The sequence below is a fragment of the Barbus barbus genome (genome assembly GCF_936440315.1).
Source record: "Barbus barbus genome assembly, chromosome: 48".
NCBI classification, from domain to species: domain Eukaryota; kingdom Metazoa; phylum Chordata; class Actinopteri; order Cypriniformes; family Cyprinidae; genus Barbus; species Barbus barbus.
This window is the reverse complement of record NC_136726.1, coordinates 3,468,182-3,525,468: the sequence shown is the minus strand read 5'-3', so window position 1 is coordinate 3,525,468 and position 57,287 is coordinate 3,468,182. Positions and strand designations below refer to the sequence as shown.

The 57,287-nt window shown below is 38.7% G+C and overlaps 1 protein-coding gene across 1 annotated transcript; it reads right to left on the bottom strand.

Moving 5' to 3' along the window:
- Positions 1–10,056: 10,056 nt before the first annotated feature.
- Positions 10,057–56,141, bottom strand: LOC306866576 (copine-8-like; the record flags this gene model as incomplete). Its single annotated transcript, XM_079411836.1, has 20 exons — positions 55,993–56,141; positions 51,701–51,741; positions 44,873–44,919; positions 44,669–44,772; positions 41,802–41,841; positions 40,413–40,489; positions 37,519–37,582; positions 37,160–37,263; positions 36,727–36,831; positions 34,308–34,349; positions 34,138–34,213; positions 32,713–32,766; positions 32,269–32,330; positions 27,850–27,896; positions 27,060–27,241; positions 14,840–14,967; positions 14,316–14,418; positions 11,580–11,637; positions 10,618–10,691; positions 10,057–10,260 (listed from the first exon to the last, which is right to left on the bottom strand). The coding sequence occupies exons 1-20, from the start codon at positions 56,097–56,099 to the stop codon at positions 10,057–10,059; spliced, it is 1,719 nt and encodes a 572-aa protein (XP_079267962.1). The 5' UTR covers positions 56,100–56,141.
- Positions 56,142–57,287: the final 1,146 nt, after the last annotated feature.

Genomic DNA, 57,287 nt, shown 5'->3' with positions numbered 1-57,287 from the left:
CAAAGAAAAAAACGAATGCAAAAGACATGTGCGTATGCTTTTAAGAAAATATGTGACTACATTATTGGTTCATTTAGTGCCTTGAGTGAGTCGGAAAAGTTTGCTCCCAGCTGTGTTACACATATCCAATCAAGCAGACCTGAAAGAGAGCTATATGTTACATCACTGGTGAAAGTGTGACATCAGGTCTCATTGTTGTTCATCATCTGAATTATTCAAACCAACAATGAAAGCACATCATGAAAACTACTATTTGGAAAATGGCCTGGAACATCTGTATGGAATATGCAGCATGTGCGTGACATGGCATCATGGGTACAGAATGAATCATGCATAGTTTAATTATTGTACATATATTGTATTATAGACAAATTTATAGTAGATTTAATTGATATTATTATAGTTATAACATTCTGGTAGTGACAGCTGCTAAATATGTTGACTTGGCAAAGTGTGAATATTTATACAGTATTTAAACTACTACCTCTTCTGAGAACATTTATCATCTATCTTTCCATATCTCCATCCAGTAATCACACAGAAAACAACCACAATACCCTAGAAACCATCTAGTAACAGCCTTGTTAAGTCTTTAATGCCTAGCAATGACTCAAAACACCTTAATAACCACCAAGTAAGGCCTATATATGTTCAAACTATTAAAAAATGTGTCTTTAAAACGTTGAATTTAGTCACTCATCAGTCAACAAAACATATAAGAGCTCATATTTCAATCTAATATTAAATCAAATACTAAAATGTTATCAAGCAATGATTGAAGTCGTCATCAGAGTTTGTCTTCACATACAGTCCTTTTGTAGTTTTATTAATAACTGTCAATGTATTCATCAAAATAATGATAATTGTAGACTGATGCATCTTCCGTTTTAGGTTTACAAAATAATGAAACTCATAAAAATGTATGAACAGTAGAGGGCAGTACATGATTTTCATGAAATTTTATTTTCATAATCTTTGGCAAGATATTGTAGGTCATACCTGATTTTTTATTTTTTTTTTCCTTAATGTTGACATTTGTCTAATGTAGAATGTAACTTATTGGAGTCAATACACAAAAAAATGACCCAGCATCATCAAGTGATTCATTTGAATGTTTATTTATAAAATAAGAATGGGGCATCATTAATAGATATCATAATTATTACAGCATATTTTCCCATCGTATTGATATTCAGAGTTTATCAAGTCTTTCTCTGGTTGGTCATAAGTTAACAAACCGTTCTCCACACAGTTTCTAATATGGAAACTATAATTATAAAACTGCACTTTGGCCAAAATCTTGATAATAATCAACATTTTTAAATAAATCCGTTAAGTGCTACACTTTATTTGTGAGTGCATTTAATGCCAAACTACTCTGGTTTAATAGCTCCTGCATGCATCTCATTCACAAAACCTTTTTATACTAGCGTAACTGCACAAGGAAAGTGTTTGTAAAAGAAAGAAAGAAAAAAATGCAACAATAGAATATAATAAATTTGGCATAACACAAATAAAAGCTCTATTAAGGCAAACTTAATTTCTAAAACAATCTACAAAATACGGATTTCATTTAAAATACTGCTCATGCAAACATGATGCAGGCAATATTAAGCTGTGAATTCATAATTAACAAAGGTAAACAGTATCTGTGTTTATATGAGAAGGGACTTCTATGAGCCCACCTAAATTCAAATTCTCACCAAAATGACCCAGGACTAAAATTCATGCCGTTCAGCCAGTGCTGTACTAAAGAAAAAAAAATAACATTAAACAACCTACAGCCAACTAACACGACCTCTAACCCTTTGAGGTGTAATGAGCAGGTAAACTGATGCAAACTGGCACCTGTCACCACTTTCACAAATAAGGGTCATCACACCTGAGATTAAATGCACAATATCTGTAAACAATTCATTAGCCATGCAGTCAAAGTACTTTGTTTCAAAACCAACAAGAAGTTCTAAGTTACTTAGCTGCAGATTTCCCATTCATGAATTATTAAAGTCAAATGTACAAATAATCTACAGAAGAGGTTCAGTTTAATGTGATCATAAATGAGGAAGACTGCAGTGACAATGCCTGAATCCATATGGAAAAAAACTCATAGACGGTTAAATTTTGATGCATGATTATATGCATTATTTATAGAGAAAATACAACATAGCTGCAGCGTGAGTGGGTGTGAGCTTGACGTTGACACTGTCATGTTAAATAAATGAAGTCTTAGCTCTGTGCTCTCTGTTATTTTTTCCTGGGGTTGCTGGGGTAAAGCCTCGCTCGTGTATTTTCTTGCTGAAATATGAAGGGTTTGGAGCAGAAGGAGACGCGTTAAGTGCTGTCGGTAGCTTTTTATTTTTGTTAAAGGCAGTTTAACCAGGTGTCACTGAGCATTGTTTGCTTGATAACTTCTGATGGATTGAATTGGAAAAATTGAACATTTTTATATCATTTTGTTCTTGATGATCCATGTTATATTTTGAAGAGAATCTGATGCCGTATAATTGGGTCAGTCTGCAATTGTGATGTCATTTCCAGCTCATCAATTCTAAATTAAACATACAGTGAATGGGTGCCGTCACAATGAGAGTTCAAACAGCTGATAAAAACATCACAATAATCCACAAGTAACCCACACCACTCCAGTCCATCAATTAACATCTTGAGAAGCAAAAACAATGCACGTTTCTAGGAAACAAATCCATAATCAAGATGTTTTTAAATTTAAACTGTTGCTTCTGGCTAAAATATGTTTATATACTTTCTTTCTACATTCAAAAAAGTGGTCTCGCCTGAATATGCACAGATCAAGAACTGTTAACAGTCCAAAACAGTTCTAAACAAATATGTGAGTGGATTTTGTTGTGAGAGACAACAGGAGAAGGATTTTTTCAATGGAGGAAGCGTTATTATGGATCATGGACTCATATTTTGTCCAGAAGCAACAGTTTAAAATTAAAATGTCTCCTTAATGATGAATTTGTTTATTATAAACCCACAGCTTTTGTCTTCTCAAGACATTAACCGATGGATTGGAGTGGTGTGGATTACTTGTGGATTATTGTGATGTTTTTATCAGCTGTTTGGACTCTGATTCTGACGGCACCCATTCACTGCAGAGCATCCATTGGTGAGCAAGTGATGCAATGACACATTTCTCCAAATCTGATGAAGAAACAAACTCATCTACTTCTTGGATGGCCTGAGGGTGAGTCAATGTTCAGCAAATTTTCATTTTCAGGTCAACTATAAGGTAATAGGAACCATTAAAATCACTGACAGTAATGGCACTTACAAATTTCAGGATTAGTTACAAGAATTACAAAAAAATGCTAGCATTGATTTCATAGCTAATTATCAATATATCAAAATCAATTTGAAAAACATACCTAAAATGTATAACAGAGTAATACCATGTGACCATATTAAAATTGTATTGTAAGTTTTTTAAGATGCCTCACAGATTTTTCAAGATCATTTATACACAAGTTACAGTTATATTATTTTAATTTTAAACATTTTCTTTTTCATTTGGACCAATCAGACACACATTTATTAATTATATTTAATGAATAATCCAGCAAACCCTCTCATTCAACAAACAATCTGTGAGGGTCTATGGACCCTTCCCCCCGAAAGAGCACCCTAAAGGGCTCAGTTACCATCTGATAAGACTGTTTTATTGCTCAAAAGTATGTGAGATGTGACGTGCCGTAAGAACGGATCCTTCTGAAACCATGCAATGCCCATACAAACAAAACTTTCCTCCTTGTCACTCATAGACAAACCTTTCTACAGATAAACATGCATCCCAGGACATTGTGTGTATGATTTTAACTGTCTTGCAACTGTCTTTTGGCGCGACTAGCTCCAATGTCCTGTACATTGTTTGGTTCCGGTAGAGCCCGTGCAGCAGGGCAACTGGGTGACTGTGAGGCGGCCTAGTCGCGGGTCAAAGCACCACTCTTCCGTTCCAATCAGAGCATCAAACAGGTTCTCCCCACTCAGTGACACACCCACTGAGAAACCTGATGAAAGTGCTCTAGTTATTGGCGAGTCTATTGTACGGAACGTGAAAATAGAGACATCAGCCACCATAGTCCAATGTTTACTGGGAGCCAGAGCGCCTGACATCTTGGCAAATTTAAAAGTGCTGGCTAATGCTAAACGTAAATTCAGTAAGATTGTTATTCACGTCGGCGCTAATGATGTTCGACTTCGCCAGTCGGAGATCACTAAATATAATGTTAAAGAGGTGTGTGAACTTGTAAGTACGATGTCAGATACTGTAATATGCTCTGGTCCGCTCCCTGCTTACCGGGGTGATGAGATTCATAACAGACTGTCGTCACTCAATGGCTGGATGTCTAAGTGGTGCCCACAGAATAACAGGTTTCATAGACAATTGGAAGAATTTTTGGGGCAGACCTGACCTGTTGAAAAGAGATGGTCTTCATCCCTCTTGAGGTGGTGCCACTCTTCTCTTTAGAAATATGGCACATAGTCTTAGAGTTCGTACTTGACTAACTGGGGCCCAGGTCAGGAAGCAGACAGACTGGCTAAACCGACCGTCTTCTAGCCGTCTCACGTCACAGAAGTCAGTTAATTCTCAGCACATAGAGACTCCTTCACCTAGATATCACACTATAGAGACTGTGTCTGTTCCCCGAACTAGAAAATACAGAAAAACATCCAAACCAAAGTAAGAGTAACAAGTTAATTGATGTTCAACAAATTAAAAACAGATATAATACAGATAAACAAATGATAAAGCTTGGCTTATTAAATATTAGATCCCTTTCTACAAAAGCACTTTTTGTAAATGATATGATCACTGACCATAAACTAGATGTGCTTTGTTTGACAGAAACCTGGCTAAAACCTGATGACTACATTACTTTAAACGAGTCTACCCCCCAAGATTGCAGTTACAAGCATGAACCGCGTCCAAAAGGTAAAAGGGGGAGGTGTTGCCACAATTTATAGCAATATTTTCAGTATTTCTCAGAGGTCGGGTTTCAAGTATAATTTGTTCGAAGTAATGATGCTTCATATAACATTATCCAAAGAAACAAGTGTTAATGATAAATCTCCTGCGATGTTTGTATTGGCTACTGTATACAGGCCACCAGGGCACCATACAGACTTTATTAAAGAATTTGCTGATTTTCTATCTGAGGTAGTGCTGGCTGCAGATAAAGTCTTAATTGCTGGTGATTTTAATATCCATGTTGATAATGAAAGAGGTTCGTTGGGATCAGCATTTATAGACTTTCTAAACTCCATTGGTGTTAAACAACACGTTTCCGGACCTCTTGCACTCATTGTCGAAATCATACTCTAGATTTAATACTGTCATATGGAATTGATGTCAGTGGCGTTGAAATACTGCTACAGAGCGATGATATCTCAGATGATTATCTAATTTTGTGTATATTCCATATAGCTAAAGCTGTAAAACCAACTCCTTGTTGCAAATATGGTAGAACCATCACTTCTACCACAAAACACTACTTTATAAATAATCTTCCTGATTTATCTCAATTCCTCAGCATATCCAATACCTCAGAACAACTTGATGATGTAACAGAAACTATGGACTCTCACTTTTCTAGCACTTTAGATATGGTTGCTTCTTTATGCTTAAGGAAGATTAAGGAAAAGAGTCTAACACTGTGGTATAATGAGGACACTCGGGCCCTAAAGAGAGCAGCCCGGAAAATGGAGCGCAGCAGGAGAAAAACAAAAATAGAGGTATTTCGTATTGCTTGGCGGGACCCTATCCTACAGAAAAACATTAAAAACTGCTAGATTTGCTTACTTTACATCTCTTTTAGAAGAAAACAAACAAACCCCCAAGTATTTATTTAATACAGTGGCTAAATTAACAAAAATTATAACATCAGCAGGTGCAGACATTACCCAGCAGCACAGTACTAATGACTTTATGAACTACTTTACTTCCAAGATCGAAACTATTAGAGATAAAATTGTAACCATGCAGCTGTCAGCCACAGTATCACATCAGATAGTGCACTATAGATCCCCTGAGGAACAATTCCACTCATTCTCTTCTATTGGAAATGAAGAATAGTATAAACTTGTTGAATCATCTAAACCAACAACCTGTATTTTAGACCCTGTTCCATCTAAGCTCCTAAAAGAGGCGCTTCCAGAAGTAATAGATCCTCTTCTGAATATTATTAACTCATCATTGTCATTAGGATATGTCTCAAAAACGTTCAAATTGGCTGTTATTAAGCCTCCCATTAAAAAAACACAACTTGACCCGAAATAATTAATTAATTACAGACCGATCTCGAATCTCCCTTTTCTGTCAAAGATATTAGAAAAGGTAGTATATATATATATTTGAGGATTTCCAGTCAGGTTTTAGACCATATCATAGTACTGAGACTGCTCTCATAAGAGTTACAAACGACCTGCTTTTATCATCTGTTCGTGGTTGTATCTCTCTATTAGTGCTACTGGATCTTAGTGCCGCGTTTGACACTATCGACCACAACATTCTTTTAAACAGACTAGAAAATTATGTTGGCATTAGAGGAAGTGCACTGGCATGGTTCAAATCGTACTTATCTGACCGCCATCAATTTGTGGCAGTAAATAAAGAGGTATCATACCAATCACAAGTGCAGTATGGAGTACCTCAAGGCTCAGTACTTGACCCCTTACTTTTCACGCTTTACATGTTACCCTTGGGAGATATCATTAGGAAACATGGTGTTAACTTTCACTGTTATGCTGACACATGATGTACTTGTTACATTGTTAGAAGAATGGCATCTACGCTAATGTTAGTCTGTTTCTTTCTTATTCTGAGGTCACCGTAGCCACCCAGATCCAGACCGTATCCAGATCAGATGGTGGATCAGCACCTAGAGATGACCTCTACAGCCAGGACACCTAGATGAGCCCCAGAGACTGATCCCCAATGAAGACCCTGTCTCCAAGACGGCCATTGGGACAAGACCACAGGAACCAGAGGATCCTTTGCACAATCTGATTCTGCTTTAGCCTAGATTTAAACTGATGATTTTGTCTGGCCAGAGGTGAATGACACTATTTCGACAAACTATTTCCCCGTCTAAATACTGTAAAGCTGATATAAAGACACCCAACTTTATATCAAGCCGATGTAAAGCTGCTTTGAAACAATTTGCATTGTTAAAAGTGCTATACAAATAATATTGACTTGACTTGACAAAGGGTCATAAAACCCCCCAATATTTCCAGCCTCCCGCTTGGAAATTCAGCCTTTCTCATTGGTCAAGCCCATCCTGAAAGGTGTGACTCTTCCCTGACTTTAAAGGGCTCACGCACAGGTCCGCCTTTCTCTTCTGCTAAATCTTCCGATTGCTGCCCGTATGCTTGGACTCATGGAGTGCCTGAGCCAGTGCGGGAGCGCCCGGCAGGCCCCAACATAGAGCCGTTTGTGGTCTCCCCAGCCTGGGGAGATGGCTCTTGACTACAAGAGTCAGATTAATACCACTGGAGTTCATCTTCACTCAACCCTGGAATTCACCATCATGGAAATGCACTCGCTCAGACATTTCTCTCTCCCCGCTCCCGGCAGTCTCTGCATCTTCATCTATTTCCATCTAGTTCCACTGCGGCCCACAGGCCCCATTTTACACCCAGCCATGTGATTACTTAGGAGAGAGGACTCTCTCAATCCCAACAGAGTCAAGAACAACTGCTTAGTTTCAACAGATTGCAACTTCGGACATAGAATGGAACCATCCAGACCTTCCTCAAAAGCTTCACTTGACTCTCATTCTCGTTGCAAGTATCCAAATGCAAGTATCGTTCCTTTCACCACACAGAGGTTTGTTGTAAGCTATCGTGTACTGTGCTTTGAATTAGAGACTGATGGTTCTTTCAGATGGTCAACTCAGCCTCATTTCCACTGTTTCTGTCCGGTTTCATTCATCCAGTCTCACTTACCCTTCCCATGAACCATGTATGTGTAATGTGTGTGTGTGTGTGTGTGTATGTATGTATGTGTTTGTTTAGTCTAGTTATGTGTTTGTGATTTAGTTAATAAAATGTTGTGCACAATATATATATGAGTATTTGTTTCTGATTCCCTGCTTGCAACAAAGTCAATTTAACGATTTCGATCTTGAGCTCTGAGTAGTACTGTACCTTAAAAAAGGGTATTTCTCTTACTCTGGAAATTAAGATTTCTTTGAATTCATAAATAATCAATACTGAGCATTTACTAGACGACATGCTCAATTGATTGTACTGTAAATTCGGCTTTATTCTTTATTCTATTAACTTATCCAAATATTATAATTAATTATAAAGAGTTATGATTCATTAATAGTATTCCCCCTTAAGCTAATTTGCAACAGTATATTGCAGTTTGACTTGGTTGTCGAAAAACAAACGCATCTGTCACCACAATTGTAGAATGACCCAAAGAACATACCTCAAAACAGCATGCAATTTAGATTAACGATTACAAACGCATACTAAACACGCCATTTGTGCGGTGCATGCTTGAACGCATATGCTACTTCTATATGAGGCTGTGTTTGCATTTCTGTGCTTGGATATAGAGACTGAGAGCAGCTACAGTTCTGTCATCACAGGAACAGTTCACCTAAAAAAAATGAAAATTCTCATATCATGCCAAACACATTTGTTCTTTTTTCAGTGGAAAAAAAGGTATTTATTTAGCAAAAAGTTCATGCTGCTCTTTTTAATACAAGTAAAGTGAATGGGGACTGTAGTTGTCAAGCTACCAAAATTACAAAGAAACACCATAAATGTGCTCAAGTTTAATCAAAATCTTCTGAACTTTGTGAGAGGAAAAGACCCAATGCATGTCTAGCATACTCAGAAGTTTCCCCAAATGTTAGTGTATGAATTCCCTTGTGGTTATTTATTTGGCAAACCATTCCTAATGTTCTAAGAACATAGGTTTATATTTAATAACAGTAAACATAGTTCTAGAACATCCAGAGAAGTTTCTGTGCCAATCTAATAAAACTGTTCACAAAATGTTCTCAAAACCTTTTTTAATCTCCCTCCTCACTTTCTTTTTTTTTAATTTACGAAACATAAAATAATATTCCCACAGCATTGCAGAGAGTTTTTTAATCAAATCCAATTTATACAGAACATTATTTTGAGCATTCTCTAATGCTTCTTTTTATTTTAGAGCCAAAAAGTCTGTTAAATGTTTCTCTTTTCATATTCATAAACTACATTTAGGGGAATTTCTCGACGACTGATATTTGTGTTATACAGCACTTAATCAAATTTTGAATTTAAGATTACTGTCAAAACATCTAATAATGACATCTTACGAATCTGAATCATACGTGTTTGGAATTTCTTGAGGTTCAGTAAATAATGCAAAATGTTTCATTTCGGGTGAACTGTTCCTTTAACAGAGAGTAAGGCTTTTCCTGTTAAATTTCTGTTCTGTGCTAGTGCCGCAAAAGCTAAGCACAAATTCTTCACAGTTTGAGACAGTCGAATGACCAAGAACACGGAATACTGATATAGTAAAATAACTCAAAGCGAACACTGTACAACAAAATGAAAACCAAGGCCTCGCACATCTGCGTGAAAATTGCTCTCACATTTGTTCGGAGAGTGGATTCATGCTTTTTCTAAAATCACAATCGCTCTATTTACAACGTCATGTAATAAAATGAGTAAATTTCATTGTTAAGCAGCTCAGAGTTTTCATGAGGTACAAAAAAACATCCATTTGTAAAAAACGGTACATTTGTAAACGTCTGCAGTAGTTCGTCAGACAAGAGAACAGGAGATAGTATGTGAGACAGACTGTGAAGTCATATCTGATGTTTGACTGAAGAGGCCACGCGATACTTTAAAACAGTCTGAAACACCACCTAAAACCTCAGCGCGCCCGAGGAGGAACAGCGCCGTGCGTAAAGCACCCTACATGCTGAAGGACAGCGTGCAGAAGGGCAGCGTTTCACTCAGACAGGCCGTGTGTGATCCTGAGAGTGACAGTGAACCGAAGAGATGACGTACGGTTTGTGCGATGGCTCAGATCTGCGTCTGCAGCGGCTGGACGAGTGTGGACAGGGGTTTGGAGGAGCTGGAGTGGGACGAGTGCTGGGGTTTGATGCCTCGGCTCCTCATGTACTGGAGGAACTGATCCGGGATTTCTGCAAGAACGTCTTTGGCCAGACGGGCCATGCTGAGGATGTGATTCCCTCTGCGATCGATGTAGTCTCGGAAAGGAACGAACTGAGGAGGAATCGGAGAGAGGTTTAAGAGGAATATGCTGTTGACAACTTCATCAAATCAATTTGACTCGTCTTTGAAATCACATTTGCATATTGTGCATTTATAGTCTAGTTCATATATTAAAAGTTTATTATTAATCAACTGTATTTGCATTAATATTTGTGACCCTGGAGCACAAAAGCAGTCTTAAATCGCTGGGGTATATTTGCAGTAATAGCCAACAATACATTATACACAACAATACACACTGAGAGATGAGTCAAAAATATTGTCTGTGATCATCAATGCTACAGATGCTGTAGACATTAGGTTGAAAATCACCTGGAATATTGCCTTACACAGGGCTAGAATGCTCACCTGCACGATGTCTCTCTCCGCGAAGCGGCCCCTGGATGATATCCTGACCTCATCTCCATCTAGTTCAATCATCTCTGTCAAATGGAAGAAAATGGCACAGGAAAACCCATCATGTGGTGCTCACATTCGGCTCAGACTGTTATAGTCAAGTGTGCTATCATTGGATTTCATATGAGTTCAAATACACCCTTTAATGTAGCAGCTATGAAATGAGTTCAAAGAGCAAATCATGACTGCTGTGAGATAACGAGGACACAGGGAGCTGCATATAAATGAGGTTTTATCTTCATTAAAGGGAAAGAACCTTTAACGCAAGCCCAGAAGAGACCAAGGTTTGCTTTTTAATGTGTAACATAAAAGCACAATTTACTGAAAAATTGGATTTTTTGTGGTCTTGACAAATAATACAGAATAAAGTACATACATAGTGGGAGACGTTCCAAAAACATTCCCAAATGTTTACAGATGTTAGCACAATTTGTCGATTGCTATGCTAATACTGCACACAATAAATGAGTGGTATTTATAGTAAAAGAGATGTTGTAAAATTGTAGTCATCATAGCAGCATTGCACCATTATCTGACTTGCACAATGGAGACATGAACGTGCACATGAACAACAGTGAGTGTAAATCATTCTCATTTACTCTGAACAAATATGCTACCAACAAACAAAATATGAAAACTACAGCAGATGAGGCAGCGATGAGAGTTGAAACTAAATAACTGGATCACAGATGAAAGGAGAGGTCCAGGGTAATTAGAGGAAATGAAATTTCAAAGCTCATACAGCACATACGCTACTAATGACGTTGTGGGAGACTGATTGGTCTCACTGGAACATGTGGGAAACAGGTTTCTCTTTTGATCTGATCTGGTTTGATGGTTCTCTGTTGGACTAGACTGATATCACATCACATCTTCAAACATCCCCAAAGACATACATATCACTCTCATCTCACCATCAAACTCAGCCGGCCCGACTCCAACGATGATAATTGACATGGGAAGACTGGAGGCCTTCAACAGAAGGGAACAGTTCATTAAAACAAGACCCCCAGGAATACCGTCCTCATATAATTCAACATAATAAAACATAGGCAAAACAGACTTGTGATCGCAGTATTACAATACAACATTGAGGCACTTTTCTCAAATAGGGTACAAACTGGTTTTCATTTACTTTTTAAAACAATGGCCAATTTTGAACAAGGAAATGCCAATGATCCCTGTAAAATTGTGATTTGAAAATAAATAATGAGCAAAAATGCAATATTTAGCTATGTCCCGCATTTTATGTTCAACTCTGTTACTGCATAATTTCTCCCCATTCCATTCAAGAAAGTGACACCATTCCATTCTCAATTTTTGGAGAAATGATAGTGTTAAATGGATTTGTCAAGCTAAATCATTCAGCCCTGTTACTGGGTTATTTCAAATAAACAATACTCTTGCAAAAGTTTTTTTTTTTTTTAAATAATGTTTTATATTCATTAAAATCTACAAAGATTTGGTCTCCTTCTGAATGAAGACTTCATTTTGTCTAAATATACAAACACTGTATGTACATGTTAACTGCTACCCTGTTACACATTCTGACGTATGCATGCATTTTATGTGTACATTTATACATTACTTTTATGTTTATTTAAAGTTTTAACTCTGTAATGCTGAAATCTGACCATTCATTAAGCCCAGGAAACAAGTGCCCTGTTCAAGTGTAGACGGCTCAGCTATCTACACACTGACACATTTTGAACGACTCCTGTCATGGTTCGAAGAGACTCTGCCCATCACAGTCTGCAAAATATATCACATTTCAGCATCTCGGTTGACATGTTTAAAAGAAAGACAAATGGATTCAATTTAAGACTTTTTTTTTTTATATAATTCTGTATTCTTCATATTGTAATAGTATCCACAATGAGGAATCAACAAACTTTGTGAGTGGGTGTAAATTCTTCTCTTTTATTGCAGCACAATTATAGTCTAATTCTTCATCCAATAAACAGGTGTCCTAGTGATTAGAATGATAAATACCTATTTTTTACAATGCAAACAAACTTGTTTTCACACCAGTAAATCGATTACTTTGTTCCGAAACGGGGATTAAAATGATTACAATGTTGCTTTTTTATTCTTGGTGCGGTTCGCTTTCACACGGCAAAGTTTCTAAATGGACCAAAATTGTTAATACAAGTCACATGCGAGTACACTGTCCTCTCATTGGTCAAAGTTTCACAGAGCTGGAATGACAATGATTCATTTGGAAAGAGAGGCAAATAAACTCTCTCTCTCTCTCTCTCTCTCTCACACACACACACAGGATGGAACGACAACAGCTTTGAGGGCTTATTGTTTTTTTGGGGGGTTTTTTGTAGCTGTCAATATATTTATTCATTTATCATTTTGAGCAGGAATCCAGGATTCGTTTGCAAAACATTGTTAAAATACACCTATATGAAGAGCATTAAGACGGCATTATAAAATGAAAAGGCACGCTTTGATTTTGAATGGCGAAGATGTGCACACACACTGCTTTTCTCGGAACTAACGTAATTACCCATTATACAGTGTGATATAGCCTGGTTCAACCCATTGCTTTCTCACTACAACCGAACCGCTCCAGAGTTCGTTTTCAATCGAGCCGAGACCACCTCGTTTAGGCGGTCTCGGACCGATTGTTTTGTCGCGGATCCGAGCGCTATTGCTATGTTCACATATGCCCAAACGAACCGAGCTAAGGGGGGAAACGTGCCAGGTTCCGAAACAACGGGCCAGGTGTGAAAACACCCTTAGACTCTTAAAAATAAGGTTCCAGTGTGATATTTTGTGACGAGCGTCCCAAAGTGTCATCACCCTGGAAACAAGCGAGGAACACCTGCCCATCCTCATCACAGGCTGATCGGTCACAGCTGTGGCTCATCAGGTGGCGGCTACATAAGCCACGCAAGCCCCCCACACAGGGAGACTACTCCATGAGACCAAGCACTAACTCGCCCTCTCGTTTCTCCCACAGACAGCAGTGTGTGACCGACCAGCCCCACTGGAACACTGCATGGATTCACTGCACTGGGAAAGGAGGAAGAGAGCACTCACCACACTGGAGCACCCACAAGGACCCTTTTCCCTCTTTGTTGCACGTCACTCCCTCTCAATAAAGCCACCCTTCGGGGCATTTAACCTGCCTTCCCTGTTGTGTGATTCCTCACCCCGTTACAATTTTTAAACATGTCAGCCCTGTTACCATGATTTTGTAGCCGACAACTGTTAACTGTATTGAAAAGAATGTAGTTTTAATGCCTTGAGCAGAAGACTTGTAATGTCAAATTAAAAAGTAAACCATTTGTCTACTTCAGGGTAACAGGGCTGACATTTAAGATAATACCTTATTGAAAAACAACATTATTCAGACAAAGAGTTGTGGAATGATGTCTTCTTTATACATTTATGGAATAGTTCATCACCTTAAAAGGGGGAAAATTTTGATGGTAACAAGAGTTGATAACTTGGGGACACAATGTTGACATTATGTCAAAAACTTGCTGTTTATAAACAAAATAAGCCTACCACCTAATATAACTTTGTTGTCAGCTATTCATTACCATGTTTTATAAATATGTATATAAGGGACACTTCTCTTTTCTATTCTTCCAAATGGTGTAAACATTGCAGGGAACTGTTTTTTTTTTACTTACATTTACAATGGATTCTTTCGTCTGAGCCATGTCTGAGATGACCCCATCAGAGATGATGAGGAGGATGAAGTATTCAGAGCCATCCTTTACTAATGACGCATATCTGCAAAGAAATAAGCTGATCACTTCATGTGTTTGTAACGGACACAGGGGTTGAATCGCATTTTAAATCCAATCCATCTTAGTGTCACAAAGAAAAGTACATCTAAAATAGTCAAAAGTACCATGATGGTGTACTATTTGTGGTAGATTTTCCAAGTATGCCCCAACACATGCTTTTTGGGCTATTGCCTACAATCGGTTCTTGAGGTACCAGGATGCAAACATAACATTGTAAACATAACAAAATAAGAAAAAAATGAATGGTTTAACATTCTATTATATGCAATTTTACTGTAAAACAAAACCTGAAACTATTTTCTTTTGTAACTGTAACTTTTATGAGGATATTTTTAGTGCATGGCCTAAATAATTGGTGTGAAGAATAGTCTTTAAGTATGTTGAAATATAATTGGCCGCCTCACCTTGCTACATGATTAATGACAGGTGAGAAGTATGTTGGTCCATACAGACGAACAGACTTCAGACTCTGATAATACGCCTCTAGAACACCCTCTATCCCACTGCAATATGGGTTTTCTGGGTTCCCGTTCTGTAAGTACACATAAAAATTAACATATGCACATGTGATACACATGTTCACAAATACAAGCACCAGAGAGTAAGACACAAACATACTGTAAGTATGCTTAATTGTACCGAGCACTTGCAGTGATTGTCAAATTGTAAAATTATTATTTATATACTTTAGTTGGTTGTATATATATTAGGGCCGGGACTCGATTAAAAAAATTAATCTAATTAATTAGAGGTTTTGTAATTAAGTAATCGCATATAAATATTTGACCTGAGAACAGTGAGAAGTAAGTTTTTTTTATATGGATTTTTAAATTTCCCATCCACAGGGCCAACCAAAGCGGTCTCATCAGCTTCTTTGTCCATGTTCACTGTGGTTTGTTTTTGGCTGTTTCTCAATTTGCGTTCTTCAGCGATCTTGCGTCCTTGTGTTCTCGTTCTACTTCATCATTAACCGTCGAAGTTCAGTTCCAATTCTCAAGAACGCAAGTACAGAGGATGCATGAAAGTGCCCGGATATGTTCTTGAAACTGAGGATGCATCGAGTGCAGACTTGAGAGAATCGAGCCGTTAGAAATCCCAGAAAACGCTGTGGGTGGCCGGTGTACGGAAGCCTGTAAGCTTTAAAGTCGCTCTCACAAATACTTAACGGCTCTTCAAGTTGAAAGTAAACATTTATCGTTTTGTTTTGGTTAATTTTAATAAAGTTATAAGACCCGGAGAAAGTCTGCATTTTTATTGGCATATTAAAATGAATCTTAACAGTAAAACATATAACGCTGTAAAATAAAACAATACAATTATATGAAAGTAATATCTATAATAGTATGAAATGTTTTAATAAGTTATGACATTTTGTAATATTTATTGTTCATTGGCCGTTTCTTATGCTGAGACTATGCGGTCAGTTAAGCAGGAACGCAGTACATCTCAGTTCTCATAAGTGTGCGTTCTGTGTTCTCGCGTCCTAAAAAAAATTTAACGCGTTATTTTTGTGTAATTAATTAATCTAAATTAACGAGTTAAAGTCCCGGCCCTAATATATATATATATATATATATATATTGTGACGAGTCGGCTGCCTCCCCCCTGTCCATCATCACCACCCCGTCCCGTATTCGCCGCCCTTCACCAGGCTCCCGACGGGAGTGGGTGTGTGAGAGAGGAGGGGCGCTGAACACCTAGGGCTGGCGGCGTGTGATGAGGCGCACCTGATGTGAATAGAGCCTCATCACCGCCGCCGTTTAAACGCCGAGCGCGCCTCTCCTCGGGAGACCGGTCTCTTCCCCGTGCATGCACGCTGGTGTCCTCGTGGGTCCAGGAAGGGAGCGTCGAGGAGGACTGCCGCACCCGTTAGGCGGCTGACGGGGCAGGATGCCGGGCCGCCGAATCCCCCAGAAGCGCCGGGAACCCAGGAGATGGACGAAGCCGCGCAAGAGACGCCGCCGCCACTCGCTCCCGGCCCCGAGAGGGGAGCGCGTGCGGCCACCGGACTCCGCCCCTTCCCTGGACCCTTCCCTGACGAACACTACCCTCCTTCACTAGCCCCGCGGCACAACGAGGACACCAGATTCCCCGTTTATTTGGACACTTTTTCCTCTTTGGACACTTTTGTATATTTTATTGGTTAATAAAAACCTCTCCGCGGCTTGACGCCACACCCACTGTGTCTGTCGTTGGCTCCTCCCGCCACAGTGGTGGAGAATGCAGGCAGGCGGAGCCTAGACAGCGCAGTTGGGCAACATCAGATGACGTCATCCCCTCTCGCTCGCAAGAAGCCGTCGAGCCCGTACGGGGACGGAGAAAGGACGGGGACAGCCTCCCAGCCACCAAAGGGGTAAGTGACGTTCTTTCTAGTTGTCATTTACCCTGTGGCTGGTTGAGGCTGATAACTAATACCCGGTTCCTCTGTCCCGGTTCCGGCGCGGTGCGAGAGGGAGAGTTGCCCGGAGAGGAATCCCTGCCCCGCCCACTCCGACCGCTGGAGCCTGGTTGAGGAAGGTAGCACTCCCGCGTGGGCGGCGACCCTCGGACGGGGATGTCGCTTGGGGGGGGGATGTGAAGAGTCGGCTGCCTCCCCCCTGTCCATCATCACCACCCCGTCCCGTATTCGCCGCCCTTCACCAGGCTCCCGATGGCAGTGGGTGTGTGAGAGAGGAGGGGCGCTGAACACCTAGGGCTGGCGGCGTGTGATGAGGCGCACCTGATGTGAATAGAGCCTCATCACCGCCGCCGTTTAAACGCCGAGCGCGCCTCTCCTCGGGAGACCGGTCTCTTCCCCGTGCATGCACGCTGGTGTCCTCGTGGGTCCAGGAAGGGAGCGTCGAGGAGGACTGCCGCACCCGTTAGGCGGCTGACGGGCCAGGATGCCGGGCCGCCGAATCCCCCAGAAGCGCCGGGAACCCAGGAAATGGACGAAGCCGCGCAAGAGACGCCGCCGCCACTCGCTCCCGGCCCCGAAAGGGGAGCGCGTGCGGCCACCAGACTCCGCCCCTTCCCTGGACCCTTCCCTGACGAACACTACCCTCCTTCACTAGCCCCGCGGCACAACGAGGACACCAGATTCCCCGTTTATTTGGACACTTCTTCCCCCTTTGGACACTTTTGTATATTTTATTGGTTAATAAAAACCTCTCCGAGGCTTGACGCCACACCCACTGTGTCTGTCGTTGGCTCCTCCCGCCACAATATATATATATATATATATATATATATATATATATATATATATATATACATACATATGGTAACACTTTAGAATAGGGAACACTTCACTATTAACTACGACTTTTCCCTCAATAAATTCCTAATTTGCTGCTTATTAATAGTTAGTAAGGTAGTCGTTAACTTTAGGTATTGGGTGGGATTAGGGATGTAGAATAAGGTCATGTAGAATAAGGCATACATATGTGCTTAATTACTACTGATAAATGGCTAATATTCTAGTAATATGTATGTCACGACCCGGGCTTGAACTCGGGTCTCTGGTGTGATGGTTGAGAGATCTACCACTGAGCCACGGAAGTGGTGATGTTGGACCCAAATGAACTCAGGATACCTTACTTGGGGTAGCAAGAGAGGCTTAGCGCGACCAGGCAGGAAACACAGGGCGAAGACTCAAAAACCGAGTGGGGAAACAAGGGAAAGATACACAACTTAAATACACTGGGGGGAAACAAGACACAGGTGAGCTGGATAACGCTAACAAGGCCACACGAAGAAGAACTAAGGCAAAGGAGAACACAGGGGACCTCTAGAGGCACGGAGACAAACTACAGGAGGAAAGATGCTGACAATGTATGCTAATAAGCAACTAGTTAAGAGACCCTAATATATATATATATATATAATTTTAGAAAAATGTGTACTGTGTAATATCAAATTAAAAGTTTCACTGTGTAACGAGGGAGGCAACAACGGAGTAGGGAATCCAAATTCAGGTTTTATTCAAAGAGAGAGTGGCCAAAACAGGCAGGGTCCAGAAACAGCAAACAGTGAGACTGATAGGTAATGAGAGACGGGTGGTTGCAATTAATTGGCTCTGATGAGTCCAAGCAAAGGATTATGGGAAATGGAGTCTAGAGTGAGTGGCATAGGTATGAGATGGAGTACCCTCTAGTGGAGCTCGTGAACTCCTACATAGCTAGGTCAAAAAAAGCACACTTCAGCTAATTTAATTTAATATGAATCCAAATTATAATACAATTTAAATGCAATTAACGTACATTTAAGTGTACAAAAACATTACATTCAGTTCGCAGTTAATTACATTCTTTTAAAGTAGATTATTTCTGTAATATTTTTTAAGTTCGCATTTTCACAAGAATTGAATTATTAAATTTATTAAAATACTCTTTTTTTAGTATCCAACAGGATTTCATTTGATATAACACAACTTATTGATAGTAGATATTATTATGATAGTACAACCCAAATTCCGGATATTTTGGGACATTTTTAAAATTTGAATAAAATGAAAACTAAAAGTCTTTCAAATCACATGAGCCAATATTTTATTCACAATAGAACATAGAGAACATAACAAATGTTTAAACGGAGAAATATTACACTTTTATCCACTAAATGAGCTCATTTCAAATTTGATGCCTGCTACAGGTCTCAAAAAAGTTGGCACGGGGGCAAAAAAGGGCTGAAAAAGCAAGAAATTTTGAAAATATTCAGCTGGGAGAACATCTAGCAACTAATTAAGTTAATTGACATCAGGTCTGTAACATGATTAACTATAAAAGGTATGTTGTTGAGAGGCAGAGTCTCTCAGAATAAAGATGGGCAGAGGCTCTCCAATCTGTGAAAGTGCGTAAAAAGATTGTGGAATACTTTAAAAACAACGTTCCTCAACATCAAATTGTAAAGGCTTTGCAAATCTCATCATCTACAGTGCATAACATCATCAAAAGATTCAGAGAAACTGGAGTAATCTCTGTGCGTAAAGGGACAAGGCCGAAGGATGCTCGTGGTCTTCGGGCCCTCAGACGACTCATCGCATGATTCTGTCATTGACATTACTTAACCTGTTAACCTTCGCCCCCCATTTTGGGCCTCACAGGTGAAAATAACCTACCTAAATTAAAACGGTAACCGTTCCTGACAAAGTGTGCTACACAAACAAATGAGGTATCTTTGGAAAGAAGACACTGTAGGCTTTACTATCCATCATCCAGAGTTGATAAAAAAAGATAAAAAGTTATAGACACTGACATGCCTTGAAAAAAAATTTTCCACACTGAATGTTTTTTTATTTCATATACAAATAAATGAAATAAGTCCTGGAGCAATTCAGAAAGTAATGGATTGAAATCCACATGTCTCATGAGTTTATATTTCAATTTTGAAGAAGATACCATGAAAAATTAGATTCCTGCAATATTTTTCTGAAACTATTTATAGTCCTCCCACCCCCCTGTTTGAGGAAAAATAACCACCAAATGGATTGCAGAATTATACAAACTATTTTAGTCATTATACATATTCCTGCATAGTTTTTCAATTATAAAATAATAGAATTTTAGACATCATATAAGTGATTTATTTGAGCACTAAAAAATAAAAAAGATATTATTTGAGTAATAAATAAGGAAAAAAAATAGAAAAAAATGCTTTGTATATAGTATGTATACTGAAGTATTCTGATTGCCAGACATGAAGTGATATTGGCAGACATGGTCATAGAGTCAGTAATCACACGCTGATGTGCTTCCATTCAGATGATAATCAAACAGATGGGCCATATAATCAATAATAGCTGATCAATGAATCACAATGATAGCCATCATAGAGGCGGTAATAAACACGCTGATGTGCTTCCATACATATGATAATCATGCAGATACGGCCACATTCCCCACACACACATATAAAAAATGTAGAAGAAAAAAAAAAAACAGTTTTTTATGGATAAAGCAGATCGCTAAGTTACGCCCCACTCAGATGACAGCTGCGTCACAGTGTGCGTCACGCTTTCAGGAGAGAGCGCCAAATTCAAATAATCTATATTCCGCTTTTCTGAGACTTTTTTTTTCCCATGGATGGTCTCATTCTGTTTGTAAAACTGTATGCTACAGCACCGTGTGTTTTTTTTTTACCACCAAGACGCTGTTTTTGAGAGTAATTTATTCCATAATGTCGATGCTTGAGGCTTAGACCTTCAGAATGATATATAGTTTGTCAAGATTAATGATATTCTTTCACGTTAAATTCATTCATAAACATTAAACTAGTGGGGAAAAAAACGCTTCAGTGCGCCTTCGCTCTGGCAAACATTAACAGGTTAAATGGGCCCAGGAATACTTCCAGAAACCACTGTCGGCAAACACAATCTGCCGTGCCATCTGCAGATGCCAACTAAAGCTCTATCGTGCAAAAAGGAAGCCATATGAGATCATGGTCCAATGAAAAGTGTTCTATGGTCAGACGAGTCCAAATTTGGAAATCACAGACGCTGTGTCCTCCGGGCTAAAGAGGAGGGAGACCTTCCAGCGTGTTATCAGGGTTTAGTCCAAAAGCCAGCATCTCTGATGGTATGGGGGTGTATGAGTGCATATGGTATGGGCCGCTTGCATGTTTTGAAAGGCACTATGAATTCTGAAAGGTATATAAATATTTTAGTCCAACATATGCTCCCCTCCAGATGACGTCTATTTCAGGAAAGGCCTTGTGTATTTCAGCAGGACAATGCAAAACCACATACTGCAGCTATTACAACAGCATGGGTTCGTAGTAGAAGAGTCTGGGTGCTGAATTGGCCTGCCTGCAGTCCAGATCTTTCACCTATAGAGAACATTTGGCACATCATTAAATGAAAAATACGTCAAAGACGACCACAAACTCTTCAGCAGCTGGAAACCTATATCAGGCAAGAATGGGACCAAATTCCAACACCAAAACTCCAGAAACTCATAACCTTGATGCCCAGACGTCTTCAAACTGTTTTGAAAAGAAGAGGAGATGCTACACCATGGTAAACATGCCCCCGTCCCAACTATTTTGAGACCTGTAGCAGGCTTCAAATTTGAAATGAGCTCATTTTGTGCATAAAATTTTACAATTTCACAGTTTAAACATTTGTTATGTTATCTATGTTCTATTGTGAATAAAATATTGGCTCATGTGATTTGAAATTCTTTTAGTTTTCATTTTATTAAAATTTAAAAAAACGTCCCAAAATTTCTGGAATTCGGGTTGTACATAATAACAAGTAGTAATCTTTACTGCTACTAAATAGTAGATAGTAGATAATAGTAGATAGTATAGATAGTATAATCGTAAATGTTTACAGTGACCAATCATTGTCATAGAAAAATAATAACAACAAGAATCAGCCATCAAAAGTTTGATCTGGCCATCTGAGCTCACACCCCAGAATCTACCTGCAGTAAGAGATGCGTTTAAAAAGCGCTATTCACTCAAGTAAAGCTTTAATGCTCTGCTGAGTGCATATGGAGTCTCCCGCGTTCAGCCCTGAGGAGACGTGTATGTGTGTGTGTGTATGTATTTTAGCTGTGTGTGGGCAGCTGCAGCCGCAGGCAGCACATCTGTTTGGTCCAATAAGAAGGATCTGTGTCTCACTGTATATGGGATTATGTGATAGATTCTCTGTGACGGTTTCGTGGGTGTGGAAGAGGAAAAAACAGAGAAAAAATAAAGAAAATCATTTCTGTCCTCTTTAGAAATGTAAGGCAGCTGTGGGTAATCTCCATTTGCTAATGGCTATCAATCTTTTTCAGTCTCCTTTATGAACGGTCTCATCCATATTTATCAGTTAGTCACCCTGCAGAGCCCTTATTTGGTTACCAGTGGTGTAGTTGTAGTTGTGTGAAATCGAAACAGGAGCTTTTTGGCATTTAGTCCATGTTTGTTGGCTTTTGGGTAATTTATATGCTAATTCACTTCTACAAGTTAATAAAATTCACTTTTAATAGATGTACACATTCAAAATTTACAATGTCCTTCCTTAATTACAAAGGAAGAGGCTGAAATTTAAAGTAGTTTTATTGCGCTTGTCCTATAGCCAGAGCTAACTGCCTTTTGAATAAAAGGAAAGCACAGTTGATATATTCTAGCCAATATGAAATGCGTCAACACAGGGGGAAAAGGCTGCACTTAGACCATAAGTGTAGGCTCAAAAGGTCCTGCTGGAGAACAGGTTCAGAAGTGCATCTGAAAGAGCTAGAGGTGGAGGAGTACAGCCATACCAGGTATCCTAGGCAGATGCGTACAGTCTATGGTTGGGGTTTGGCAGAGACTAGGATACTAGGATAACAGCATACCAACGTTAGAAACCATAGTCCACTGTTTTTCAATATATCTTACCGATGCACCAGAACTGAATATGAATCTATAATGAATCTCTGCATTAGACAAAACACTTGATTCAACTGAACGTTCGCAAAGAGCTTGATTGACAGGCGATCTGACCAATCATAATGCCGAATTCGCCATCTTGCCCGACAAACAAATCAGACAGGAGAGTAGATTGACTTCAGTAAACTTGAAAAATTGTGTGTATTGACATCTTTCCGCGATTGAAATAAAATATGGGTAACACTTTCTATGAAGCCCATATTTATAATACATTATAAGGGTATTCTTAAGGCATTATACTGAAGGCATAATGCATTATAAAAAAAACTTATATGTTATATCATCTTATGAATATTCATAAAAACAGTTTTAATGTATTACAATATTTACTTATTTGTGGTTATTGCTTTTAAGAGTATGATGATTTGTAATACACAATGAACACGTTGCATCCACTTAAGTTACAATGGATTATATTTCTCATAGTTATAATGTATTATAAGTCTCATATCTTGCCACCTTTCTTATGCTACTTTACTTAAATCCATCAATGACCACTTATAAGTATAGTAATAATAATAGTAATCATTTTTTTCTCTCAAACAGCCATAAGATCAGATATCAGATCAGATGAATGTGTAATATGACACATTTGCTTTGAACTATTTTATTTTAATATCAGTTTAATTATTTTATGCATTCATTATAATGCCTTAAGAATACCTTTATAATGTATTATAAATATGGGCTTCATAGAAAGTGTTACCAAAATATGTTATGATGTTCATTCATGTTTATTTTGTTCTTTAAGTAAATATGAAAAGACATTGGTTCACGTGTGCTTTCACTGAGGCAATACAGCAATGCGTCACAAAACATTAAAGAGCCACAAAATGGTGTTTATTGTTTGAATTTCTTAAAAAGACAAAATTTGAAAGCGGAGACTCACACCAGAAGTAACATGCTTTGTCTTGTCTGTCGGCGTGTTGTCAGCTTCCTCTTCGCTCCACAATGTATTTTTTACTGCGTAAGAACATGGTGTGTAGTGTAGAGAGGCACGGCTTGTCGGACATAGCAACAGTAACTAAAGAGGGCGGGTTTTTACGAATGGTCAATCGGGTTTATTAGGTAAATGAGACACCTAAAATGTTCAGCACATCAGGGGACCCTCAAAGAACAGACAAAATATTTATATGTGCAACAAAACACTGATAATGATTAAAACTAGCTTATTATAATGCCATTGTCGCATAGCATCATTAATTCCTCTTGCATTGCCTTTGCAATGCAACATAAAATGTTGCAGTGCAAAAATCCAAAATTTACTTATTCTGTTTCCAAATGTGGTAAATACAAATAGTGGAATACACTAAATAAGTTGATAAAGCACTGATTTACATAAAATGAAAAGCTGAGGTAATGGATCATTTCATTTGGGCGTTTCTTAAATCGTTTTCCTTACCCCAATATATGAACACCATTTAGGGTATTTCATACATGACAACTCACAGGGTAGTTTAGACATTGTTAATGTATTTTGTCTTGGCGGACTAGGGGCCAGTTTTACTTACTGCTTGCGCTAGCGCAAACCATCTTTTGCCATTAAAATAGTACTGTCAGGTTATACTAAAGACGCACAGTGACGAATTAGCGCTGAAAAGGCATGGACACAGTTATTTTTGCACCTGACCTTATTGAATATGCATTTGTAGGAGTTTCCCCTTCAGACATAAAAATTTATGGGAGAAGAGTATTCAAAAGAATCACACAATGAGATTTACTAACGTTTGCACTTGTCAAATTACTGGCATTTGCACCATTATTTAACGCCCAAATAAAGTATCGCTTAAGCTATTTTGCGCTTAAAATGGATGCAATTTGTTGGTACTAGGAGGAGGCACCGCAGAGATCAGAGAGAGCGTGATAGAAGAGAGAGGTTTTTTCCACACTTATTAATTTATTTTGAATGCCGGAAAAACACATTATCCGAACATATCGTTTGCCAAGCCATGTTATTTTTAATTTGATTCAGAAAATAAAAGAAGACCCTGAGAGTCACGCAATACCAGGTCTATCAAAACTTCTTGCAACCGGGGGATCATGTGATGCTTTCGTGAGCCAAGTTGCACATTAGCTGAGCTCCATGCATATTACCGTCTTTTACTGTTGTGTTGTTCGTCTTCTTTTTTTTACATTTGGGGAAGTTTTTTCATTTGTCGTTGGTCTGGAGATGTCACACAGTCGGAAACTTGCTTATCTTTCTCCATCTTCCTCGCCAATTAAGAAGAAAACAAAACCAGCAGCCGCGTTGGGCCGAGCTGACATTGAAGACAATATGGCGGTCACTATAAAGTGATTTGAGGACATTTTGAAGGCTGAATTAGCAGCATTGCTCACGGAATTCGCCTCTCACATGACTAAAATCCAGAATATATGCTCTAAAGTTGACTTTTTAATCGGGGAACAGATAGAGAGCAGAAAAAAGTAATCGCGAACACATTGGCCGTTTGGATGCCCTCGAGTAGCAGGTGACTGATTTACAAGACCGCAGTAATCTCCGCCTGCTGGGACTACCTGAAGGGGCCAAGAAGGATGATCCGATTGGCTTTCTGAAATGGTCACTGGCGATCTGGATCCCATCACTTGCGGGCAGAGATATCGAGATCGAACGCGCGCATCGAGTTTACTCGAGAGTTTCAATGGATCACTCCAAACCACAAGTGTTTCTCTTCAAACTGTTACACTACAACGACAGGAATTTGATTCCGAATGAAGCAAGACGCTGTGAAAGCAAATGACGCTGCGATGTTGAGATTTTTTCCCCGACTTCTCTCCCGCGATGGCAAAGAATCGGAGTTCCTTCAGGACAATACGGAAGGAATTGAAAGAGGCAGGTCTGCAGACCTTTCTTCAGTATCCAGCTATGCTGAAGATCGTCATGAAACACGGCGAGACCAAACTAATGCACTCACTGGACGAAGTGCGTCAGTTCCTGAGCTCCATTCCCATTCCTCATTCTACCAGGATGGACGTGGCATAAGGGTTTGATAATACCGAGTGACTCGACTTCTGATTTGCTGGTCTGGAACTTCATGTGTCAGTCGGCTACTGGCAGTTCTTCATGTAAGCTAGGAAACTTGGTATCACTAATGTACAGTTTTCAATGTACATGATGCAATTATTTATGTTTGTTTCCTAGTTATGGAAAGTATACATACTCTTTTTTTTTTTTCTTTTTTTTCCTTAACCCCACTTTAACACTCGGGTGAATTCTAAGTTATTCTGTTATCTTATAATAGGGCTAATGGCGGTTTTCTAAAGAATGGTACTGGCTGTCATGTTACTGTCACTGGGTGGCAGCCTGGAGTTTTTACCCCAGTCTGTAAAAGTTTTATGGGGTGGTTTTTATTATGTTAATGGGGTTTTAAAGGCAGACTTGAGTTAATTCATTTGCAGTGGTATAACTTTCTCTCATTTGTTCAGTTCACTTATTTGTTGGATAGTAATGACTGAAATTAATATAAGTTGTAATGTCAATGGTTTAAATGGCCCTCATAAACGTAAAAAAGTTTTTTACAACTACTGCGACGAAGAAAGGTTGGCATTGCTTTTCATCCCTTGTGAAAAGTAATTCTCCCTGATCCTAACTGATAATTCTGTTGTTTCTGCTTCAGTTCACAACTATCTGGTCTAAGGATATCAGTGGTGACTTACGAACTTTGTTTTCTGATCGGATTTGGGAGACAATAACATCACCCGCAGAAATTTCCCCTCCCATCGGCACTATTTTGGAATTGTGCTCTCACGCTAATTTGCCCTGTTTAGTAAAACTGGCCCTAGATTTGCTATGCATGCTGCTGCTGCACAAAAAGGCATAAATAAGATCCTCTGTAGCAAATCTAGACATGTGGTGCTGGGGGAGGTGGAGGATTTCAGAGGAACTCTAAAAGGGTGCTGCAGGAAAACTTGCAAAGACTGAACCAGACTATATGAATGTTGACCAAGAGAGCTTATTGAGTGTAGATACATCTTCAGACTGGACCTGATATGTTGACAGGGCAAAAATCATGTAGCAATCATGTAGGATATTCCATCCTGAAATGACTTGAGCACAATCAGTGTAAGATTGTCAATGTAACACTCTCACTGATAAAAAAAAACTAAACAAAAAAACACGTAAGATCCTCAAACAAAAACATGCTGTTTGAGAACAAATTGTTTGAATATAAAAACCAACCAATTACTTTTAGTTACTTAACAGTAAAATTTAAAAAGAAATGTCCTCACCAGGGGGAATTCGTGAGACACACGACCATCGGGTGGCAGTTTTGCACCAAACCCCAGTGCAGGGAACAGTTTATCACTGTCGTAGTCCTGAATAATCTCCCCCACGGCTCTGAGGGCCAGTGCATATGCATTCAGATGATACGGGCTCATGTAGTGTAGAGAAGTAGGCTGGGAAGGGTTGCCTGCCATAAATAAAGCAGAAAATGCATGAATCAAAAAAGCATTTAAATATAAATGGAAATATTTCTTCATATTTCTTTATATTTCTGAGAAGAAACAAGATTTCATACTGTATAGGTAACAATTCTAATTGTTTATTTGTGTAACATGTACCCATGATGAACTACTGACATTATTTCATCATTTGATGTCTTTGTTTAACCCAGTTATGCTGTGAGATTTCCCTCTTTAAAAATAATGATCAGTCTATGCATTACCTTTAAAGAGTATTTTGACCACATGCTTACAACAAAACCCTTAAATTGGCTCTTTTTAGCTGAATAGTTCAATTCTGATATAGGGAAATAATCAATGATTATTGATAATTAATTGTAAACCATATATATGATTTAATTTCCACAGTTATTTAAAAATACTTTCAATAATCTTTTTGGGGGTAGGACATTTTTTATTTGTTTTTTTATATAGTATGTGTACCTTAAGTACAATTTCTCAGGATTTTTTACACCTTGGTTAGTTACAATAAATACTTATTAGTACATTTACATGAACGCATAAAATAAGCCATTATCATAACATGTAAATGATGCTTTCAGTGATGTAAGCTCACCGTTTGATGCAGTAAAATCAATGGCCACTGTGAAATTAATTTGAGTGCTGCAAGTGAACAGAGCAAAAACGATGTAAGCACATGTGAGACAGCTTATAAACATAAAATATATGATGTTTATTAGTATAATAAACTCTTTATTATACTCTATAATAAGTATAATAAAGCTCTTCATTCAAATCCCCAGTGAGCTGACTGTGTGAAACTGTGTCTCAGCTCAATTTAATCTGTGGGCAGAAATGAAGAAATTATTCCCTCAGAGCAGCTCTGCGTTTATCTAATATTCTCTCTGCAGCTTCCTGGTTTTTCTGTATGTTCAACAGAATGCATATATTTAGAGAGATTTACTAACTGTCTGCAAGAATGTGCCAAAGTAGTCTTTTTGCAGATCCTTCCAATTATTCTTCGGATATTTCCAGTGTTTGCTGGACTGTTTGAAGGCCAGGTCATGTGCCTGGGGTCTCTGTGTCTCTCAGAATAGAGTGCTCTATTTATAGCTGGGTTTATTATGGCATCATAATGCAGTGCGCTGTCTGTGAATATGTGTGTGTGACGTGGAGAGGAGGAGAGGGGAAAGAAGAGAGAATTATTCATGGATGGTGAGGCACAGCAATGTGTTTCTGGTCTCAATAGATGAGCTAAAGTATGTTCATATGCATGGAAAACCCGGATTACGTCACAGTTGCCAAAATATGTGAGATACTGAATTCTGGAGTTTCCAAAATGATGCATCTATTTCCAGCATGATAACTAGATGTCATGATTTTACAGTAATAGAAATTAAAGTAAAGTTTCACTAAAGCAATGTGACAGCATAGAGTGTTTAAAACATTTATTACTGAGAACACCGTAGCAGCCACCTAGACCACCACCCCAACAAATGCCTAGCAACCACATAGCAATGCCCTAGCAACAACAGAGAACTTCCTAGGAACACCTTACAAACTTAGCAACCACCCAGAAAACTGCCTAGTGCCACAGCAAGCACCACTCGCATATTCTTCAGAAAATGTAGAGAATGTCTAGTTTCCTTTCTGTTGGTCACTTTCGATGTTGTGTCAAAGTTCTGAAACTATGGGTCACTTTTGGGAGCCCAAACACCTCTGACATTCAGAAAAGCCAATGAAATTGGCAAGTGAAATTTGCATGCATGGCCATGCCCCAGACATCCAGGTAAATAAGGGGCATACATGTTTCACTTAATAAGCTTTGTTCTTTGCAGCTGTTGCAGTTTCTTTTGAAAGCAGCAGTCTCCTCTCACTTCTCACCGTTGAATTCTACGACACAATCATCAGACTCTCCACACCTTAAAATACAGATAAGTGTAGAGAGAGCCAGTGGGTGTTACGACGGCAATCTATGAGAGCTAATTTCCTCTGTAAGAGCAAATTTCTCAAAAAGAGCAGACATGGAGGATTGTGTATATGGCAATATGCATTCTATTTGTGTCCTACTGGGTCTGTTTTATGTCTCCCTCAGATGGTCACAATCGCTGTCCTCAGCATTTGAGTTGGACTCATACTGAAACAGCTTTCGTGGATGGTTCTTGTTCTGCTTGTAAGAACATGAGCATGGTCCGTTGCACTCACAGCTCTCATTCTTTTTAAAAGACTGAGAGTCACCCCAGATGTTTCCTGTCCTAGTCCTTCTAGTCTTGGGTACAAGGCCTTGACAGTGTTCTCTGAGTGTGACCTTGGAGATGCAAGGTGAATCCCCATGAACCTCCCATTCCTCCCCTCACACCTGTCTTCCATATTGGTTTGAGAGCACTGTGAGCTCAATTTCTCATTCAGAGCATCGGAGAGTGGGCTTGAACAATCTGATGCTGATGATTCGGCTGACCTCTTGTCTTTGGGCAGCTCAGTCTGAGGCCAATGCAGAAATGACAGCCATGCTTGCCCAGGTGGCCAAGAGCATTGGGCTTGAGTGGAATACTCCAATCTGCCCTGAGTGCTTGAGGCCTGATAATTGGTTCTTGGTGTCTGAGCATGACACATAGCCGTCCTGTCTTACTCCCATCCAGGGGATGCAAGTTTACTTCTTCTCTTGTGGCGAAAGCTTACAATGCCTCTGGACAAGCTGCATCAACAACATTGTCGAGGAATTTGCTCAGCAGTTCTCAGCAGTGAAAAAGCAGACAGAGGTTATTAAAAACATTATGTCTCGAAGCGGGTCAAGGCCCACCCCTGAAGCAGCAGTCCCTGCCTGCTTGACACTGAGGGTGGCCCCCTGAGTAGGCTGCACAGGCCGTGCCAAAATCCAGGTGCACAATGGCTTTCTCGTGGGAAGGAGGCACTGCCAGCTCATCAACAGGCTACTAAGAACCCACTAAAGGCTTAGAAACAGTCCTGAGATGGGAAACCGAGAGAAGGAGTCTGGACACTTGGTTGGCCCATCATGATGGCTTCTCAGACAGGCATATCAGTACAAGGTCCTCCCTTTCAGGTTGTCCCTGTCTCCTCGTGTCTTCTGGAAAGTCGCAGAGGCTGCCCTTGTCCCACTGAGGGAAGCAGGCATTTGCATCCTTGAAGACTGGCTAAGATTAGCTGACTCATGAGAGTTGTTATGTGCACACAGGGACATGGTGTTGGAGCACCTAGCCCAATTGCGAGAGGGTCAACTTGGAGAAGCGTATACTCTCCCCTGTGCAGAGCATCTCTGTTCTCATTGTGGAGTTGGACTCAGTCACCATGACGGCACATCAACAGTCAGCGCTGAACTGCTTGTATAAGTTCAAATACAAGACAGTGGTTCCTCTCAAATATTTCCAAAAGCTCCTGGGGCATCGGGCATCCTCAGTCGCTGTAACGTCAGTTGGGCTGAAGTTTATGAGACCGCTTTAGCACTGGCTTCATGATCGTATCACAAGATGGGCATGGTGCCGCAGCTCAAAACAAGTTCCCATCACACCTGTGTGCCATCATACATTTAGCCCTTGGATGGACAGCAATGTTTGAAATGTAGAAATGTTTGCTATCACCAGCGGTCACAGACACAACCACTGAAGCTAGAGCCCTCTCTACTAGTCAGATATATGCCCTGAAGTGGCACCTCTTCATTGCTTTGTGCTCTAGAGAAGATGGTAATGTGGAAATGGGGTACTGGATCAGTGCTTTCTTTCCTCCAAGAGGGCCTGGACAGGCTCCTGTCTCTGTCCACCTATGAAGTGTCTGTAGCTGCAATAGAAACAAATTATGACATTGTGGATGGCAAATCAGTTGGAAAGCACAATATCATTTTTAGATTCATCAGAAGTGCAAGGAGATTAAATCCTCCAAGAGCGAATCTCATCCCTTCTTGGCATCTCTTGGTGGTCTTACAGGCCCTGCAAGGAGATGCGTTTGAGCCTCTACAGTCAGTTGAGCTTAGTGCCCTTTCTATAAAGATGGCCTTCCTGACAGTGCACACCTCTGTCAAGAAGGTGAGGGATCATCCAGCCATCTCCGTTAATGAAATTTGTCTAGAGTTCGGGCCGGCAGACTCCCACATAGTCCTTAGACCCGGTCCCGGCTATGTGCTGAAGGTTCCCACTACTCTGTTCAGGGATCAAATGGTAACCCAGCAAGCACTCCCTCCGGATGAAGGAGACCCAGCCTTGTCTTTGTTGTGCCCAGTGTATGCTTATTCATATATATCTTGACTGCACAAAGAGTTGAAGGCAATCAGAACATTTCTTTGTCAGGCATATCAAGTCTGAGGTTTTGGGAGTGAGGGCGCACTCAACCAGGTGCGTCACTGCCTCTTCGGCCTTAGTGAAAAGTGCCTCATTAGCAGACATATGTAGAGCTGCAGGCTGGGATACACCCAATACCACCAGATTTTATAATCTACACATGGCACCAGTTTCATCTACAGTTCTGCATACCAAAAATGAAACTAGATGACTGGTAGGGTGTAGAGCTTGTGTTCAGTGCCTTTTGGTTCTATGAGGTGGTAATAGATGCTGTTCAGGTCCAGTTTTTAGTTTACCTTGAGTGGTGAACACCTTGAGTGGTGATCTCCATCATTAGATGCATAGCATTCACAACAGCACACGGGCCACTTATATACCCAGATGTCTGAGCGTGGCCAGGTGTGCAAATTTCACTCACCAATCAATGCCCTTTTCTGAATAAGTCAGAGGTTTCGGGCTCCCAAGAGCAACCCCTCAATGTCACTGTTCCCTCCATAGGGGAACAAGGATTACGTTAGTAGTAGAGATGTTGTTGCATACTGTTATACACACACACGCACACACACACACACAAATATACATTTTAATTAGGAATAAATATACATTTTCATTGTCAGTTATGAATATTATTATATTTATAGCTTTCATCTGCTATAAAACTATGGTATGTAATTATGTAATAATTACATTTATCGATATCATTGTTCAGAAGGATTGTAAAAGTGCACACACACACAAATACTGACCCTCCTTTGATGTAGTCCAGGAACGTAACCTCGACATCAATGAAGCAGGACAGCAGAGTGACCTGTCAACATGAAAGTTTGGTAACACTTCCTATGTAGAGTCCCAAAGGGCATCATCACACTTTCAATAAGCAATGCATACTTTAATCATAAATGTCATATCAATATTCATGCTCAGGGTGATGATGTAACTCTCTAGAGTCATGGCATCAGGGCAGACCAATGATGAGCTACATCAAAATATATGAATATTTATATGCACAGCTTATGAAGGCATTGTGCATTGCTTATGAAGATATAATGTAGGACCTTCTATAAGAAGTCTTACCAATAAGGATGTTTGTTTGTTAGAACAAACATGTATTGATTTCTTTTGTTCTTCTTTGGAACTTTTTTTTTTTTTTCATTAATTAAACTGGAGGATCTAGTTAAAAATTCACTCACGGTTCCTGAGTTTAGATATTTCTTCTTCTTTTTCCTTTTCTTGGGGTTCAGCACCTGCAGAAATACAGCAATGTCAGACACAGGATGTGGCAGAAATGTTGCTTAATTTCAGTTTATGTAATTTTTTTTTTTTTACATTTTGCCATTTCATTCTATTTCTTTTCTTTTATTGCTCTAACTATATTTTGCTATGATAGGTGAACATGGTGAATACACTAAGAATGTGTGAATTTTGTGGCAAGAAATTCAACCACAGTGAAGAAGATATTGATTGTGTCAAAAAACTATCATCAGAAGCTCTTGGTGGAGATGAACATTTGACTGCATTTCCCAGACCTCTCGCTGTTATCTAAGGTTCTTTTTTATTGCATAACAGGAACAGGAACACAACATACATATATAGAGGATCACCTTGTATTCAACTATTATCACTTACATTCATAATAGCATCAAAGGAACAAGCAAAAAACTACAGGGGATAACTTACAAAACATTTCTATAGGAAAAGGATTCAATAATTCTATATATCTTTTTTGCTTTTTTATTTCTTAGCTCTTTTAAGTCTTCAATGTAATGCTTTAGTTCAATTTTAAATAATGTAATGGTATTTCCCATACATGAGTATTAAATTAATAAATAAAATTTGCTCCAAATTCAAATTCTTATTCTTATACAACAAAAATATATCTTTAACAGAAAATCGAATCTTTAATTTTATAAATTTAAATATCAGATATTCAATATTAATCCAAATCATTTGTGTAAATATACAATCATAAAATAAGTGTTTTATGGATTCTTAAGTTACAAAAGATACATGTGGTCTCCATGTCTCTAAAAAATGTGAAACTACTTGTTTCACTGGAGAGTGGGCTTATCAAAACCGTGGCCGGTTAAAAATTAAAACCCCCCAACCTGTCAAAAATTAACTCGAGATGATATTCCAAATGTTATCTAAGGTTCTTGTGCCGTGGCCGGTTTTGATAAGTGTTCTCGCCCCTTATGTGTTTGATTTATGCTTCTCATAAATCAAAGATGAAAAAAAATTGATTTTCACAAAATGTCACAGAAAGGCCAGAAACATAATTTACACAAGACCGTAAATGCAGACACAGTTCCCAAAAGAGTTATTGAATATGAGCGACATTTAATATCATATTAAATAAGATATTAAACCTAATTAGGGAAACCCTTTTTTTGTTGTTTCATTGAACAAATCAGAGTTTCCAATACTACATATAAAATAATAAGTAGCTTCAATACTTTTAGTTACTTCCCAGCCAGCTTTGTTCCTCAGGCCTCAACTATACACTCATGTAGTAATGTAAATATCTGCATTAAAAGCTAGGATATTTCTAAAAGACATTTACGATATTTTAGGCAGACATGTGTGAAAAATACATGAGGAAAATGAGAGTGGCTCACCTCCCACACAGTAAACTGAGAGTGGCCTTTAGAGAGCTCCCTGTAGCTGGTGCTGAACTCGCCGATGTAGTCATGACTGAAAACACACACACACACACACACACACAGTCTCATGCCTTATCTTGATGCATCTTATCTTCAGTATAACAGAATGATGGTTTCTTTCTTACCCTCCATCTCTGTCCCAGTCATACACCTCGATTTTTATTGCTCTGCAAAAAAAGAAAAGAAAATTTAGTAATTGAAAGCAGGTAGTATTATATAGGTTAGTCGATTTTTATGTTAAGTCAATTTCTTTAAAGATTAAGTAAATGTATAAAGATTTTAAAGGGGTCATCGGATGCAAAATTCACTTTTACATGTTGTTTGAACATAAATGTGTGTTGGCAGTATGTGTACACATGATTGTCTCTTAGATTGTCCAAAGCAATTGAGGTCTTTTGTTGTTGGACGTAATAATGAACATAGCAGTCGTCATTTACTCCCGACATCTGAGCCGCTGAAGACACAGTGGAATATGTTTAATTTTGAAGGGAATGCTCCCACGATCTACCTAAATGTGTTCATGTTCGTGTTGCGGTCCTACTCGCCCAGCTCCGAGGGATTCTCCGGCGTGGGAGACAGGCGCTCTAACAAGGAGGCTAAAGGCCAAGGCCCCTAGCGTCAGTCGCTAGAGCGCCTCTTGAGATCAGGGGAGTGAGGTTTTACCTGCACAGCACTTACGCAAATCATTTGTGATCCAGCTACACCTACAGAAGAAGTGAGTATAAGTTTTTTTAATGAATCTCTGCAAATCGCCTCTCCTAATAACATGCTGGTTAGCAAGTTCTGCAGCTAAAGAACAGCTCGTCACCCCAAAGAAGAGAGGGGCGGGGCCAGTAGAGCTCATTAGCATTTAAAGGGACATGCAACGACATGGGTTGCTATGGTAAAAATGGTGTTGTTTTACACTACCACTGAGAAATTTTAACCAAAGTATGAAAAAGACTTTTCATTAAGACCCTAAAGAATCATATCAACTTGTGGAAAATAGGCATCCGGTGACCCCTTTAAACATTCTATCACGCAAAGAATGTCTTCAAGTGTTGATGAATTATGCCATCTCAAGCTGAATTAATATATTTTGTATGTATGTATGTGTGTGTGTGTGTGTGTGTGCTTTCAGACTGGAAACAGGGTTGACAATTTTACAATTAAATTAGACATTTTAAGCTCAAGGTAACAACACTACAAACTGTTTATTATTAGCAGAAACTTTATTTTTTCTATTATGAATCGTTTACTAAACAAAATCTTTGTAACGGGGCTGACATTTTAAGATAATTGCCAACTGCCAAACATAAAAACAATACAGTAAAGTAATTAAAAAGATGCTGAATTCATCTGAAATGATGTTGTTTAAATAGAGTAGTTTATTATTTGTATAAGAGGTAGTTATAATTGTAACAGGGTTGACACATAAACACTATGCTCTAAAGTTTGGGGTCAGCAAGATTTTTTTAAATCATATGTTAGTTTTTTTAATCCTTAGTTAGTGCAACTAAGCAAATTATCAAACAAATTAAGAGATTGGTGAGAAATCAGTATTTAAAAAATATGTATATTTAAAAAAATGCTGTTCTTTTTCATTTTAGAATTTTAGACCCAGTGCATTGTGATTGGCCGAACACAGAAATGTAACGCCCCTTTCCATAATCGTGAGCTTCAGCTTTCAAAATAAAAGTAAAGACAGTTAAAAATGTCCTAAGTTCCATCAGTTCAAGCCCGAGAGGGGAACAGAGTCGCATGACAGACACAGTGATGATGCTCGTATGTATTTGCACACAAGCCGCGATTAAGATAGGTGACGTGCTGTGATGTGACCTTGTCTCCCTCTCTCACACACACACACACACAAACACGCACACGACGCGCAAAACTCCGCATTTGAACAGTCAATAGCATATATTTAAACTAATAAAAAAACATACTTGCAGTCGCTGATTCAAGTGCCAGGTTGTCATAGCAAATCAGAATGACCTCCTCTCCTAGGCTCACGAAACGGTCATCCATAAAATGCGTTGTGATAACATCTGGGTTGTGCTGTTCTGCTGTAAGTAATCTTAATGATTCCTAAATGCACCTACTTTCAGAAGGCCAAATAAAGTGCTTTTGCTTTTGCCTAGAAACACACAGCGTCTCCCTGTCATGGCTTCATCAACACTACAGCGGTTACTGAAACCACACCTTCTTTCTTTGAGTGAACATTTGGGCGGCCTTACACAAATATTTCCACATCGTGACGTAGACATGTGGGGGCGTGTTTAAATGAGCCGTTTAGGAGGGCGTGGCAGAGCCTTAACTTTGATAAAGAATTTCTCTTTGGTTTTGAGACTTCAGTCTTTGCAACTTCAGGGATCTCATCTATGCACGAACAGCTTGTAACACTCCAAAGAGAAAGGAAAACTTGAAATCGCATCATATGACCCCTTTAAAAAAAACTAATTATACTAAACAAAGTAAAAATGAATGCTAATACACTTCTCACTCCCACCAAATCAATATCCTGTTCAGTGTCTTTGAAGCTCAGAGGTCTAATATTTGACCCACCTGTCATAGTCCCCGTTACAAAGTGCTCTGACTGGGATCTTGAAGGCCTGCCATACAGGGTCCAGCGTGTTTTTCACCACTTCTGTCTTATGACAGATGGTAAATCTGAGAAACAGGATGCGCCAAAGAGGAGAAACCACAACATGGGAGGTGAGAATCTGTCAGTGTGAAAGGGGTCTTAAATAGGTCACATCACACATGCTTCATTTACTGAGAGCCAAAGAGTGTCATAGAATACCAAGACCAGACTCGAAGACAAGACAACTAGTTTCAGTCTCAAACATGAACACATAATTAGACTTAAAACATTGAATGTAACATTCAAAATATAAGAACTGAAATAAAGAAAAAGAAATTGCACATCTCTCATTCTATTGTCTGTATTTTATGAACTGTGTTCAATGGGAAAATAGGAAGAAAAATAAAAACTTACGTTCCATCTTCATTGCTACGGTAAAAGACCAGGAAAGGGTCTGACTTTCCGAAGAAATCTTTTTTGTCCAGTTTGTTGCCACAAAACTGCATCAATACTGACTCCTGATTAAAAGAACACATAAGCACAGATTGTATGATGATGTTCAGTAAAAATTTAAGAAGAGAAAAGACAAAAAGAGATAAGAAGACAAGAAGAGAATGTCACAAATGAAAAGATGAAATGAGACAAGAAGAGAATAAACAAGAGAAGAAGAAATAAAAAAGAGAGACAATAAATGAAACCAGAAGAGACTAGATTAAATGAGAGATGAGACAAGGAAGAAGAGAAAACAGAGATGAGAAGATAAGTCAAAGTACCCTGCAATTTCCAAGTTCCTCAGCTTTCACAGTAATAGTTCCACAGCTCTTCCCAGGAATGCCTCTAAAGTCAGAAGAAACATTGCGTGTTACTAAAGAAGCCCATGCAGACAATATTGTTCTTGACAACTAGCACTTGAGGAACACACAACAGAACAGTTCTAGAAAGGACATCCTTGACACTTAACCTTACCCTACTCCAGGAGGACTTATCCTGTTTTAAGTGAACTAAACAACAGATCTCTGCTTTGGAGGAATGTGCTAGTTAAAAGAGTAATTAGTCAATATGCTGACCGTGTTATCAAATGTGCCCGTGCTGTGTGAATGAGTGAACATTAATAAGTGATTGTCCCCTTTCAACAGTTATGAATGCATGTATCTGTGTTGCATAAATAAATGAGTGTTTGTAGAAGCAGACAGGTGAATGTATGAGTGTGTTTTCTGTGCTCTTATATAAGACTACACTCAAGAAGCCCAAGCCGGAATTGAATTTAAATTGTATGGACCCAACACTTCAGCATCCTGCACAAGTGCCTGACAAAGATGAACGGTGAAAGATTTTGAAGATGATTTGATGAGAGAACAAACTTCTGCCTTACTTATGCGCTGCCTTGAGTGCTTGTTTCAATTCCACTAAGTAGCTGTGGGTTATGTTATAGAGGTTAGAGAAGCAGATCTCTGCTAACTGAAGACATGTCTTTGATCTGCTCTGGATATACAGATGTGCTCTGAGGCACTCTTCTAAATTAACCTGAAATGTTCAGCCGTCTAGCAGGAATAACTTACAATAAAAATAAAAGAGAGAGAGAGAGTATCAGTGTAGCTCAAAGCTACTTGAGCTAATCATATTTAAAAGCAGTTCAAACTTCAATCAAGCCACTCTTTTAATTAACCTGATATCACATGTGTGGCATCAAGACATTCCCTGTCATCGTTTTTATATATGTCTAAGTTTGTTAACTTGTATAAGCAATGAAAATTGTAAATGCACAACTATCAAAAGGTTCTACTTCATTCCTCCTGGAACTGGACTATGTTACTTATTTACCTAAGTATTCATACAATCTCCACACATACACTTGCATATGTAGTTTACGGGGACTCATGATAGGCAAAATGTTTTTTATATTGTACGCACATACAAAATGCTTGCCAGATGATGTGCTTGTTTACAAATTTCACTCATATTTATGCATAGACTACATTTTCTGGGCTGCTATATGCGACAAGCTAACATAATTACATTGAATGCATTGAAAGCATTTAAGGGGAAATTTCTAAATTTAAATTACATTGAAACAACCTATGGATACATAAATCTTTATTATTTGAAAATGAATAATTAAGCGATAAAAAACATTATAATTGTTGCAATTCAAGTGGGTCAAAGATAACACACCTTTAAGTTGCTGTTTGAAGTTATTTTGCACAACTTTAACTAGCTATATTAATTGACCCTATGCAGGGAGTTTGATTGACAGGTGATCTGGCCAATCATAATGCTGAATCTGCCATTTTTGTCTGTAGATTAACCTCAGTTTTTATATTAACCATATTTACTTAAAGCATGAAATAAACATGAATGAGCATCAGAAGGTATTTTATTCCAACTTTCACAATAAATGTGTCTAAATGTATTTCTGTCATGACAACTCTCTGAGGGTTTGGCATGGTAATGAACATGACAATGTTAATGTATTTGGTCTTGGCGTAATAGATCTGCTACGCTGCTGCTGCTGCTGAATTACAACCACAACATGCTGCTGTGAGCATGTAAAAAATACTGCTGCTGCAAATATAACATGCATGAAATAACCCCCATATAGCATACATGAATCACCTCGTAGCAGATCTATACAGGTGGAGCTGGGGAAGGTGGAGGGTTTCAGAAGCACGCTACAATCTGCTACAGAAAGCACTAGTCATATATTTTAATGTTGAGCAGCGAGCGCATTGGCTACCTATACAGGAAACAACCAATCAGCTGTGCCATGTGATAATGATGTCATTAGGTCAGATTGAGTTAGACCTATCGGACTGTGCCATCTAGAGTTTTATGCCAGAACTCTGTATTTATTTGCTGCAGTACGACTAAATGAATGTTCAGAGAGGTCTGAGTGAATGAACGAGTGCAGGCAGCTCTGGTTATATAACACTCATCATTCCAAATTACCGTCCAACAGCACACACACAAACATACAACATCCATACACACATCATATACAGGGAAATATGATTCCCAAATATATATTTATATACGGCCAGTTGACAAATAGATGAAGGCGTGAGCATTAAGTTTTTAAAATGGTAAAATGTATATACTTAAATAAGGGTAAGTATATTTTAGATTGCATTTGCCTTCACTAGTTCAATTTAAATGTCTTGTGATGTGACAAATTACTATAAGTCAAATATTCCATCCAGTCTCTCACTAAACGGCCCATGAAAAAAGCATAATAATTATAATACAATTTGAAATATGCTGTTTTGATTATGATACTATTCAGCTATTTCAACACAGTCAGTTCCACTAAAGCTTATTTAATGCTCATTAAACCTGAAATCTCTATTTTCTGGGGGCGTCACACTGCAAGACTGATTAAATGAACATGAATGTAGTTTCAACTACATATTACAAGTTGAATTAATAGTAAGAGCTCTCCCTTCTCATAACATACAAGTCTGAATTCCCACTAATTTTTAAGGATCCCCCTAAAAGAGATTGCTTAATTGGTTTGCTGCACCACAAATTTTGTCATTTAGAAAAATTAGTTGTACATTTAATAAATTAATTTGATTCTAGAATGGGGCTCTATTCTAAAAATATTTCTCACATAGCTAGATTGGCCTTAGATTTTTATTTTTTTTACAGTTTAGCCAAATGCAGCACTTACATAAGCGATCTTTGCATACGACTACCCTGAGAGCCCACCACCTCTCCGAGAGTACAGTACATCTGGCCGAGGAAATCCTGTAAACACACAGACAGCAGGAATGGAAGCATTATTCACACTTTATGATTTTGGGGCATTTGAGTTCAAGATAAGTTGCTTGTTCTCTCAGTATACATTCAAGTCAACATGAAATCAAAATGGGTATCTATTTATCATTAAATATATAGTACAGTATATTAATGGTTAATATTATATTTATAATATTAGAAATGCATAGTTACATTAGCAGAAAAGATGTGCAGTTGGTGCAGAATTTTGAAGAAACACACTTCTTGTTTGTAATGTGCATAAATTATTAATTCACAATGCGATCAGGAATATGTATTCAATTTCAACAGATAAAATCAAGTCATAATCAAGCTCTGCTCAGAAATATGTCACATTATGAAAGTTAAACAGGTTATGAATGTTTCATGCCTTTGAGCTAGTATCTGTTTTCCGATGGGAACGTTTTGCTTGTTCAAATGAACACTTAAACGCACATTTCATTTTCAATGTAAAGTTCATGTTTGGTGTTCATGTTGATGTTCAATCTTCCATGTCAATTATTTTTTTAGATGCCAACCTTTAAGATGTCTTGTAGACCATGCAAATGTGTAATAATTAATGAATTTGTGGTGCATATTTTTTTTCTTCTAACTCTAATATTATAACATTTTGTGGTGGACATCAAGCATGCTCCGCACACTGTCTTAAACAAACAAACAAATAAATAAATACATTTTTATTTTAATTGAATAAATAAAAATGAAAATATTGAAATGGTTTGCTTTACTTCATATTAGATTTTCATGAGCCTGTGATAATTTGATTCTAGAATGCATTTTAAAAGTAATTCAAGTGAATGTAGGAAGGAGTAAAACATTTTTTTAATATGACTTACTGTATGTGGGGAAATAAAGAAAAATGAATAAAAAGTTAAATGAAAATGCCTGAAAAACATGGATGAGAACAAGACCATATTCTAGATCAGATCTTGATAGGCTGTGTGAGGGCAAAATGTGTGGCAAACAGGTTTTGCAGATGGAAAGGCAGGACTGAAAAAAGCAGACATTCTCCTGAGAGCTGATCGGAATGACTGTGTCCAGCATCTCTGAACATCAATGCCACAGGTGCATTCTGAGATATAGAGTGAACCATGGTTCTGACCCCACAGAACGCTTGGATAAATCACGATAAAACCCCCTGTGATGAGGGTCAAACAAGGTGTCTGTAGGGCCACAAATACACAAGTAAAACTTATAAGAAGTCTTCTAGTTCAACCCACACACACACACACACACACACACACAGTGTTCATAACCTTTACATTTACAGAAAAACACTTACATGTTTGGACAGGTTTTCACTCTTTGAGTCGAGGTCATACCTGGAAATAAAAAGCAAAATTCGGTGAATGCCGCTGAGTGAAATGCTTGTAGAAATGATGCGTAATTTCTGTGGCTAAAAATAAAGTGCTGCAGGAATGAGTCCTTAAATCTAGAAACATGTTAGTATTTTTGTACTTCCAGTTCCATTATTTTTTGAATGGGTTTTTGGTTAAATACCTGAAATAAGGTCTGAAACAAGATATGTTCATGTTTTTTTTTTCTTTTTTTTTTCTATGGCATAAAATAATACCCCACTCATTTTAAAGCCTTTACTTGTCTTGGAAAAGGCAGTTGCTAGCAATCAGCTAAATGGGACTAGAGAGGTCATCATCACACCAAACAGAAAAACTCATTAAATTACTAGCCTGTTTACACTTCTCAGTAATATTTATACTCACACTCTATTCTAACTCAAATTTTCCAACTTGAACTTTTCGAATAAGGCTTAAAATAGTTGGCGCTAACAGTGATTATGACTACCACAATTATTTTGAATAGACTAAAAAATTATGTTGGCATTACTGGAATTGCATTAGCATGGTTAGTGACCACCATCTATTTGTAGCAGTGAATGAAGAGGTATCATATCGATCACAAGTGCTGTATGGAGTACCTCAAGGTTCAGTATTAGGACCATTGCTTTTCACCCTGTACTTTTTACCCTTGGGAGATATCATTTGGAAATATTGGAGTTAGTGTTCACTGTTACACACTCTCATGGCAATATGTAACTATTTTACATGTTGGCATATTGCAACTATTCATAACTGTTTACATTTCCATAAAATCAATTTAGGACAAACAAATGGCATTATTCACCACTTAGCAACCACCGGTAATGACTGTTTCCCAGACAGTCCCACTGTATTCAATTGTTATAGCTGGCTTTGTGAAACAGGACAGAGGAAAGTATTTTACCACTTCAAAAAGGCACACTTTACTTTTAAGTCATGTTATTACTTCTTGTTTTCTGTGCAGCTTTCACTCTAGGAGCTAAAATATGCCAATGCTTCTGTTTTCTTGTGACATTCTGAATAAACACGAGCCTGTTGTTCACTGGCAGCTTAAATGAAACCTCAGTGGGTGGCAACAGCCTACATGTTTGAGGAAACATCTGTCATGTTGGGATACATGTTATTTTCCTCTCAGCATGAATCTACACACTTGGCTGTCTCTCTCTTTGTCTGTCTGTTTCTTTCTTCCTCCCGTTGTTCAGAATGAGCAGCGTCAGCACATGTGCAGATATTTCAAGCCACCGCAGGAGAGACCGCTAAGATCAAGACACGCTTTTACCTGACCGAACACTCATGTTCAAATCTCCTCGGCAATAAGAGCATGTCAGTAGACTACATGTTTTACTTTGGTTGTGCAGCAGTGTTGTATGTGTGTAACTCTAAGCCAATAATCTACCACAAAACACAGTCTGAGGGGGATGGTTTTGGCTTGTGCTGGCTCTTGACATGGATTATTTATGTTCAGTACATTGAAACATTTGTGTGTCACCTACAAATTTATAAATTATGGTTACATGTGTCAATTATTATTAAATGATGTCATTGTGGGTAGGTTGCAGGGTGCCGCTACTTTATGTGGTTGCTACGGTGTTCTAAGGGGGTTGGTGTTTTGCAGTGGTGTTGCTGGTAACATTTAGGTTCTAAAAACATTGTGGAACACTGTTTTGAAATGTTTCTAAACAGTTGAATTGTTGTGATTAGAATGTTATTTAAAAGGTAAAAAAAAAAAAAAAAAAAACATTTTTGGGATGTTCAAGTACAAATAACACCATAAAAACAAGAATTGTGTTCTAAAAACGTATAAGAACAACACTGGATGGTTGTTAGATTGTTCTGGGTTGTTGCTAAACAGTTGCTAGACGGCTGCTAGTATGCTGCAGGTCATGAGCTGTAGTTACAACCACACAAGTTTGCCATACTGTTCGCGATTGTTTGTTGGAGCTACCGTTGCTGGTAATGACAGCACTTGCCATCAGAGTTGGCACACAATGCTTTGGGAAACGGACTTCATGTTGGTTGCTAGGGTGTTCTGGGTGGTTGCTAGGATGTCGCAAAGGTGTTCTTGATGGTCGCTATTGTGTTCTGTGTAGCTGCTGTTTGCTTACACCACCCCGGTCTTGATGATATGGTTCGTCTTGATCTGAAAAATTTCTAATCGAAATCTCCATGGTTACTAAACAGATGATTCTAAAGTTAGAATTTATATAGAACTCCAGATTTCAGAGAAACGCAAAAAAATGATCTGGTAAGAAGGGACCAGGTGTAAAACTGACAGGTGTCAGACACACACACACACACTCATAGATGGATGTGACATATCCATCAAAATGTCATATTCTGAATACGATAATATCAGGACAGGGAGATGATGACATGAGCGACCCACACACACATGCACGCGCACACACACACACATCACTGATGTTCTATTCAGCCCGTGTTAATAAACACTCATGCATAATGTGCATCATGTGCCTCTAGATGATTTGTAGTAGTACGTATGGAGCGAGCCGCTCTAATGGAGGATTGGCAGTGTGTGTTTGTCCGTGTGTGTGTGTGTGTGTGTGATGTAGGTGAATAATGCATAAATGTAATTTCTGGGGTACTGCTGTATAAAATGTGCTTCACTGAGCGGAAACAAGCCAAAACCCTGCAGGCTGTGTGTGTGTGTGTGTGTGTGTGAGGGAAAATTCAAGCAAATCATACATTTTTTTCAGTAAAGATGTAGGATATATTATTGAATTTTACTTAGAGGCTACACCACTTGACATTTAGAGACATTCAATTATTTTTGCATGCTGATTGTACTTACAGGTCAAAGCGCAAATTTTGTCTCTCTTCAAAGAAGTAATCGAGGATGAATTTGTGCACAAAGTCTGGATTCAGCGTGTTATCGATGACTTCTGTCCTGCCAAACTAAACAATAAAGGGCATAAAATGCATATTACCAGCATGAACAAACGCACTATAAATTAAAAATACAGATCTGAAAACACAAATTCAGTAAATACTATACCTCTCTCCACTCTCTGTTTGCCACAGTCTGAGTGTACAGCACACAAACTACACAGAAACAAATATAAAAGATGCATGAAAACTGCCTTGAGACATAAAATGCCACCTTGCTGGAAAGAAGAGTGAAAATATAGCAGCCCTGGTTTGTTAATTCAGCAAATTAAGAAATCAAATACGCACAAAAAGCAAAGAAATATGTGTGGAGCTCTTGAGAATACAATTATTGGCTCATTTGTCTCGCATGCAGTGAAGAGAGTGTGTCATTAACACACACACATAGACACACACGCTCAGAAGTCTCGCCAGTTCATATAACAAGCGATGGCAGGCGGCTGATATAACTCCATTTCTGAACATCTGTTTGGCTGCCCAGGGGCCTTCCTCTAAACACGAGCCAATACCTGCCATCAGACTGTGTCTAAAAATATGCCTAATTAAAAAAAGACCATCATTGTCTGCCGAGCGTACATAATCTCCACCTTTATATCGGGTTTGGACCCCAGAGACTCGTAGAGTTTACAGTGTGTGACTTTATGACCACCTGTACTCATATCTGCCCTGGGAGACGAGTGTGTGTGTGTGTGTGTGAGAGAGAGAGAGAGAAATCTGCCTCAGCTGTCTGCATGCACTGAGAAACTCTTCTAGCTTTCGTTCTGTCAGCTGGGTGTGTAGACGCATATGGCGACCTGGACACTTTCCAAAAATACACCTACACAATAACATGCAGTCAAATTTAAATACAGTACACGACTATATACTGCCATAGAACAGCTATTGTTTGTTGTCATAGAAATTAGGAGTGGGGCTCAACCAGTCTCTAGATCATACAAGCAAACTGATGCACAAAGCCATTCTATTTCACAAGAATGCAGAGCGCCGTGAAAATGTATTTGCCCCCTTTCTGACACTAAATTCATACTAAATAGATCTTCAAATGAAATACAACATAAAAACAAAGGTGAGTAATGAAAGAAAAACAAAATTGTTGCTTATTGCCCTGCTTAAATTATGTCTGTATAGGTCTTTTATTAAGTTTTAGTTTTATTTAATTTGAGTTATTTTAATACTTCAACAAACTAAATGGAAATGAAATAATATATATATTGAATTTATAAATGTATATATATATATATATATATGTATAAATGTTTTTATATATACATTTATACATTACCGATAGGTCAATTATTGCACGTTGCCCAGGCTCTGAAAGAGCAAAGCCACCCCACGCCAGGCTTTACAGCAGGTATGATGCTCTTTTTTGTAGAATCGACACCAGATGTAAAAGGGGAACACTGTCCTACATACTGTCAACAAAATATTCTCCCAAAAAGGTTTGAGGGTCATTTATGTGAATTTTGGCATAATTCAGATGAGTCTTCTGGGTTTCCATTGTTGCCATTTTTTGCTGGTACCTTTCGGATAGTGGAGTCATGAACAGTGACCTGTATGGATCCATCAGCATTGTCCTTGGGTCTTGTCTGACTTCCTGGATGAGTTGACGCTGTGCTCTTGGAGGAATTTTGGAAGGACAGCCACTGCTGGGAAGGTTCACTTCTGTGTAGAGTTTTTATTTTTGTTTGATCATTGGAGTCCAAGAATTTCTTTTAGTTTTGGTATAATGTGTTACTGGGTGAGACCTTTTAACCAGCTTCATGCTGTTGAAAAAGTTTTATTTCAGCACTGATTTCATTGAACAGGTCTGGCAGTAATCAGGCCTGGTCTATTTCATCTGAACCCCATTATTAAAGCAGTTCCATAGATTTAGGAAGTAACTACAGGTTCAAAAACATTTGCACATAGGCCTATTTATTAGATAACTTACAATGCTGTTCCGTCCATTCAGAGTTATTTACACTGTTAAAGAGTTGGATTCTCATGCTAAGCATGGCCAAAGTTTAAAAAAAATGATTTGGAAGTATGACTGAGTATTTCTGTAGCCAAAATCTTCCTTCCGAGTTCATAGACGTTTCCGAAAGTTTTTTTCAATCATGGCTCTTGCTGACGTAAACAACGGTGGAACTCCTTATATGGGCATTTCTCCCGGAAGAACGTGCCGTGCACGCATCGACCAGAGCGAGAGCGCTTATCAACGCGCTTCATTCGGCTGCACTGCACGGGACTCGCTCGGGAAGAATGTCTCCCAAAAGAACCCAGCAGTACGTGAACAGTGGATGCAGTTTGTTTTTCTGGGGCAGCAATGGAGTGTGTTTCAAGTGTGTTTGTTGACGAACGTTTTATAAACAAAACCCAATTCGACGCTGAGTTTTGCACATTATTTGATACTGAAAGATGGATCGTCCCAGCTATAAAAGATCCCGGTCATGATTCAGAACTGCAGACGGTAAGTGAAACGGCATCAAATGTCTCTGTTTTGTTGGCGATCGGCGCAAGTGCTCATCACTCTTTAGCTCCGCCCACAGCGTGCCTCCAGGAGCTTGGCTTTTTCCGGAGAGAATCGTAAAGCTGTATCTTTCTTTTATAAATATGATAAAACTAAGTACTTTTTGGAGATATGAAGGATGCAGTACTACTCTATATGTACTCAAGATTAACATGAGATTGGGTGAAACTGAGTGTGTTATGCCCCCTTTAAAAACCACTGAATGGTAGTGTACATAAAGTCAAAATTTCATTGTTCATTTTAATTTGACAGGTTTGTAGAGAATGAAGAACATGTCCAGAGTTTTTGTAGATTTTTCAAGAAACAATTATTTTCAATGATTGAATGATTTCACACAAACAATCCCTAGCCCTTCATAAGATTCCAGGGCCTTCATCATAAACTTCATCCTCATCATCATGAGCAGTGCTGCAGGAGAGTCTTCTTATATGCAGCGGCACATGTGCTGAGTCTGAGCTGTGCTGACGTGATGGGGCCAGTCACGCAGTGCTACAACTCCTCCCTACATTCACCGGCCAAACGACGCTGGAATCAGGGACTCCAGACGGCTAAATATAGACTCATTGCTCACTGCCTGTGTGTCGCGGCCACAGTGCTTGATGTCATATTATAGGCTATACATTTGGTGTTTAGGGGAAGAATCATTTCTCGCTGCACCGATGTACTAATTAAAGCCTATATGAATAATCTGCATTTCATAATAATAAATAAGTCCCATTTACAGTTCAAATTAAATCTATTTAATATCTCAGTTAAAGGCAGGGTATGTAATTTTTCAAAAACATTTTAGAAACCTGAGTCGGGGCCGAGTACCAAAATAAACGTGTAGCCAATCAGCAGTAAGGGGCGTGTCTACTCATGATGTGGAGGAGAGAGAGCTCAGTGAACAGCCGAGCCAAGCAACAGAAAGATAGAGATGGCGGATAAAAAACAAAAAGAGGAAAACGACTGCGGAATGATAAGGCAAGAAGTAGGACCCGTGTAAATATCGGATCAACCGTGTCTACACCGGACGTGGCGCGCCGCAACAGCTAAAGTCTGCCTACACTGGACGCGTGTATTTCAGGCGAGAATGTAGTTGTTTAAAACTCAAATCTGTGGTTTATTTATAAAAACAGCGCCTATTTGAAAATGTGCTTTGCCAATTTCGGAGACATGAGCTCCACGTGATCACCAGGCGCTCAGTTCTCATGTATCCCGAAGAGAGGATAACCTTGGCTAGTCCTTCTGACATTTGCCGCTGGCTCTGATGTCTCTGTAGTGGATAAACATAAGATATAATTCGTTTTGGGTAAATCTAACAGGTAATCTTTGGTCTTTATTCTATTGTTCTATTAATATGTTTCAATGAAAATGAAAAGAGGCAATGTTTGATATATTTCTTCTGTAAATACAGTGAGGAAGATTGCAGCAGCCAAGGCGAGCTGACTGATGTTATCATGCAGCTCTTTGCAGAATTACCGGACTTGCGTCGTTCTGTCCGCGGGAGCTCACACTCCCGAGTCTAACTCGTGAAGTCCAAGGATGCAAGTCCGAAATTTGCGCACTTGGTATTAAGAAACGCACGCAGACCTAACGTTACGTCACCAGCCTATTTGCCTAATCTTCTCGGTAGTTTAGACCGCGATGGAAACGCGGACAGCAACAGGTCTGGGGGGAAAAAAGTACCCGGGATTGTTCCAGGTATTTTCAGTGGAAAAGCTGCTTTCACAGAACTAATCGTTGCCTGGGTTGCTTAGGCTACATATATGTGGGGCGGATCTATCAAAACAGGGGCGAGACCCTTTTGGGGTAGGGGCGTGTTTGTTTTGGTGATTTCAAATATCAACATTGGCTTCCAGAAATTGCTTACCCTGCCTTTAACTCTTCAATGGTGTGTGATTTTTTTTTTTAATTTTGAAGTGACGTGTGGCCAAGTATGGTGACCCATACTCGGAATTTGTGCTCTGCATTTAACCCATCCAAGTGCACACACACAGCAGTGAACACACACCCGGAGCAGTGGACAGCCAATGCTGCAGCGCCTGGGGAGCAGTTGGGGGTTCGGTGCCTTGCTCAAGGGTCTCACCTCAGTCGTGCTATTGAAGGTGGAGAGAGCGCTTGTTATTCACTCCCCCCACCAACAATTCCTGCCGGACCCGAGACTCGAACCCGCAACCTCAGGTTACAAGTCCGACGATCCATTAGGCCACGACTGCCCTCTGCGGTTGCCATAAGAATTCAAAATGCTTGAAAACTTGTCTTAGGGAGTGACACTAAACGGTTAATGCTCTCATGTTTGAAAATAACTTACTTTGGGACTCATGCTGTACCAGGTGAGCTACCGAGCAAGTTTACTACAACAGTAAAGCTGGTTATGTGATGCAAATGTCAAAATAAATTAATTTACAACAGCACTATGGATAAAAGTGTTTTGAGGTGATAACATTGTATTGTTCAAGAAACTGTGAAAATACATATACCTGTAATAGTTCCCAGTAATCGTAATTTGTGTGAAAAGGAATACAAGTTTACTGCTCTATTTTTAGTTTCAGCTATAGAAAAAATCAGACTTCAGTCTTTTGTTAAAAGTGACCCATATCCAATATTTTCATTTAGACTACACACAACCCAAGGTAGACATACTGATCTGGAAACAGGGTTGCCTGGTCTGCAAACAAAACCAGCCCGATTGCTAATCAAAAATAGCCCAATCACATTTTTTCTGTTGTTTTCCCCTTCATCAGGGGTCCACTCCATCCAAATTACATTCCATGGGAGGTGGGGTGATCACTTTAACCCGCGTCAATAGTGTAAAAACCGCAGACTTGGCAACACTCCCCAGAAAAGCATTCACCTGAGTTGACATCATTCGGCACTGTTGTTTTTCAATGACAATACGACTTGCATTGATAGGGGAATATATGCTTTTTTCTTTTGTGGGTCATATCCGATCGGTGCCACATGGGATTAGGTCACTTGAACTGCATTCAAAGCATGTCATAATTACCAAGATGACAACACGTGATGTTCTCGGAGCTGTCCAAGCCTTTCATTCTCGGACGTAAATCTGGGGTTCTAAACTCTGGCCCTCGAGGTCAACTATCCTGCAGAGTTTAGCTCAAATCAAACACACCTGAACAAGCTAATCAAGGTCCTCAGTTGACTAAACTCTACAGGAAACAGGACCTCGAGGGCCAGAGATGAGAACCCCTGGTGGCAGTCAGGTGGTACAGTGGTCACATGGTCCAAGTCGTAGCTCTCAGAAAATTCTGAGCTTACAAGTTGTAATTATCGTATCGTTGTAATTAGGGATGTAACAGTTCACTCAACTCACGATTCGATTCGCGATTTTGATTTCATGATGAGATTAGATTTCAAAATGAGATTTAAGACAAATTAAATGTGCCCTTGTATTATTGCTTGAACAAAATGCTGCACGTTTCCTTGTGAAATTGAAATATAACACTATAATAATATAGCACTTGCATATCATTGCTCTTTTGTTGGTTTTGATTGCTTCTATTGTGCTCATTTGTAAGTCGCTTTGGATAAAAGCGTCTGCTAAATGACTAAATGTATATGTAAATAACAAAACTAAATTACAATTTTAAAACAAACCCCAAATCAAATAAATAAGCAACAAATAAAAGAAATCTCTTCATATAGACAAAATAAGGCTTTGTCTGAGCTCTTTCCATTTAAAATTAAAGGCAACCAATGCATTTTAATTATGATCCAAACAAAGATGCTGCATTCGTACAACATGAGCAATTTTTTATGATCTAATTTCGAAATGTGGTGGTGGGTGGGGGGGGTAATATTACAAATGTGTAGAATATGACCCCTTTAAACGAAGGCAGAAAAGTGTGTAATTTCCAAACAATATAACTGGCCCAATTTTAAGAGGAAAATAGAATTTTCTTAAAAAAACATCTTTTAGAGCATATAATGTGTCAGAAACGGTCAGTGTAATCAGCCATACAGCAGAATGAACAATGCAGGGCCTGCAGTCAAACACATCTGTATGTTCATTAAAGCTGTGAATGTTAGCCGAACACAACATCTGGATTACACAATGCAATCACAACCCACATGAACACACAACACGTGAAGATGCAAATAAGAAGTGCAAATGCAAATATTATACGCTCCTGCATATGAAAGAATATGCACATAGAGCAGGGTTTCATGCACAATCAAGCTTTCTAATAAAACAGCATAATAATTAAGACCGGCAGGTAAGATATTGCACACTAATGGCACTCCCTACGGTGATCGGTGCTCTGCTGATGAGCAGTAACTGCATCATGATTTCAGCCAAGACTGCTCTAAGCAATGTGATTTCAGATGTGCTAGGGTTGTCAAATAAACCGATCTCAATGCGTGACAGACTAAACAAATGAGCTTTCATAATGTGATATGATATAATACCAAAAAGCTTACTTGGATCAGATTTTGAGAAGGTGTCTCTGTCCAAGAGGTTTCTGTAGATAAAGAAAGAAATGAATAAATAGAAGTTAATAAAGACCCCTTTAAAATGCTGTCTGAATCAGGAGCACCGTTTACAAGCCACAACAGCTCTAAACAAATATGAGGGTGGATTTTGATGTGATGGGATAAACTAAATTGAAAGTTTATGGCTTAAAACATCTTAATGGTGGACAAACAAAGCTTTTAGTGGGAATATCTCAGTGGCTTTAATTCTACATCTGTTAAATGTGTTGAAGCCATTATGCACATTCAGGTAAGGCAGGGTATGTTGTCAACTATCCCAAGATGCAATATACATCATTGCGATTCAATGCATCACAGTGTCATAATTGATTCGTGATTGAAACTGCACCAAGCGCATGAGAGAGACTAAGCGTCTCAGGAGAGAGTGAATTTGCGCTATCACTTTCAATCTCTCTTGCAGGGATCACTTCATACCGTGTCTCACAGAAACACTTGCTGAGAAATTTCGCTTTCAGAGATTAGTCTTATTTAGATGAGTTCTTTATTAATGGCACTGCAGGAAATGATATGAATGAACAAAAACGAATACAATAAAATAAATATAAATAGCAACAGAGTGCCTGAAGAATCAGCGAAACATTGAGAGAAAAAGAAGTGTAATGTTGCTCTGTCGGTGAATCACTGAAGGAAATCTCCGGCTCACTGAGCTCTCCTGATTGAGCAAAGATCATTACATCAATAACATTAAAACCTCAATAAGACCACCAAAAAAGTCTAAGACTGCACAACTGAATATATAGGCCTATATATTGTAACAAATAACCCATACACCCAACTTAATGAACATCATATAAATATAACTGAATATGCAACACATAACCTGTAATCATTAACTTAACCCATATGAATGCATAACCAATTAGCCATAGGCTCAGCTCAATATATAATTATGTATTTATATAATAGTAATAATAAGCCCAATTTAATGTATTGTAATGTAATATACCCAGAGGTCCAAAAAACATATATATAACCAATTAGCCACAGGCTCAACTAAATATTTCATACAACCAAACTCATTATACAAACAATAACCAAAGAGACCAACTCAATATAACCCATAATACATCAATTAAAAGCTTAAATAAATACAGTACAGCCAATAACACAAAATATATGAATATATAAGCAAAAAACAATGACCACAAATCATAACCAACTCTTGATATACAGTATAATGGATATATAACTCTACCTGGATATATAACCAATAACATATAAGCCAAAATGCATACATATCCCAAAGTAACCTATGCCCTCAAATGAATATATAACCAATAATAAATGCAAATAAAAACATAAGACAATAGTTCTAATCTTATATATCTTGATCAATAAATTCTTCAGAATTTACTGGTTCTCCATAATTCATCTTTTTCCTTTCTAAAATATACAGTCGGAAACTCTTCCGGTTTTTTAGACATTCACACAAAGACTAAGTGTATATGATTATACTGAGAGCATTTTACAAAAATCATTTCAGTTTTAAGAATATATAAGGCGTGTAATACAGGGATTCCCAGAGAAGCCGAACCTCTTTCACCCAATATAGTTTAAGTAATATATTTACTGTACAAAAGGTAGTCAGATTATATTAACCAGTGTAATGTAATGGATTACATGACTAACTACAGTATGTTGGCACAGATATATGGATATTATATATTCATATGTACTATATGATACAGTGTGCTCTATGCATCTTCCAGGTTATACTCGAGGGATAAACATGAGTTTCTCCTCCCTATGCCATAGATCTGTGTGCCACCTGAAAACGTCAGAGCCGGCCATTACAGCGCAGAGGTAGCTACAGGAAACACTCCAGAACAAGAATCCTTATTACACGGCCGTTCCCCACGAACCAGCACATTCCCATTAGAAATCCCAACCCTCCGCCCACATCCACAAACAAGCCCACCGACAAGCCCTGTCCTCTTCTGATTTTACTTCATCTTTATCCCTGCTCCTCTTCCGGACTCGTTCCGCATTCATATTTAGATCACGGTGCTGAAACGCAGAGGAATAATTCATGAGGAATGTAATTAAAGCATGAAGTGTGATAAAGTTTAGTGGCACTAATGAGGACGCGTCCCCCGAGGGGCTTCAATACGGAAAGTCCGAGTCAAAAATCTCGCTTCGTAAAGATCACCGCATTGACGAGCAAATAGTGCCTGACATTATAACAGTACTGAAAAAAGATGAAATCAATTTTGATTCTAAATCACACACTTCATCATATCTGCTAAGGAGGATTGCAGAAAGCTGTGAATTTTAAATATGTTTAATAAAGTAAACACTCGATATGATATGATATGATATCATTCTGTGTTTGCAGGGTAAATAGCATTTCAGAGATATGTTGTGTTAGGGCAGCAAAAAAGTTACAGAAAAATAACGAAATATTATGAAAATGTGATTTTTTTTTTATTGACAGTAGTATCTCTCTTCACAAAATTATTAACCATAAAAAATACAGTAAGTATGTTTTAGGCATGAGAGGATGGGATTTTTCAGCCTCCTTTTTAACAAAAAAAAATAATAAAAATTATAAAAAAAAATAAAATTTAAAAATTTAACTACTTTTTTACTTTTAAGTATGATTTTCAACAAATTATAAAGCAAACAAAATATACTACTTTTATTTAAAAATATTATAAAATTAAATTCCATGTATTTATTATTTCCACTTGAGCAGTTAGCAGGTTTTTGTAGTAGCATTTCTGTACTATTTAACATTTTGAATTAGACACACAGTACTCATATCCTGCCTAATTCAAACATGAGGTTTTTGTTGAAAATGTGTTCAGCTCTAAAATGGTTTACAGCTGATTGCGTTTCTGATTTTGACTGACAGATGAAGTCGACCTGTCGATGTTTTTAAAGACCAGCTTCTTCTGCGATGTGTATTGACACGACCCCCGACACAGAGGGTCCCGCTTCAATATGCTCAGACAAAACAGTCAATCAGTCAATCTCTGCCGCTGGACTGTCAAAAGCTTCATGGCAGAATCCAGGAATAGCTTCTGTTTTCAATATCAATTATGATATGCCTGATGCTTTCTGTTGAAAATATATAATTTAACAATACATATCCTTTCATTAAAAAAAACATTGTTCAAATATGTTTTAATAAGTAGCTATAAAAAGTATAAAGAATGTGGGAAATCGGTCAAACACAGCTGGGCAATTTTTAATAACCTTTAAAGAGATGTCATTAAAAATGTACAAGACATTTAAGCAAATCAGCACTTAATAAAAGTCATGCATGACTACTAATAAATCTTCAGGTTCTGAGTGTGATTTTTATGCAGCAGACAAACCTGTCCCCTCTGAATACCACACACGATCAGCTCATACTCTCTCAGCACTCATCTCAGGTGTGAACAGAGATGCATTTTAATAATGAACAATGAATAGACTGAATTTCTCCAGTTATTCAGGAGCTTTTACATATCAATGCATGTCCATTGTGAGCTTTGAACAATGCATCTGATTTAAATTCTGAGGTCAAAAGGAAGTTAAAGAGATAAACTCCATGCCTCTCAACACATCAGTGCTTCATGGATGCAATTATGCAATACTGAAGAACCTTCTGACGGAATGCATCACAAACTACATATGCATTCTATAACATATAGATGGAATCCTTTTTATAGGCTATTATGCATGCAAAATCCGTACAATACACCTTTGCCAGGTGCATGTTATTGTAGCTAAATAATAACCACGTCGGAACTAGTCAAAAATAGCCTTCACTGTAAAGCAGAAAAAGATGCATAACACCCGATTTCGAGAGTCCTCTGTTATCATGCATTTCGATGCAGCATACACTTATATGAATACAATCATAATGAAAAATCAGAAGTTCTAACCTTTATAGTGCATTATATACAGACTTTGTGAAACGTGATAACATTTCTGAACGATTAATCTGCTCTATAGCCTATTATAAATCACTCAAATGATGACTGACGTATATATGATTTCTATAAATATCAGCACGAGATTATTATTTTGCAATCAAATGCTGCAAAAATTATAAATCAAACACTGTGCACTTTAGACATGCAGAGCCTTGCAAGAAACATAAACGAGAACGGACATAAAAAGTCATTCAAAACATAATGGATTTTGAAAAATGCTGATACAGCCCTCAGATTATCATTGCGTTTGAACCTGCACGCGCGGAGTGTTTGGCATCACAGACGCGCGTCACTCACCTGCACGACACGGTGATCTCAACTTTCGTGGCGGGAATCACCGCCGCGAGCGGCTCGAAATCCGAGAGACTCGCCATGTTCACCAAGCCGCTCATCACTGTGGACATGCTGCCGCCGCGGACAGACACCGCGAGCGTCCCTCGCTCCGTGGATCTGGAGCGGTGTGTGTGTGTGAGGGAGTCACAACGCTTCACGCGCGACGTCACAGGCGCACAAGCAATCCAGAATTCCTGCGCGTCACGCGCGTCAGTGAAAGCCGAGGTGCGTGACAGCAAGACGCGTGAACCCTCCGCGTGTTTGGGTAACACTTTATTTTACGGTGTCCTTCATGTTACACGTACTTACTATTATTATAACAATAAATTATGCGTAATTACATGGAAGTAACCCAAAGCCAAACCTTAATCCTCCTAACCCTAACCATATATATATATATATATATAGTTAATTAATATTACTCAGTACTTAAATGTAGCTAGCTATAATTACACTGTAACAAGGACACCTCAAAATAAAGTGTAACCCGTGTTTGGATGGATCGTACAACCCGAATTCCGGAAATGTTGGGACGTTTTTTAAATTTGAATAAAAATAAAAATAATAGACTTTCAAATCATATGAGCCAATATTTTATTCACAATAGAACATAGAAAACATAAATGTTTAAACTGAGAAATTTTACACTTTTATCAACTAAATGAGCTCATTTCAAATTTGATGCCTGCTACAGGTCTCAAAAAAGGGCTGAAAAAGCAATACATTTTGAAAAGATTCAGCTGGGAGAACATCTAGCAACTAATTAAGTTAATTGACATCTGGTCTGTAACATGATTAGCTATAAAAGGGATGTCTTAGAGAGGCAGAGTCTCTCAGAAGTAAAGATGGGCAGAGGCTCTCTAATCTGTGAAAGAGTGCGTAAAAAGATTGTGGAGTACTTTAAAAACAACGTCCCTAAACGTCAAATTGCAAAGGCTTTGCAAATCTGCGCGTAAGGGACAAGGCCGAAGACCTTTGTTGGATGCCCGTGGTCTTTGGGTCCTCAGACGACACTGCATCACTCATCAGCATGATTCTGTCATTGACATTACTAAATGGGCCCAGGAATACTTCCAGAAACCACTGTCGGTAAACACAATCCGCCGTACCATCTTCAGATGTCAACTAAAGCTCTATCGTGCAAAAAGGAAGCCATATGTGAACATGGTCCAGAAGTGTCATCGTGTCCTGTGGGCGAAGGCGCATTAAAAATGAACTGTTTCAAAGTGGAAAATTGTTCTATGGTCACATGAGTCCAA